The sequence below is a fragment of the Saimiri boliviensis genome, chromosome 6 (assembly GCF_048565385.1).
Source record: "Saimiri boliviensis isolate mSaiBol1 chromosome 6, mSaiBol1.pri, whole genome shotgun sequence".
NCBI classification, from domain to species: domain Eukaryota; kingdom Metazoa; phylum Chordata; class Mammalia; order Primates; family Cebidae; genus Saimiri; species Saimiri boliviensis.
The window spans coordinates 47,005,091-47,077,179 of NC_133454.1; the positions used below are offsets into that span (position 1 = coordinate 47,005,091).

A 72,089-nucleotide genomic window follows, 5' to 3' on the forward strand; every position below is an offset into this window, starting at 1 on the left:
GCTTTCCTTCATTTTCCTGATGCTACTACTCTGGTACATTCCTACATTTCTGGCCTCTCCTCTCTGCACCTCTCCTCCTTGAAGTCCTTCTCTGGCCCCTCTATTCCCCTGGGCATCAGACCTGTAGCATTTCCCAAGACGTCAGGCTTGAATGTCTACTCCTCTCTTGCTACAAAGTCTTCTTTGGAGAACTTTATTTTCTTAGCTTCAATTACCATAATTTTAAAGATGTTTCTTAGATGTACAGTTTTTTACCAGGTCCAGGTTCTCATTTCTGCAGGATATTTTTATCTTTTATGTTAACACGTCACCACAACCTCAAAATCAGCATATTCAAAACTTCATTCTTCCTCCCCCATCAAAACCAACTATTTCCCCGACCTTCTTGATTTCTCTTAGTAATCATAGCATTGTTTTTTGGTGTGTTTGTGTGTGTGTGTCTGTTTTCCCTTGATAGTTCTCTTAAATCTGTCCCATCCTTCTCATTTCCAGTATTTCTGGCTAGCCTCCGTTTTACCATCTCCCACCCTCTCAGTTTCCTCATCCTCAGCCTATTCTAGGATCTACCCTCAGACTGATCTTCCAAAAAATATGATAAGAGCCATAATACTCTTCTTTCAAAAAAATTAGTGGTTTTCATGCCTTATAACATAAACTGTAAATTTTTACAGCTAAGTTTTTAAGACCTTTAACATGTCCATCATTTACAACCAAAACCAAATGTTTTCAACAAATATTTACTGAAAGCTCCCTGTGTTCCAGGCACAAGCACTTGGGATGTGTCCATGAGTAAAAACAGGCAAAGCCCCCCCACTTCGTGGAGCTTACATTCTAGCAAGAAGCAAACAGACAACAAACAATAAATGTACTCCATAAGGAAATGGGAAATGGGAAATTATAGGACATAATGGAGTGACACATGATGCACAGAAAAACTAGAGTAGAGGAAGGGGATCAGGAATATTTTCTGGGGAGGATGCAACTTCGAGTATGTTCTCATTGAGAAGATGACATTCGAGCCAAGACTTGAAGGAAACAAAAGCATTTCATCTGTGGATAATGAGGAAAAGAATACTCCAGACAGTAGAGACAGCCAGGGCAAAAGTCTTAAGGCAGAAGTGTGCTTGGGACACTTAAGAACCACTAGGGTACAGTAGGTGAATCTTAGGAGAGGAAACCCTGTTTCAGGGAACAGGGTCATGTAAAGCCATTATAAGGACTTGGTTCTCCCTGTGAGTGCCCTGGTGGACCACTGTAGGGTTTAGAGCAGAGCAGTGACACAACTGAATTTGCTCTTTCAAAGGATCACCCTGTTTACTGTGTTGAAACTAGACCAGGGCAGGGTGAAGGGGGAAGCAGGAAAACCAGCTGGAAGGTTGTCACAGTAATCTACATTACTACAGAAATTGCAGTGGGTAGAGCCTGGATATTAGCAGAGGAGTAAAGAAAAGTCGATCTACTCTGGATGTGATTTGTAGGCAGCACCATCAGGAATTGCTAAAGGATGGGCTGTGAAAGATGAGAGAGAAAAGCCTAGAATGACTCTACAGCTTTGGGACCGAGTGACTAAAAAGACGGGCTGCCCTCCACTGAAACAGGAAAAGTTTCAGATACAACAAATGTGAAAAGGAAGAATGAAGTTTATATTTGGACGTGTGGAGTTTGAGATGTCTACTAGACATCCAAGCATAGATGGATTTTTCAAGACGAACGTCCAAGTCTGGGCTGGAGACATCCATTCGAAATTCAATTACATCTCTATGGCATTCAAATCTACTATGTCCAGTTGTACTCATTCCTTCCCCCTGCACACATCCTTTCTGCTTCCTGTCTCTTTGTTTTTGCTCACAGATGCCTGCTGTCCACAAGGCCGTTCTCCTTCCTCCTAACCTGCCCATATGCTTCCCAGTCCAGTCTACTTCCCATCCCTTCCCAGAAAACTTCCATCAACAATCCAAAGTGTACTCTTCCCCCACTCCTGCTCTTTCACACGTGAATGTCTGATTTCTCTCACCAAAATAGGATCTCTTTGAGGACATCTGCTATATGTTCTAAAGTTATTTTGCATCCCCTGTGGCACATAGCCCCATGCTTTGCACTAAGTCGGTGCCAATTGATACATAAGACTGATTGTTTTTATGACAAAACTTCAGAAGTTTTGATGTATTTGCCATCTCATGAACTTTATTCCTCTATTATCACATGTGGTTATTTGTTAAACTTATTTAGAGTAAGTATACTTCCCCTAGGCTTTTTGGCATACACATAAAGCATAGATTGCTAATTCAGATTAAAATCATCAATTAAAAAACACTTTAAAAAAAAGCGAAGCAGAGACACTCTGCAAATACACAAAGGATCCAGCCTAGACCTCCTCAACTCCCACCCTCTCCTCCTTCCCAGAGCTGTCTACGTCCACACCCACCTCAATCAGTTAGATATTCCCCTTCTTGCTCAGCCAGGACTTTGTAGATTAGAGTCAACCTCCCCACCTCCACAGGAACCTTCTAAAGGCCTTACTCATATGTATATCCGTGGTTCTCCAACTTCAGAGAACATCAGAATCACCTGGAAGCCTGGACCCCACCCTAGGGCTTCTGATTCGGTACATTTGGAGTAGGGCCTGAGAATTTGCATTTCTAGCAAGTTCCTAGCCAGTGCTGATGCTACGGGCCCAGGGATCACATTTGAGAATCACAGATGTATATTCTTTGACTTGTCTATCTGGCTTTGACCCCTGCCTGGTTCTGCCTGGTTTTCAGTTGCTCTCCTATGCCAGCCAGCTTGATGTGCACTAGAGCCGTCGTAGTCAATGGCCATACCATCACCCCACCCACACCCTGACTTTCTGTATTTCAGTCTCAGAAGTTGAGGTTCAATTTGTGCCCTTGACCTCAATTTTTTCTTCCTTTTCAAGACCTCATTCCATCATTCTGTCCCTCTCTTCTAAATCATTAGTCTTCCCTCTGTCCTGTTCAAATATTCTCAACTCTCTCCTATTCATAAATGCATAAATAGACATAAAAACATATGCACACCTCTCCTTGACACCATGATTCTCTCCAATTATCACTCAATCTCTTTTCCCTTTCTAATTCAAACTTTAAGAAGAAATAGTCTCCCCTTCCTGTGTCTACCTCCTCCCTTGACATTATTGTCTGGCTTCCAGCCACCCCACACTTGCAAATTACTCTTGCTAAGCTCAGTACCAACCACTGAGTTGAAAGCAAGCGATGTTTTTCTGTACTTATCTTCCTGAACTACTCTGTTGCCTCTGATTTTTTTTTTTTAATTTCTTGAAATCTCTTCCCCAGAATTCTGTGGTGCCTTATTCCCCTGGTTTTTCCTGTTTCTTCTCCAATTAGTCTTCCCATATCTTCTTCATAGAGTTCTCCTCTCCTCTGACAATGATTCAAATGTGACTGTTCCCCAGGCTTCCATCTTTAATAATTTAGTCCAGAGCTTCCAAACCTGTGTGTCAGAAATCAGTGTTCTAGGCATTCCAAAGATACTGATCCTCTCAGCTCTTGGAAGTAGACTGGCCTGTTCACCCCAGGGTGCCAGGTGCACATTATTATTTTCTATGTGTGCCACCATGTGACTTTATCTTTCAAACACTCCCCCAAGGGATTTCATCCTTTTTCTTGGTTTCATTACCATCAACATCATGATGATTCTGAAACTTATGAACTGAGAGCAATTCCATAGTGGAAACTTGAGATTCACCCTTGAATCTTCTTCTCTGTCACATCTAAATAATGTTCAAACCTGTCAGATCCTTGCCCTCCCATCCACCACTACTCAGACCGCATTACCTCTTGCCTGGATTATTCTAGAGCCTTCCTGACTGATCTTCCTGCAGCTTTGTGATTCTCAAAACCACCTTCCTCTCAGCTGCCAGAAAAGTCTATCTAGAATGCAAATTAAACTAGGAATTGCTTAAAAGCCCCGGATGGCTCATTGCCTACAGGATGCATTCCAAACTCTTTCCCCTACTCATTTCCCCAGCCTCACTTCCTGCCACTTCCTCTTTCTGTCCTTGCCTCCAGGACTTTGCCCATGCTGACTTCTACACCTGTAATGTTCCTGCCCATTTGCCATCATCACACACACCCTACCTTGCTTTAAGCCCTAACCCAGGTATCATCTTGCCTTCCCTGAGTCTCTCTCCCCAACAGAAGGAAGTGATACATTCTGGGTTTCTCTGGCTGTCCTAGGTACATTTCTGTTCTTGCACTTAGCACATTTGCATCATAATTATTTAATTTTAAAGTATTTCTCTCCCCACTAGATAGCCATGTTCGCCATGTTCTTGTGTATCCCCAGTTCTGACACACAGAAAGCACTTAATAAATAATTGATAAATCAATGTGGCCTTAGACTTTCCCAAAAATAAAGCATCATACCCAATTCTAGAAGCAACACTTAGATTCCTTTGGAACAGTCATAAGGTCAGTAAGCTTTCAATTTGAGGCTGATTTCAAAGAAGTATTTCAAGCCTCTTTAATTATAATATATATAGACCAAATCCTGTCAAAATTAGACCCGAATGATGATTCAAGTAATTTTTGCTGAAATAAGGCTGCATGTGGCTTTATTTGTATTAAATAATACATTGTCTTGGAACCTGGATTTTTTTTATTCTTCATTTTGTATCAGCGTTTTGTATGAAGCCTGTTAGTTTTCAGGGGATTTTCACATGTATTTCTTATTTTTTCCTTATGAACCTCTGAAGACACCTAAGAAGAGGTGATTATACCCATTTTACACATAAGGAAAATGGAGCTGAGAGATTTTGTTCCAAGCCAGTGACTAATGTGTAGCTGTGAATACCAGCAGCCTCTTTTCTCCAATGCAGCATTCTATCTCTGGTTGTATCTTTAATTTCTTCCTTTCTTCCTTGTTTTCATTCTTTTTACAATGCCATTTTACTCACAAATCAAATATATTCTAGACTATCTACAAATTCAACCAGATAGAGAATAATTTTGGTTATGTACCTCATACATACATTTGTTTTTATATTCTGCCAATACACACTGAGCTGAATTCTGTGCCAGCTGAATTTGCTGGTAAGCCAGCAACACCTCGACTATAATGGATTTAATTTTAATTAAATGGAAGTTGTCTAACCTACTACAGAACAACAATTATAGAGGTAGAAAACATCTTAAAATTCCTCCAGTGAACCTGCTAATTGAATGCATAAATGCTTTTTAGAATAGGCCAACCAAAAGGTTCTCTTATTGTTTCTTCATCATCCTCAGTAACGAGGCTCTCACTATCCCTAGAAGCAATGCTGTAAATTTTAGAACCTTAAGGAAACGTTTTTCTCTATAGTCTGTTATCTTTCTGTAATTCCCTCATGGTGAAAACGGCAAATTTTTCTGGTTGTTGATGTTACAAACTGACCTAAGTCTGGATTCCAGTTCTATTGCTTAGAAGCTGTGAGGCCTTGAAAATAACTTAGTCCCAGACCTCAGTTTCCTCATCTATAAAACAGATCAAATGAAGTAATACATGTAAATTACCAAGCACTATAACATCTTCAATAAGTGAAGATAGTAAGCGCTCATTAAATATTCATTAAATGAATGAATGACTCTTTATTTGCCATTGGCCTTATTTCAAAGCAGTAACCCCTTGTGTTGAATCACTGATTTTCAAAAACAAAACATATTTATTTAGTGCAGTAAACCAATAACAAACAACTTTCTTCTTAGGAACATACTCTTCTTAAAACTTCTGTTGACCTGCTCACTGTCGTCAGGTAGAATAGGGCAGGAATACTGTTACTCTGTAACCTGAATTGTACAAATCTAACTTCTACCTTATGTATTTAGAAGCATCATTTCAAGTTGCATCTAATCTTTAGTCTTCTGATTAAAGTATAAGTTGTAAATCTTGCCTGAGTTAATCTTGACAAGTCAGAGTATAAGAAAAGCATTTGAAGAGCTGTTGTGTAGATGATGGAATGGTGTTTCTTTCACTTAGTAGAGCTTAGATGAGTCTCTATCAAAAAATAGGAGACAGGGCTCTATTGAAGCCACTCTATCAAAGCCATTTCAAATCCAAGAATTCTATCATTCTAACAATAAAACGACATCACTATGACCAGCCCCTAAATATGTCCTTTGGGAGGTTAACCTAATGACTCCACCCACATTCCTTATAACTATCCCATCTGCTTCAGTCCCAGGAGACTACAGCAAACGAGTGTATCAAGGCGTGAGAGTGAAGCACACAGTCAAAGATCTCTTGGCAGAAAAACGATCCAGACAAACAAGTAACGCAAGACTTAATGTAAGTCCCAATTTAATACCTTCGGAAGTGCTTGTAGGTTCTCTCTCCTCCGCTTTTATCCACACACCAATCCCCCGCTTCCTGGGTCCGATATTCTCAAAACAAAGCCTTCCTTTAACTGGCACACAGTATAGAATTACACCATGATGGACAAGCCTTCTCTCACTTAGCGGTGCCAGCATTTGCACCTTAACTTACACTCCTTCTACTTCAATCTCATCCTCATCTATTTTATGTTGGTTTTCATGCCCTTTTTGAAAGAGTTTTCATGTCTCTATTCATCTGCTATTGACTATGTGCCCTTGTAAACAGAATTAACATTCCCTCATAACTGGATGTCACAGAAATCACATAAATTACAGTCAATAAATGCACTCCTCCTGACTGAGGAGCCTGGTGGAATGGAGGAACACCAGTAGAGAGGGGCCCTGGCCCTTGCTGGGAACCAGCCATGTGGCCCTGGAAAAGTCACTTTACTCCCCTGGGCCCAGTATGAAATGAGTTAGGCAAAATAATCTCCAGGGTCCCTTGCAGCTATAAATATCTCTCACTGTCATTAAATTTATGGCATATCTGTTAGCAGCCAGCAAGCACTCCAGGAACTCTGTGATTTTACTGGCTGGTTACTGTGGTTCATGGCAATTAAAAGATGGTGTGTCCTGACTTTTTCATTTCTTGTTTGATGGGAATAATACTCACCTTCATCCACTTGTTATTCAAAACCCAACAGAGATAACTTTCAAAAATCTTCTCCGTAACATGCAAAATCAGATTTCAAAATCCTAGTAGGAGATGTTCTTAGTTTAAAATCTTTTTTTATTATTATCGTTATACTTTAAGTTCTAGGGTACATGTGCAGAACATGCAGGTTTGTTACATAGGTATACACATTCCACGATGGTTTGCTGCATCCATCACCCCATCATCTACATTATATATATATATATCTCCCAATGTTATCCCTCCCCTAGAACCAGACCTCCAAAAATGATTCTAGAATGGTAATATCATTTGGCTACCAAGATTAACATATAAACACCTATTCTATCAAGTAAAACATAATCACATGAATGTCATGCATCTGTTGGAACCTTCTGGGTGAAGGTCATGAGAGCAGATGACCAGAAATAAATGAGGCAATCATGTCCAGTGCCTAGTGCAGGGGCTGATACGTAGCAGGTACTGGTTCTTCCAGCCTATCTGCTGAAAATGTTGGCACTGTGTTCAACTCTCCTCCAGAATCAAACTCCTGAGACATGTTTCAAGTGAACGTTCAATTTCCTCCCATCCAAGAACACCTTTTATTGTATATTTTATGTTATCTTTCTTTTTTTTTTTTTTTTTTTTTTTTTTTTTTTTTTTTTGAGACCGAGTCTTACACGGTTACCCAGGCTGGTATGTAACCACCACTTCACAGGCTCAAGTGATTCTTCTCCCTCTGCTTCCCAAGTAGCTGGGATTACCAGAGCCTACCACCACACCTTTTTTTTGAGACAGGGTTTCACTACGTTGGCCAGGCTGGTGTTGAACTCATGACGTAGTGATCCACCCACCTCAGCCTCCCAAAATGCTGGGGTTACAGGCATAAGCCACTGTGCCCGGCAGTTATCTTTTTTTTTAAGCCACCTCCTCTCTTCTAGTTCAACAAATGGAGCTTAGCTGCTATGGAGAAATCTGAATAATTGGCTCCTTGTCTGCTCCTAGTTCAGCACTTCTCACAGTGCCTGCTCAGAATCATCTGGGGTATGTGTTAAAAATATCAATACAGATAGTCATCCGTTCTTGAGAACCTGTTTCTGTCCCTGTTGCAAATGCAACCCAGTAAGCAAGAATCATGGAACATATTATCAGAGATACTGTGGGGCCCTGATTCCGTGACTGATAACGACCACCTTCTTTTTTTAATACCAATGCACTAGGACACAATGATTCTCCTATCTCAAGTAAGTTCAGATAGAGAATTCATTCATTAGACATGCTCAAAATTTGCAGCTGACAGCATGAGTAATGACCAGTCAGAGACCCTACCATGTGGTTTACCGTAAGCACATTGTGGGAGGTTGAAAAATGGAGCCCCAAGGATCCCATGTCAAATCCCCAGATCCAGTGAATTCTGCTTTATATGGCAGAATTTGTGGTTAAGTGAAGTATCTTTAGAAGAGGCCCTTACCCTGCGTTATTCAGGTGAGTTCTCGGTATAATCGCACGTGTCAAGTATCCGCCCTCACAAGGGGAATTTTGAGAGAGAAACACACACACAGAGAAGATACACAAAAGAGGAGGACGCAATGTGACCACTTAGGCAGAGATTGCAGTGATAAGGCCGCAGTCAAGGAGTATCTACCAGCAGCCACCAGAAGCTTGAAAAGGCAAAGGCAAATCCTCCCCTAGAGTCTGATGGGCACACAGCCCTGCCAACACCTCGATTTTGGACTTCTCGCCTCCAGAATTATGAGAGAATCAACGTTGCTAGTTTTAAACCACGCCGTTTGCAATAATTTGTTACAGTAGTCCTAGAAAACTAATACGCACATATTCTGAAAACTACGTCCCCCTGGATAGGCATACTTCAGGAAGTATCTGTTTGATGCCCAAATTGCTGCTGTTTTATTTGTGACAACACTCCGATAAATTTACACAAGACTCTGTTGATCTATCTTTACCCCAGTTTCCCTCATGAACATCTGGTTTTGATAGCATGAAATGTTTTTCACATCTTTACAGTAGAAACAAGAAAAAATATCCCTTGCGTCAAAAGAGACTTTCACCAAAGACTAGAAATTAAAACCACTTCTATACATTTTAGCTATAATTCTGTGGTTTCACAACTATTGCTATGTATATTTTTAAATAATGGCTTTTCTTTCTTTCTCAAGTTTTTCTGTTATTCTTTGCCACACTACTAGATCTTCTAGCAGAATATATAAACGTGAGCCATTTACCATCATCTAGTACCAAATACACACACACACACACACACACACACACTCACAATTACCTTCTGATTGCTGCATTTTTTCTAACTACACGATCTCAACTGAGTTCCATAAAAGCTAATCATCGAACTATTTTCAAAAAACATCATAAAATTCAATAACCTCTTTATTATCTGTAGAAAAGAAAGCAATAAGCCTAATAGCCACAGTTTTTCAGTTTTGTTTTGAAAGTCAGTGAGTGATTTTCAGACCATTGTTTCTTTTAATTAAGTTTTTCTTAAGCTATCTTATGAATTCATTTAAAATTGCTGCATATAAATCAGCTGGCATGAGGGGGGGAAATTATAAAAGTTGCTGTGTAGGAAAAGGAAATCAGGTTGGAATTGAAACTGTGGGGGAGACGGGGAAATGCTGTGTAGTGTAGGGGAGGTTAAGACTGACCCCAGGAATCAGGGTTTGATGTTCGATTTATTTTGTTGATTTATGGACAAAGTAACAGCTCTCCTGCTCTGCTCATTCATCAAAATACTACAGCCAGGAACAATAAGAAAACAGAAATGAAAGTTCCTTGAAGTTAATATCGTACATAAACCTGAGGAAAAATAAATGAAGATTTCTGATTCTGTTTTTAGAAGCTCTGAATTCAAGAAAATGTTGAGGAGAAATGTCCCAAGGGGGAAATATATTTGGATTAAATGGCCTTGGTTTTTACATGCTCTATATACAGAAACCAAAAGTGGACTATTTCCACACAGCGTGATTCTTGCATGCCAATCTCAAGTGTTTGCTTTTTAAATCGGAATTAGTTGCATTTATTTTCTTTCTATCCTAAATTCTTACATTTAAATTAGCTGCTAAAATCTCTCCATCAAGGGCATACAGGATAAGGCCACATTGTCAGTTGGGTTTCTCGGTCAATAATCTTTCCTGATTATTTTGGAGGGTTAATATTATAAGCAATGGAAAGAAGTATGACAATAGTATGTATTTGATGGAAAATTTTGGAGGAACAGAAGGTGAATAGGCACCACTGGGGTTTTTACGACACAGAATAATTGCCATAAAGGTGGACATACCCTAACTATAGAACAGATGTGCATTGTCTATCTTGGTCCCTAAAACCGTCTGTCCTTCCAGCAGGGCTGCTAGCTGGATGTTTGTTTAGTTACATATTCATCTGCTGCTTTGCTCCACCAATCACATGCACAATTCAGTTACCACCAAGTGTAAACATTGTGATGGCCAAATCTGTGATTTGCATCTGGATTTCTTTTGAAGTATTAGGAGGAAAAAATACACACAATTGGAAGCCATATATTCTATCATCCCAAAGTTTCTTTGATTTCCCTGAAACTTTTGGTAACCCATCTCTCCAGCACCAGAAGAGAAACTGCTCCTTCTTCAATCTGTTTGAACCCCTCCTTCTGGCTACAAGTGATCTTGGGTAATTCCCTTCTCCTCTCTGATCCTCAGTGTCCCTGCCCATAAAAGCAGAGTTGGGCCATATATCTAAGATTTCTCTAGTTTCTGTGTTCATTTTTTTCAAATAAATATTACTGTGTATAATTAATGTTTGCAGCATTACTTTATGGGATACATATAGATAGTAAAATTGCCACTATAGTGAAGTAAATTAATATATCCTTTATCTCATCAGCCTTGATTTATGTATACTGTACAAGTGTGACCAAAATTTTATTATTTCCAAGTGGTCTGGTTTATTTCATTTCAACCTCAAGTGTTTGCTTTTCTAATCATTATTACTTACTATTATTCAGTTACTTTTTGCTGCAAAATCTACTAAAAATACTTATTTAACAAAAATCCCTAACACAATTCAACTTTATTAACTATAGCCCTCATGTTGTACATTGTATCTCTAGACTTGTTCATTCTACGTATCAGCTACTTTGTATCTTCTGAGCTACATCTCAGTATTCACTTTTAGGACTTAAATTTTTAAATATTTATTCCATTTATTTATCTCTCTTATTTTCATTAGTCATACTTCAAATATTTCCATTTCCTTAAACATTTAAATCCTAACCTCACTGTTTAGGATTTAAAACAGACCTGAGTCTCAGACAACTAGCTCTTACCCAATTTGAAGCACCGTTGAGCTGATGTTTCAGATTACTCTGTTACCTGGAATCCTACAGCACTTAGCTTTACTGAAGTTCACATTCTAAGACATAGAAAACGCAGCATAGTGAAGAGTCTGGGCTCTAGATCCAGATGACCTGAATTCAGATCCCAGCTCTGCCATTTGCCATCTGTGTGGCAACAATAAAGTTATTTAACCTTGCTGCTAAAGGAAGATAATATAACATCTACCTTGCAAAGTTGTCATAAGGATTACATTTAATATTTGCCAAGCACTTGACACATATTGGTGCTCAGTCAATGCCATTGCTATTAAACACTCAACTACATATGAGGAATGATGCTCGTTAGAATTCCAGGCATTATAAGAAATTCATTGCCCTTAAGAAATATACAGTTCAGTTGCGGGGAAAGAAATTATAAGTGATTAAAAATAAAAAATGGCTTTGTTCCGGGTGTCAAAAGAGTGAGTGTGACCATCAGTAAACATGAGGGAGGTTCAGAGGAGAGAGAGCAAAGCATGGAGCAGGTGTGTAGAAAAAGACTTCTTGGGCTGGACACGGTGGCTCACACCTGTAATCCCAGCACTGTGGGAGGCTGAGACAGGCAGATCACTTGAGATCAGGAGTTCGAGACCAACCTGTCCAACATGGTGAAACCCCATCTCTACTAATAATACAAAAATTAGCCAGGCATGGTAGCACATGCCTGTTATCCCAGCTATTCAGGAGGCCAAGGCACAAGAATCGCCTGAACCCGGGAGGCAGAGGTTGCAGTGAGCCAAGATTGTGCCACTGCACTCCAGACTGTGTGACAGAGCAACACTCCATCTCAAAAAAGAAAAAAAGAGGCCAGATATAGTGGCTCACACCTGTAATCTCAGCACTTTGGGAGGTTGAGGAGGATGGATGATGAGGTCAGGAGTTTTGAGACCAGCCTGGCCAACATAGTGAAACCCCATCTCTACTAAAAATACAAAAAAAAATCAGCTGGGTGTGGTGGCACATGCCTATAGTTCCAGCTACTTGGAAGGCTAAAACAGGAAAATAGCTTGAACCTGGGAGGCGGAGGTTGCAGTGAGCTGAGATCATCCACTGCACTCCAGCCCAGTAAACAGTGCGAGACTCCGTCTCAAAAAAAAAGAAAAAAAAAAAAAGACTTCTTGGAGGAAAGTATGCCTCAAGCTGAGCTTTGAAGGAAGAAAATGACTCAGGTGAGCAGTGAGCAGGAGTAGAGTCCAGGCAGAACACACAGGAAGGGCAAAGGCGCAGGGGAAAGGAAGCATTCTGCCTGTGACATACAGGGGGTGGACCAAATTTGTCTGCAGGGTAGAGAAGTGAAAGAGAAGGTTGGGAGGCTGCATAATCCTTCAAAATTCAGTTCTAGTCTTGCTGTTAAGGTCTCCCCAACACTCCATTTTGCTCCCAAAGCCTCCAGCATACTTTTCTGCTAAAATACTCGTTACATTGCACTGTCACTTCTTCTCTTACATCTGTTCTCCAACTGGCTCACGTCTTGCAATTTCTGTTTGTTCCTTTTGGAGCCTCCAGACCAAGATGAATAACAGTGTGATAAAGTGGTTAAATGCCTGAATATCGGAGTCACAGACGGAGGTTCTGACTCTTGTGTGTGAAACTGATCTCACGTCTCTGGGCCTCAGTTTTCTGCTATGTAAATGGGAACAGTGAAAGTTACTGTGAAAGATGTTGTGAGAGTGAAATTTGCTAATGTCTATAAAGCAGCTGGTATAGCACATGGTATGTTGTAAATGCTCAGCAAATGGCAGCTTTTATGGTTTTTACAGTATCTGGCACATGGCGGTACTTGATAAATGTCACAGCAAAGGTGTGCCACGCTAAGGTAGATAGGTACCGGATTACAGGGAGCTCTGGATAGCAGCCTAGGAAGTTTGATCCTCCTGTTCTCACTACTACTAATTATAATATAATGTAAATAAGTGAAGCCATTAGAAAGGTCACTGGGTAACTTTTGTAGGTTTGAAAACTTTATTCCTAGGAATGAATGAAACAACACAACAGTGGAAGTAGTAATTACCTACTTGAATGACATGCTGACTGAGCTCTGCCACTATCCTCCATTCTTACAGTCAAGATGGCTAGAGTTGAAACTCCAACCTGGTGCACTGAATTAAGATAATTTCAACTACTCCCATTTTGTAGTCCTAAATATCCAAAAACCCAACCAGTCTTGGATAACAAACCTGTAATTAAACTTATCCATCATGAACTGCCATTTAAAAAAGAAAAAAAAAACAGCTTCAAATGGCAAGAAGAAAGAAATAGAAGTCTGAATATTTTGATCAGGATTTACCACCAGTTTGCTGACCTAACAAGGGATATGACTTTCTGAAGCCTACATTTCCTGAATTTAAAAGAATCTTCAGAGTGGTGCCGATGGGAGAGGGTCAGCATTTGGCGTTCTCTGTATGTTCCCCCTGCTGGGTGCAGCTGTTTCTCCTCCTGACTCAGTAGATTTTCCCAGACCTCAGAACGTGTTCCACCTACTGGCACCTCTACCCCCAACCTCCAAGGCCAAGCTGAACCCCCTCTGTATTCTGAGAAAGATAAATTCCTTCTTTTCTAGTTCAACTAGAGTTTTGCAGTCTGAGCTAGCCAGGTATAGGGAATAGGTAAATCACATAAAGCACGAGAATGATTATGTAGTCTACAAAAGTTCTGATGCTAACATTAATATTGGGTTAAAGATGGGCATGAGGGTACCATTGAGTTGATGTTTAGGCCTGAGTCCCCTTCCCACCCGCTCATTTCTCCCTAGGATAAATAATAACAATAACTATCACTTACTGCTGGGCTCTGAACAGAAACTTTACAAATAATTTCATTTATCTATTTTAAAATATATTTCATTTATCAACACAAGCACAACAGCTTTCAGAGGGTGGTACCCATATCTATTTTTCAGATGAGAAAAATAAGAATCGGGTAGAAAGTAGTGGGGCTTAGATTTGGAACTAGGTTTGTGGGCCTCCAGGTCTTCACTTCACCTGCCCTATTGCCCTCTTACATTATGATTCCAGCCCAAAGATGGGTGAGCTTTGGAGTGGTCGCTTTGCTTCAGGCCCTCCTGCTCAGCTCTCATGTCACCCTCCAGATCTCATGTGTGATATGTGGCCCCAATTATGACTTTTGCTCCCTCTCAGGAACACATGTGTCTACCCACTTGCCTCTGCAGTGTGTCTGTAGACTGTTCAAGAGATGATGCCAAACCCAGCCCAAACCAGTACCAGGGCCTTTTTGTCCTATGATACTCTAGATACTGTGATACTCTAGACATCTTAGAAACCAGTAGACCCAAGAAGTTTTCTTTTTTTTTTTTTTTTTTTTTTTTTGAGACGGAGTTTCGCTCTTGCTACCCAGGCTGGAGTGCAATGGCGCGATCTCGGCTCACCGCGACCTCCGCCTCCTGGGCTCAGGCAATTCTCCTGCCTCAGCCTCCTGAGTAGCTGGGATTACAGGCACACACCACCATGCCCAGCTAATTTTTTGTATTTTTAGTAGAGATGGGGTTTCACCATATTGACCAGGATGGTCTCGATCTCTTGACCTCGTGATCCACCCGCCTCGGCCTCCCAAAGTGCTGGGATTACAGGCTTGAGCCACCGAGCCCGGCCAAACCCAAGAAGTTTTCAATTTCCTTGTAGAATTTATCTCCAGTTCCATTCCAGAACCTGCTTTCTGTCCCAGAAATAGCTGCACCCAGTGGGGGGAATACTTGGAGAACACTGAATATAGTCCCTCTTGGTCATTCCCCATCACTCCTAGACCCCCTGGCCTCATGGGGTCTCCATGGCACCTGGCCCCCTCTGTATAAGAGGAAATCACTTCCTGAATCATAGTCAGAGTGTGCAATACTGACCTTGCAGAAACCTTTTTTCTGTTCTGTAGAGATCGCTGGGGCCCCCTCATGCAACCCATTTCTCTCTGAGCTTTTCTTCTTACTCAAAGTTTACTCCCCTGGCATGTCTTTGGATTTCTTCTCTGAATATTGCCAAGTTATTTGAGAGGCTGGTATCTGTGGCTCCCTCACAGGACTGGATGCAGAATGCCACTTCCTCCACTTTAGAAGACAGAGACCCTATGAGCCCCCTTTTGAGAGCTGGAAGAGATTCCTGAGCCCAGTGAAACACAGACTTTGCCAGCTCAATTGACCTACTGTCTATGTTTAACCACCCCTTCAGTGCTCTCCTAACCCCCGAGGTGTCTGGAATTCTCTCATAGTTGTACACACTGTGGAACCTTACACATATTCTTAATAAATATAATAGCTAATAAGGAAAGGGGAGAATAATTTCCTTATGGCTTTACCTTCTTATGAAAGTATGAGAAAAGATGGGGAGAGGAAGACCACCAATGCTCTCATTTCCTAGATACTAAGCCGGTTTTTAGTATTCCGTGCCAGAAACAGACAGAACCCTTAACTAACATAGAAATCTAACACCGTGCTACTTCTCTTTGGCATTCTAATGATGGTGCTAAACAACAAGAAAAGGGCAAAAAAAGAAGTCGAATACAAGTAAGAGCAAAAACTGGTACACAGGGCTTCACATTAAGGAGCTGGTCATATGTAAATCCAAGGAAGAAATAGCCTCTGCAGCCATCAGCATATTGTCACATCTGAGAACATAACACATGGATGGTATACTGAATCTGTGGTTAGAAAAAAGGTAAGGTTTGGACCGAGGCATCCCAAGCGCTGCAGGCATGAGTGCAAAACAGTAGGCAGCACTGCAATTACAGGAAATACTCACGCTCTTCTCTGATTCCTTAACATTTACCATAGAAATTATTTTCACCTCTTCAACCCATAACCTGAACTTACCCTACAACGTGTTTTGATTTTAGTAAGATTGTCATGTTTGCCTGGGCACAACAAATGGGCATCAGGTGCCCCAGTGTGTGTTTTCTTACTTTATTATTGCTTTTTCTTTTTCTTTCTTTCTTTCTTTCTTTCTTTTTTTTTTTTTTTTTTTTTTTTTTTTTTTTTTTTTTTTTTGGTGAGACGGAGTCTCGCTCTGTCACCCAGGTTGGAGTGCAGTGGCACAATCTCGGCTCACTGCAACCTCCGCCTCCTGAGTTCAAGCAGTTCTCCTGTCTCAGTCTCCCAACTAGCTGAGACTACAGGCACACACCATCACATCCAGCTAAATTTTTTGTATTTTTAGTAGAGATAGGGTTTCACCATATTGGTCAAGCTGGTCTTGAACTCCTGACCTCAGATGATTCACCAGCCTCAGCCTCCCAAAGTGCTGGGATTACAGGCATGAGCCACTGCGCCCAGTCTGCTTTTTCTTTTTATCTTCTCTTAGCTTTTTATTTCTTTCCATATTTATTTTTCTTAAATTTTTAGAAATACCTGTCGTTCTCTTTGTGTTTGACTGCTAAAGCTCTTAAGAAACCTGCAACTTTTCTTTAATAAATATATCTTATTTACCCTTGCTACTTTTTCATGAAGGCCAGCAGAAGAATCCATTTCTCATTTCAAATTGTGCAAGGTTATTGATAAAGGGAATCAGTGTTCACCCTGGGAACGTCTCCCTGTATTTTCTGCTCAGTGGCCTAGCACGGTGTTTTGCATATTGCTTGTTAACATGGCCAGCTAACCTCTTCCGTGAGCCTACAAAGAATTAAAGAAGAAGAAAAAGAAAGAAAACGTTTTCTGAGCAGGCAGTGCCTAGTAAACTCAACACCAATGTTTGAATACAGAGGTACACACTATATTCTTGGCATTCATTTGAATGAATGCTTTACTAAGGCTTTCTAAATGGTCCATTGTCTGACTTTAATTACCCCACTGTCCTGCCCTGTTTAGAGATCTGAACCACATTCCCAGTGCTTTCCATGTTCCACACCCAACCACCTGCACCTTCACAATCACAAAAATTTTAAAAATAATAATAAAGGCAAACCTTTTGCAAGCAACTTATTTTTTCAGCTGCTTTATTGGTTTTGCAGATTTTTTTAAATGTCATAAAATTTAAAATAATTCCTGGTGGTGAATTATTTCATGCAGCTTGCAAAAATAATCAGGTTTTACAGTGCAACAGCCGTGGCAAGTCCATCTGGCAGAACTGAAGTTCTGCAGATTCTGTCCTGACCAAAGTGCATCTCAGTGACTCCTGTTGTTCTAACTTTGCTACAAAAATACAAATAGCATTCCAAAGACATGCCAAGATCCAGGGGTAAAAAATGTGTTTCACTTTGTAACTTAGGCAACAGAAATCACTTTCTCACAGAGACAGCCTGGACATCATTTTGTGCCAAGAAGGAGAGTTTTAACAGTAAAATTTTAAGAAACTATCTGAAAATGGGGATTCTGCAACCATCTAAGCTTTCTAAATGACATAAAGTAGTTTATATCCCAGCAGTTGAAGACACCTGACATCACGGTTTTCAAAAGTTTTGAGATTTACAATAAAGATATGACCTAAAGTCTACTTATTAATTTTTGTTACATAGTTGCTTTAATTAAAAAAGGAATTCAGTGTAAAATTTCAGACAGAACAAGAGTGAAAGTGAAAAACAGAAGCTCACTACAGTCTTCCCTGCCCCCAGTTCTCTTGTTCTACATCTCAGAAGCCACCCCAGTGAGTTTCATGTAAATTCTTCCAGAAAATTTGCTATGACATTTTATTAAAGAGAAAGTAAGTTGTTGGACCAGCAAGTTAATGAATATCAAAATTTATTGAGATAATTACATTCAGTATTCCAAAAATGCATAAATTAATGTTTTGGTGGCAAAATTCCTTCCAGATAGAGAATTTAAACATGGCTTTTAGTCTTCATTTTACCCCTATACATTTGAAAGTCTTCAGCAAATCGCTTAATCTTTTTAAGTCACTAACATAGTCCTTACCATCACCTGAAGCTGGTGATAATGGAGACAGGGTGCACAAAACCAGATGAACTCTTTCTTTGTGAGATACATCTATAACCGAGGCTTTGTAGACACAGGTAAATGCTTTTGAGGATATATGTTTCAATATTCACTCCTCAGTCAAAAGTTATTCTTGGCCTTAGGATTGGGCCTATACCATGTCCCACTAAATTAAGTCATATAAAAAGTAGGGTTTTTTCTTTGTAAGTAGGTCAGTATGAGGAAGACCTGCCAGCCCTCTCATACAGGTATCAGCAGGAAGATTGGTGATAACAAAGAAAAGAGGAAGCTAGCCCTGGAAATTGTGCAGCATCCAGGACAGGTGGCCAACAGCACCTATGGGAGAGTATCAGCCCTTGTTGATAATCCTCTAAAAGGATGCCAAATAGAGATGAATAGAAACAGCACCTGCTGGCCTTCTGAAATCCCAGCCCTACTGGGAACCATCAGACCTTCATCACTGGGCTCTTTTCACCTGTAATAGCCCATACTCTCACCCCATCAGTCATTTCCAACCTGTCATTTTTGCACCAGATTAAATTTCCTCTGGCATCATTTTCACCATGTCTACACTGCTAAGAAAGTTTGGGGCCGGGTATGGTGGCTCATGCCTATAATTCCAGCACTTTGGGAGGCCAAGGCAGATGGATCACCTGAGGTCAGGAGTTCAAGACCAGCCTGGCCAACATGGTGAAACCCCAACTCTACTAAAAATACAAAAATAAGCTGGATGTGGTGGGGAGCCTGTAATTCCAGCTACTCAGGAGGCTGAGACAGGAGAATCACTTGAACCTGGGAGGCATGTTACAGAGATTACAGTGAGCCAGGATTGTAACACTGAATTCCAGCCTAGGAAAGAAAGGAAGAAAGAAAGAAAAAGAAAGAGAAAAGAAAGAAAGAAAGAAAGAAAGAAAGAAAGAAAGAAAGAAAGAAAGAAAGAAAGAAAGAAAGAAAAGAAGGAAAGAAAGAGGAAGGAAAGAAGAAAGAAAGAGAAGAAAGAACAAAAGAAAGAAGAGAAAGAGAAAGAAAGAAAAAGGAAGGAAGGGAGGGAAGAAGGGAGGGAGGGAGAAAGAAGGAAGGAAGGAAAGCAGGAAGGAAGGAAGGAAAAAGAAAAGAGAGAGCGAGAGAAAGAAAGTTAGTTCTAAAGGATTACTTCCTACTACCAAAGTCTAAGTTCAGCGTAGCTCAAAAAAGCTCTATTTATTTCTTTTCTTTTTTTTTTTTTTTTTTTTTTTTTCCTGAGACAAGATCTCACTCTGTTATCCAGGCTGGAGTGCAGTAGCATGAATTTGGCTCACTGCAGCCTTGACCTTCTGGGCTTGGGATATCCTCCTGCCTCAGCCTCCTGAGTAGCTGGGCTCTACCGGCATGTGCCACCATGCTGTTATTTGTGTGTGTGTGTGTGTGTGTGTGTGTGTGTGTGTGTGTGTGTGTGTCTGTGAAGATGGGAGTCTCACTATGTTGCCCAGACTCATCTCAAACTGCTGGGCTTAAGAGATTCTCCTGCCTCTGCCTCCCAAACTTCTGGGATTCCAGAAGTGGCACACAGCCACTGTGCCCAGCACAAAAAAAAGACCTTTAGGCCGGGTGCAGTGGCTCACACGTGTAATCCCAGCACTTTGGGAAGCTGAGGTTGGTGGACCACCTGGGGTCAGGAGTTCAAGACCAACCTGACCAATATGGTGAAACCCCATCTCTACTAAATATATAAAAAAAAAATAGCCAGATGTGGTAAAGGGCACCTGTAATCCCAGCTGCTAGGGAGGCTGAGGAAGGGGAATTGCTTGAATCCAGGAGGCAGAGGTTGCAGTGAGACAAGATTGTGTCATTACACCCCAGACTGGGCAACAAGAGCAAAACTCCATCTCAAAAACAAACAAACAAAAAAAAAGACCTTTCTAACCTGGCTTCTGCATCTTTCTCCAGCTTCTCTTCAGCTTTCCTGTCCTCACATTTCCTGCCCACATTTCCAGATATGTGACATGTTGTCCCTCACATTTGAGCCTTTGTTATTCTCTCCAGTAACAATACTCCTCAAACAATTTCTTTCACCTAGCCTTCAAAACCAGACTCAGATATCAGCTACGTTTTGATGTGCTAAATCACATTCCCTGAAAACAGTAAATCACCCCCCCAACATTTGTCCCTGCCCACACCCCCATATCTGCACTAAATCAGGCTAATTGACAATTCAGGCTGTCACTTGGCAGCTTTGGAATCTTGGACAAGTCCTTCAGAAAAGTCTGTTAGTTTTCCAACGAATAAGCTAGGGATTATAACTTGCAACAATCTATCTCATTGGTTAATGGTGATAATCTAATGAAATAATGCATAGAAATCATCTCACACTCTGCAGAGTACATAAAGCACCTAGATATTAGTTGTCTCTAAAAATGATCACATAGACACACTAGCATATGTAAAGTGCCTGGCACAGAGTCTGGCGGGAAGTAGGCACCAGGAAATGCTAGTCTTCTCAACCTCAACCTTTATTTCTATTATTGCACTAATCGCACATATACTTATGCAGCTGTTTTTGCTATGAAACTGTGTGCTCTCAAGAATAGGATCTATGTCTTACTCCTCTTTGTATTTCTGGAAACTACTACAGTCCTGGTGCAGAGTAGGCACAAAATACATTTTATTAGAATGAATGAAATGAAACTTCTGCTCCAGACAAGCCAACTTGCTTATTATTCCCTGAAGAAGAGCTGTGTTTTCCCACCTTGTGTTTGATTCACAAAATTCCTCCTTCCTGGGAGCTTCCTTTCTCCTCTCTGCATCCTCTCAGCCTTCAGCACCCAATTCAAATCCTCCACACATTGACATCCCCCTTTTCTGATGCATAGTAGATACTTATAACTGTAGCTTATACTCATCATATTCTTCTTATTTATGATTAAATATATAAGTGGCCTATAAATCAAAACCTGCTTCAAACTTTGCAAAAGTAACAAGGTTTATAGCAATATGTTTGGGATAATTTAGCCAACACACAAGATTTCACAGCAACCAAAATGCTCCTGGTTCTACTATATACATTTCCTATTAACTAAGGTGTTTAGTTCTCTACACCCATTTTTTTCCCTGGGGAGAAGAAGATGTTCCAGCCTAACATCTTTATAACTGGCTCCTGCATCTTCCTCCAGCTTCTCTTCAGCTTTCTTGTCTTCACATTTCACACTAACACTAGTATCCATTTAAAGGCTAACTGTGTTAACATCTGGCATTACTTTTCTTTTAATTTCAAAGTTGGAGGAAAATCATATGACCTATGGTGGACCTAAATGTAGACATTAAAATATGGTGTCCGCATGTCTAACATCATCAGCTCCACTTGCCTCACAGTCACAGAAATGATGATGATGAAAATTTAAACGTATAAAATACTATGAATGCCTCAAAGGGAGATATCACCTATTCACAAGTGGCTATGATCATTATTACTTAAGCATTAGTAGCAATATCTTCAAGTTTGAAGAGACATTTTCTAAACTAAATTTTATCTCTTAATTTGAATTAGGAAATAAGATTATAGAGCAGTATGAAACATGTCATGCTAGTCAGAGATCATTTCCTTAGAACATTTCAATATGTCCTTCAACTAGGTTGGCACCTAAAATTGTTATTATAGTATCATAAAATGACTCTAAATGTACTCAAGGGAAACTCCTAATCTTATCACTTTACTACCTTGGTGACCTATTAGTTCAAATTAACTCATTTTCATGGAGGGGCTTTGGGGGCAGCTGTGAGGCTGCCGTGTTCGCTGCAGGAAGTTGCAGGCTGGCAAATTTCATTCAAATATAAACCTCTAAATTTGGCTAGCTGGCATTGCAGGATCCTGTTGTTTGCAGTATGCAAAATAAAAATTATATACCATCTCACTTGGTCAAAAATTGTGGGCTCTTCAATATTAATTTCAATACTATTTCTGGAGGATTTGCAGGATAAGAGGCAACTGTGTGAATACAATATACTGAACCAAGAAAGAAATGTAAGATTATCCTTCACATAGGAAATGACATTGAGTGTGCATGCTGAAGGACCCTGGTTTAGGCCATTCTCTCCCGGCCCGTGAAATCTGGAAATGGGATGGAGAGGCAAGTGGCAGCTCTGCCATCTTCCCAGTGGCATACTTCCCAGCCCCATGGAGGCCCTTTAGGAGTTGTCTAGGGTCTGTGATATGAACTGTAGAGGTCCATTGTCATTGACTTTTGTGTTTATCTATCAGAATATTTCCCAGGTCACCACAGAGAGGGTAGCACTAATTATAGCTATAAACTGACTAGTCTGATGAGGTTTTACATCATGATTATGGTGAAAGGTCACAAGTGTTCATCAAATTTTGCCAAAATTCATCAAATTGTACCCTTAAATTTTGTGAATTTTATTATATGTAAATTATATCTCAATAAAGCTGACCCCAAAAGTAGAATGTCACTCAAAGGATTAAGGATGTGTGTGTGTGTGTGTGTGTGTGTGTGTGTGTGTGAGAGAGAGAGAGAAAGAGAGAGAGAGAGTGACACAGACACAGGAAAGTATCCCACCTGATCCTCTTTGTGAGCCTTTATATAATTATATGATCACTCTGGACGTTCCTAAGTCTCCATTATACTAAATTTTTAAAAATGAGGATGCTTTTCAATTTTTAATTGCTGAGTTATTAAAAAGCTTGCAAAGCAGACTGTTGTGGTGGTTAAGAAATGGGCTCTGATATCAGAAGGGCCCTTGTCTAATTCCATCCACTATCACCACCACCACAATCAATCCTTTCCTAGAAGGGAAATTAGGTTATTCCCTCTATGCTTCGGTTCCCTCATTGGCAAGATGAGAATAATATTACTTATCTTCTGGGTTGGTCTCAAGAATTAAATGAGATGCCACATATAATACAGTTGGCCAAAGCAATGCCTACCAATGTGTTTGTGAAATTACTATAAGCAAGTGCTTATAAATTACTTCTGTTATAATTTAAATCTCTGCTAGAAAATGTTGGAAGTCATGGAAAAATAAAAGCTTTTGTGCTGTGTTAAAACCAGGAAAGTATCTAGACTCAATATTTACAGATTCAATTATGGTATGGGGGTGAGAAGAGCTCTCCCACAATAGAACTGGATCTTGCATAATACAAATTTTAATGAGTTGTTGAGCTAGCAGAAAGTAAGAGAAATCCCCAAAACTAGGGGTAGGGACAGGAGTTGGCATGGGTGATTGAAAAAGGGTTTGAGCAGAAAGTAAAGCACTGAATGATGAGAAGGTGATCATGCCAAAAAGGCATGTTTCCTGAGAACAGGTGTCCAATTGGCTTTACATGGCTCTAGACCTGCTGCCAAGGTTGGGAAGCTGAACCTTGGACTCCAGGATGAATGTGGGGAACCTGGAAGGCAACCGGCTTCCCACAGATATAAACACAGATCTTCTGGAGGAAAGCAGCCTCAATTCAGGACCTCAAATCTTCACAGATTAAGGTCAACAAAATGTGAGTTTCAATCAAAGTTCACCCATGCATAACAAAACAAACCACTATGAATGAGTCTGCATAATAATAGACAATAAATCTAAATTCTTGGAACTTTCATATATTAGAATTGCTGAATACAAAATACATAATACTTAATACATAATAAGCACTCGATAAGAGGCTATCGAAAATTACCAAATAGATTCAAAAATCAAATGGAATTTATAGAAATGAAAAAATATAAAAATTCAATGTGTGAGTTAAACAACAAATTAACTACAGTTGAAAAAAGAATTGGTGAACTAAAAACACATCTGAAGAAACCTATGCCAATCTCTACCAAAATATAGAACAAAGAATTATGGACACAGAGAAAATAGAGGAAAAGGGATTTTAAGGATAATAGTAAAAGGTCAAATGTATACTAAACAGAGCCCCAGGAGGACAAAACAGTCATAATAAAGACAAGACAATATTTGAAGAGATGATGGATGCCATTTTTTTCAGAATTTATGAAAGACATGAATCCCTAGATACATGAAGCCTATCCTACATCAAGCAAGATAAATAAAAAGGAATCTACCTCTAGATAAAATGAGGTGAACTTGAAGAACCTCAAAGACTAACGGAGTATTTTGGAAACAGAAATAGATTGTCACAAAGAACAACTGTAACACCAAAGCAGACACCTCAACAGCAGTCGTGGAAGCCAAAAGTCAGTGAAATGATGTCTTCAAAGTGCTAAGAAAAAAAAACTATAAAATTAAAATGGTAAATCCAACAACATTACCTTTCAAGTACAAGGTCAAAAGAAATATTTTCAGATAAATAGAAACTGAAACAGTTTGCTATCAACACCACTGACACTTAAGGAATTTTCCAAAAATTACTTCAGAAGAAGGAAATGAACCTAGAAAGAAAGTTTGGGAGAAAAGTATGCAAAGAAAATGGTAGACATTTGAATCTTAAATCAAATTAGTAAATCTAATACAGAATTACTTAATTAAATGATGATATGTATGTGTAATTTCTGACATCTTATTAACAAGAAACAAGCTAAAAAAAAAAAGAGAATAGCACACCCATAAATTAGAAGAGGGACAATTCTTATCCATCTATTGTAGGTTTAAGATATTGTTTGTGGGTTTTGTTAAATATGTATGATAAAGTTGTAAGGATAATCATAAAGAATGAAAATAGAGCATGCCATTTCCATAGCAGGTAGAGGACAAAATCGTATAGGAGGCAAAAGTACAAAAAGCTTCATCAAATAATAAATAAAATCAACTAGACTTTTAATTGTGAAATCTTTGTAGAGTCTTCAGGTATAAAAATTAGGTTGGGGAGGAGACAGTACTGTCAGCTCCACAGTAATAATTAAGCCTGAGCAGAAGATGGAGGAAGCATCGTAGAAGATGCTGAAGATTGCTGGCAGTGGAGGAGACAGACAGAAAAACTTTTAAAGCAGAGATGTCAAAAGGTGAAGGGGCTGTGTCAGCCACAATGTCACAGACTGGGCTCTCTCCCTGCCTGGGGCAGAGGCAGGAGGCAGAGCCATTACAGCTGATGAATAAATGGCTAACATGCTGAAGTCAAATAGGGCACTGATGCTGATGCTCATCAGATTGGGTGGGTGTGCTGTGTCTCACAGGGACCTTAATCCTGACCCCAGCCTTGGCCAGAGCAGATTAAGGAAAGCAGGCAGGAAGAGAAGTGGGAGAACAATGGGACATCTCCCTAGGCAGCACCCAGGACAGCTACCACCCCCTGCCACATCCTACGTACCCTGGAAGGAGGCTGAGGCTGAAGCTAAAAGGCATATGCATTAGCAAGGAAAGACCCAGCCACGCCAGAGCTAGAAATGGGAGGGTAACACTGGATAAAATGGGCACCTCCAACATGAGACTGTGTGGCCAAACACAAGTGCTTCTATGGTTTAATCACTGCCCCTTTCCTTCTCGTAGAAAGAGACCATTACATGCCCAAGAGCTCCCTTCTGCCTCTTAAAAGTATTAAAGTTTTAAACAGGAAAACCCATAAATCAAAACATTTGGAGAAATATACCACAGATTTGAAGGAATCAAAAAATGCATAATGGTAATAATAGCTACGGCATGTATGCTCTTTACTCTGTGGCAGACACTATTCTAAGTGTTTGATATAATGATTTCATTTAATCTTCATGTGCCCAAGATCCTGCAGCTAATAAGAGGTAGGGCTGGGGTTAAACATAGTCACTCTGGTTCCGGAGGTTTTTCTCCTAATTGCCATGCTGCTTCTGAGTTGTTGGAGGATATTTTGCCTGGAGAAGATTGAATTCAAGGTTGATGCTACAGATTGCGATTGCATGTTTGCGTTCCCCTAAAATTCAAATGTTGAGGTGCTAATCCCCAGTGTGATGGTATTTGGAGGAGGGGCCTTTAGGAGGTAATTAGATCTTGCAGATGGAGCTCTCTCTAATGGGATTAGTGTCCTTATAAGAAGGGACACCAGAGAGATGATATCTCTCTCTCTCTCTCTCTCTTTCTCTCTCTCTCTCTTTCTCTCTCTCTCTCTCTTTCTCTCTCTCTCTCTATCTCTCTCCTTCTCCCCCCCCGTGTGTGTGTGTGTGTGTGTGTGTGTGTGTGTGTGTGTGTGTGATGTGAAGACACAGTGAGAAGCCAGCTCTCTGCAAACCAGAAAGAGGGCTTTCACTAAGAACCACACCATGATTTCAGACTTCAAGTCTCCTGAACTGTGAGAAATAAATTTTTGTTGTTTAAGCCACCAAGTCTATGGTATTTCTCATAGGCTTGTCTTCAAATATTTGAAGGGCTGTGTATGCAAGAAGGGTTAAACTTATCCTATAAGGACCAAAGGGATTACAACTAGGAAAGTGATTCTTTTCAGTCAACTTTGTAATTGGTAGAGGTTCCTAAGGAAGAAATGGGTTTCCTCAGAGGCTAGGCTCTCTGTCACTGGATATTAGATGCACCTGTTGTTAGTAATATGGAGAGAATTTAAGCATTGAATAAGACCATATAAAATTTCTTCCAGCTCTTGAGAGTCTATAGAATTGTGAGAGTCACTGCAAAAGAGCTCAGATTCAATGAACTTGATGTTGAGGATTCTTAACTTCCACAGAAGCTACAACCTCTCCACTTAACTTTGCCCCAGAGCATCTTGGAGCCATGTTTTGCATTTTTGTATGTTAAGACTCTACATGTCTACTCTTCCTTCAAAGGTCAGCTTAGGCATTGCGTCCTGCAAGTTGTGTCCCCCACCCCATCCCTAACACCTGCTTAGGTGCCTGCATCACCCCGTCTTTCCCTGATCCTGCCACTTTTCATACTACATGAAATATTCTGTTCTGTCATCAGTCACCCCTGTGTTGGTTTCCTAGGGCTGCAGTAACAAGTTACCACAAATGATATTACTTAAAGCAACAGAAATGTATCATCTCATAGTTCTAGAGGCTAGAAGTCTGAAGTCAAGCTGTCAGCAGGACCATGCTCCCTCTGGAGTCTCTGGGGAGAATCCTTCCTTGCATCTTCTGGCAATTGTGGCTGGCAATTGTGGCCGGCAATCCTCAGTGTTCCTTGGCTTGAGGTTGCATCACTCAAACTGCTGCCTTTATCTTCACATGACCTTGTCCTGTCTGCATCTGTGCCTTTCTGCATCCTTCTCCACTTCCTATAAGGACATCCTTCTCCTCTTTCTATAAGGACATTGGTCACATGAGATTTAGGACCCACCCTAATTTAGTATGACCTCATCTTAATTTAAGTAGTTACATTGTTAACAGTCCTATTAGTAAATACCGTTACATTCACAGGTACCAGGGATTAAGGTATCAATACACCTTTTGGTGGACTCATGCCTGAAATCCCAGCACTTTGGGAGGCCAAAATGGGTAGATCACCTGAGGTGAAGAGTTCGAGACCAGCCTAGCCAACATGTTGAAACCCATCTCTACTAAATATGCAAAAATTAGCTGCATGTGGTGGAGGGAGCCTGTAATTCCAGCTACTCAGGAGACTAAGGCAGGAAAATCGCTTGAACCCATGAAGCAGAGGTTGCAGTGAGCCGAGATCATGCCACTGCACTCCAGCCTGGGCAACAGAGTGAGTCTCCATCAAAAAAGAAAAAAGAAAGAAAGAAAAAGAACAAAGAAAAGAATGAATGAATGAATGAATGAATCAACCAACCACATTCCCCAGCCTCCCCTGCTCTCTAGCCTGTGGGTTCTTGGAAGATTGTGCCTTCATTCCACATATTTTTCTTACGTCTATTATGAACTACACCCTGTTCTAGGCACTGAGGACACACCACAGTCAAGGTCCCTACTCTTGGTGGAGCTTCTTCCTCGACGTGGAGTCAGACAGTAAAAAGTGGCCCTTCTGTGCTGAAGCTAACACTAAGTACATATAGGTGTGCACATACACGCATACAGGAGGCGCCCCTTAACCATGGTTTAGCTTTCTGAGGTTTCAACTACTCATGGTTAACTGCAGTCTGAACATATTAAATGCAAAATTCCAGAAAAAAACAATTCCTAAATTCTTAAATGGCATGCCTTTCTGAATGGCGTGATGAAATTTCATTCAGTCACACTCTGTGCTGCCTGGGACCTGAATCCTACCTTTATCCAGCCGATCCACACTGTCTACACTACCTGCCCATTAGTGTCTCAGTAGCTGACTCAGTGATCGGATTACCTGTCACTGTATGGTCATGCTTGTGTTCAAGTCACCCTTATTTTATTTCATAATGGCCCTAAAGCACATGAGTAGTGATGTTGGCAATTTGGATATGCCAGAGAGAAGCCGGAAAGTACTTCCTTTAAATGAAGAAGTAAAGGTTCTCAACTTAATAAGGAAAGAAAAAAAATGTATGTGGAGGTCAGATATTGGCATGGTAAGAATAAATCTTTTGTCTGTGAAATTGTGAAGAAGGAAAAAGAAATTTATTCTAGCTTTGCTCTTGTACCTTGAACTGCAAAACTGTGGCCACAGTACATGATAAATTCTTAGTTGAGATGGAAAAGGCGTTGAGTTTGTGGGTGGAGGACACGAACAGAAAGGTGTTCTGGGACTGATGACAGTTGGGTGTGGTACTACCCTCAGTTTTAGTAACTCACTGGGGAGTCTTGGAACATAACCCTCGTGGGTAAGCGTAGGCTACTGTATATGCATATATATAATAACTTAATAGATATTTGATGAGGGCATGTTAACTGGAACAGTAGAAAATGAAGTATAAATTATTCCATTTCGTGCAGCCAGTGTTTTCTGGGATGTTTATCAAAGTTGAAAAGTGTGATTTCTCTTTGACCCTTGTAAAACTTTGTTCTATGGTATTTTAATTCTTATCCTCAGTTGACCTGAGGGTCAACCCAACTTTCCAAGGAATATTTCTGGATATCATAAAACCAAGCTTATAAGGTGTATTCCTAACTTTTATTAAATTCAAACTTACAACTAAAGAAAACACTTGAATTCTGTTTACCTTCCAGGGCAGCGTCAGTTCCTCTCAGTCTCCATTTGTGCAGATGCCAGGTGAGTACTTTAATTCAATACGCAATTATTCCCTTTGGAATTTAAATCAAGCTGCCGGGCTTTCATGCTTTTATAATGACCTTACACCACTTCCAAAACTCTGCTCCTTTAAAAAGGTTATGTCTAAAATACAAAATCAGCGAAGAATAGAACTCATTCAGTCATTTCTGAATTTAAAATTCATTTTGTCTTGAAAGCAGCCTTTTGATTCCAAGCATTTTGGCCAAACGCAATACAAATTATGCCCTTGATACAGTTTTAAAATGTCTAAAGTTCTGAGACCATGATCTGATAGATGAGGCATCTGCTTCCAAACAGAAAGAGGAAAGCAGCCTGAGAGCAGGGCAGGGGGGATGCGAGGGGGCTGGGTGCTCTCCATAGTCAGACACTTGGTTCAACATTTTGAATTCATTTCAATGCCTATGTCTTATTAAATACTCCTGTGGGGATGTAAAAGGGGAATTCCTAATAATAGTGTTGGGCATTCTCATTTAAACACACACACACACAGGCAAAGACAACCTCATCTAGTCTAACTTAGAAGTGGTACAGTTCTTAATAGTTTTATCACCTTCAGAGCTGGGTAAAGGAAAGGAATAAGAGCAATAGAGGATCCCAAATATTTAAATGTCTGTATGTTGTTTCCCAATCATATATACTGTCATTGAAATTTGGTTGCATCTCCTGTCTTCTACAGAAAAAAAAAATCTGTAGCTTCTCTTTATCTAAAAATTATTCTTTCTCTCTGTATGGAGAACATACATGCTAAGGGCCAGGAGCGGTGGCTCATGCCTATAATCCTAGCACTTCTGAAGGCCGAGAAGTGTGAATTGTCTGAAGTCAAGAGTTCGAGACCAGCCTGGCCAACATGGCGAAACCCATCTCTATTTAAAATACAAATATTAGCCGGGCATGTTGGTGGGTGCCTGTAGTCCCAGCTACTCGGGAGGCTGAGACAGGGGAATCACTTGAACCTGGGAGGCAGAGGTTGCAGTGAGCCAAGATCGTGTCATTGCACTCCAGCCTGGGTAACACAGCAAGACTCGGTCAAAAGACAGAAAGGAATGAGGGAAGGAAGGAAGGAAAACAGAAAGGAAGGAAAGAAGACAGAAAGGAAGGAAGGAAAGAGTGAGCATGCTAAGAGAGCAGAGGTTTTTTTCCTTTGTGGTTTTGATTTGAAAATTGGAGTATAGACATGAGACCCAGGAAACCTTATTTCCATATTCTCAACCATAACCACTCTCATAAATATAAATTCATTGTATGAAACAGAACCTTATTTCTTTATATTAAGGTTCAGTTGCACAGATTTTTTTTGCCAAGGAAGTATGCTTATAATGAAAACCCTAACTGAAGCTTTCAAATGCATGAGCAGGTTAGAAGTTCTAGAATGTAAAAGTGAAGTGAGTAGGATCATGCTATAGGTTTTGATGAGGAATTTTTATGTCTTCTTCTGGGTGAGTAAATTCACATGCCATTCTTGAACACAATGTTACACACTGGGTTTAAAGAAAATGTATAAGGCCTGAGTTCTGCCACCATGGGGCTCGCAGGTTGACTGGAAAGACCACTGTGACTCAGGTGAAAGAGGAATGAGCATAATATAAAGTGCCAGGTCCTGTGGAATAGGCTGGAATTCTGTTTATAGAGTCAGAAGCTCAGAAGTGGTCTGCTGTGGTTGGTGGAAGGTAAGGAAGACAGGCACTTGCATCTTCTCCCTGGCTCAGCCGTTTTGTGATCCGTGACCTAAGGGTGTTGGTCTTGGCACTAGATCACACCTACGGCCAGCCAGAACAATTAAACCATCAACTTTTTAGACCTCAAGTCTACACCCTCAAACATGTTGTGAGTGATCATGTGTTTTCTGCTACAACTGAGCTACGGGGTCAGAAAATGTTGAGCAAACACATCTTTTTCTTTGGAAACCATTTCACTGGGCTTATCTTAAATGAGGGTCTTATCAGTTTCGGCTGTCCCTCCCTCTCTCCACCAAGGGAAACTTTCTGCACCAGGCATTGTCTTCCTAAACTTGCAGGGCCCTCGTGAGCTGAGTGAAGGATTCCATGAGGCCACAAGAGGGCAGCAAATAACATGAAACTCCTCAAAGCCTTAAAACCACTGGCCTCTAACATTGGCTTCTGTGTAGCCATCTAATACTAAAGCAAGTCATTGTTGATGTCTGCCAGGCGTGCGACCCAGTGTAAGGTCAATATGCAAAGAATTAGAAGACAGAGTTCAGCCTGCCTCTGATCTGAGGTGCGGTTATATGTGTTTCCTTATCCAGAGATAGTGACCACAGGTAACAGCCCAGGAGCAGGCTCTTGTTAACAGTTCTATGTATAGGGAGAGGTAGCTCCGATGTTGCGGAAAAGCTGCTTCTTTCCTTAAAATGTGAATGCCAAGAGATTCTTTCATTTACCTCTTCCCAGCACAGCGCCGGGCACATGGAAAGTATTCAGTAAATATGAGTGAATGAACAGATACTGCACTGTCTAAAATGAACTCATCCCTAAAGGCAGACTGAACTTTTTAAACATATTAGTTATCTGGGCTAATGCAGGACTGTTTCGTGCTTTTCAAGATATTTGTCTATTTCCATGTTAGCGTTGGAGTCAGGTACGCGTTAGTCACATAGTTTCCCAGGCAGAGACTCGGCTGCCACGGAGGCCTTGACCGTCCTGGGAGGAACTTTCTGCCCACGTGTTTTTCGTTTGGCAACAGGTTCTCCGGTCACGTCAGGTTACTACGGTGTCAGAAGATCTTTCTTATCTGACTCAGACTTCCACAACAGTAAACAGTTTTCAAATGACGTCTACACCTCCAGCGTGGGGAAGCAGTTTCCCTGCGAGTCCTCCGCAGGGCAGAGCCACGCGGCCCTCCTGGAGCCCTACTTCTCCCCGGAGCCCTACGGGGATTACCGGCCTCCGGCGCTGACGCCCAACGCGGGCTCCCTGTTCAGCGCTTCGCCCCTGCCTCCGCTCCTGCCGCCGCCCTTCCCCGGAGACCCCACTCACTTCGTATTTGTAAGTATGCAGGGACCTGACCTAGTGGGAGGCAGTGAAAGAAGCGCAGGGCTCACCATCTGGCCCAGCCCCTGTGCTTGGCATCGGGTTGAGGCCAGGTCTGGCCCACCCTGGAGACCCCTGAGGCTGCTTTGCAGCTGCCTGGAGACACCAGGACACCCTCCGAGGGAGCTTTGCTCAAGGATCCCTGTTAACCATGACAGCCAGGAGCGTCTGTGCAGGGCTTGGAACCGGGAGGACTGTAGAGCAGGATTTATATCCATTTTCATAATGCTCTACTGATATTCGCCTGATGTTCCCCTGCCCTGTTAGTGCCAGTCATCATCATTCCAGCAGCCCAGAAGGAAAGAGCATGGAAGCTGCACCCCAGACACGGCTAGGCAGTACGAGATGGATCGTAATCTCCCAAGGAGGGTACATAGGGCTCCTCTTTCTTTCCAAGTCCCCTGCCTCCCCTTCCCTACATTTTTAGCCTAAAAAACCTAGTTCTCTCTCAATCCTTCTAAACAGGTGAGTTCATAAATATCTGAAGAAGGCTAATACTCCTAGAGAATCGTAAAGGTTTCCACTATAAAAGAATGAATCTCTTAGGACAGGATTTTAGACAAAAAGGAGAGAATGAGAATTCACATTATTAAGTACCTACTCTATGCCAGGAAATGTAATGTGCCTTTGTTCATTCAGTACGTGCAACAAGTCAGGATATATTTATGAATTCCCATTTTACAGATGAGCAAAGTCAGGCTCAGAGTCAGGAGTAGCCATGAAGAACCCTAATCTTTCTAGTTCCAAACCTATGGGATTCCAATCTCTTTCCTCCAGCCTTACTGAGGGCAGTGTGGGCGCCTGAGTCCACTCAAAAGCTCACCACGGAGTTGAAGGCCTACTCCTTCGAGGAGTGAGCCAAGCGCTGACCTTCCCCACTGTGCAAAGGGCATTCTAGGACCCGGACTAATGGGAGACTCAAAAAGAATGCAAGACAGAGTGCATTGTACACAGTAAAATGTTGCATAGATGTGCATTTTATTAGTCTCACATTTCACTCATTTTATGTTGTCTTCTGGGAAAAGAAGTCTCAATATCTATAGCAAATCTAATTGCAGAGTAGGAAGGAAGGAAAACTTTCACTGCTGGTATCAAACGCCAGAGGGAAGAGCAGCCTGAGAACCAGGCTTCAGGCAGCAGAGAGAGGGGACCAAGGCTGCCCTGAAACCACAGTCCGGCAGCACACAATGTATCATCAGAGTGTCACCTAGTGAATAATCCCAGTGGCCTTTCCATTCTTCTCAGAGAGACTCATGGGAGCAGACGGTGCCTGACAGTCTCAACCAGCCTGACCCTGTGTCCGCCGATGCCCTGCAGACCTTGCCACCCAGCACCAGTTGCCTCTCCCAGCTTGAGTCCGGGAGCACCGCCCAGCACAGGGGCTCCAGCTGGGGGACCTCCCTGGCTGGGGCTCAGTCCTATTCGCTGCATGCTCTGGAAGATCTGCACCACACTCCGGGGTACCCCACCCCACCGCCTTACCCCATCACCCCTTTCATGACGGTTTCAAATGACCTACCACCCAAGGTGGGGCCACTCTCCCCAAATGAGGAAGCAGACACCTGTTCCCTCCATGACCCTTCCTCTTGGGCAAAAGAAGATGGGAGCATCACCTGGGGGTCATATGAATGCCGCAGAGCTTATTAAGGGGAGGGCCAAAGGACTTCTGGGTTTTTCTTTAACTTGAGATGTGTTCCCAAGATCGTTTTAGTTGTGTCAACTCATTCAGGACTGGATTTTTAGAATAAGCCACAATGCTGCCCTTTGTTAGTGGATGATGGCATTTATTTGCAGTCCTCTCCAACACAGCCCCACTGAAATAAAACAGAATGTTAATTAAATGTACCACAGACCGTATTCTAGTAAGATAACCTTACAATGTGGTCTTTTGGGAACTGTTGTAACCCATTACATTCTAAATCTTCTGTTATCTTTGACGTATCATTTTTGGCACTGTTTTTTTTCTTAAATTGCATTAAAAAGTTTATGCAGATCATAAAGATACTGATTTTCCTGTCAAATGTTTCTTAGTTATAAACTATGTGTATTCTTCAGTAAAAGACAATGGTTAGGATATAATATAGATATGAGTACATAAAACAAAACTCATTTTATAGCACGTGACTTTAAAGAGTGAAGTGTTTTATATACATATATTTATGCCTTATTATAGTGACTTGTAAAAGCCCAGTAAAAAATATGGCACAAACTATAAATACGTTATTGTCCATAAAATAGGATGAGATCAGGAGACTATAGCTTTGTAAAAAACATAGTTTTGGCTCTATCCTAGAGCCCAGGATGTCCTAAAAATAGTTAAATCCAAAAAAGGCCCAAAATTTTATTTGATCAATGATAGCCTTAATTAAACCAGACATTGTCTCTCTAATGGAATAAACCTACAGTTATTAGAGTGAATGAGTAAAACAGGTATTCTGTAATCAAATGGAAATTTATGCTTTTTTTTTTTTTTTTTTTTTTTGAGACAGGGTCTAACTCTGTTACCTCGGCTGGAATGTAGTGGTGCAATCATAGCTCACTGCAGCCTCAACCTCCTGGGCTCAAGCAATCCTCCTACCTCAGCCACCAAAGTAGCTGGGACCCAGGTGTATGCCATCATGCTTAGCTAGTTATTTATTTTTTACTTTTTTTTTTTAAGTTTTTGTAGAGACAATATCTTACTATATTGCTCAGGCTGGTCTCAAATTCTTGACCTTAATCAATCTGACCACTATGGCACACCAAAGTATTAGGATTACAGGCATGACCCACCCTGCCCAGCCAAAGTCATACCTTTTAAAGAAAATACAAAAAGTAGGACTAAGCTTTCAGCCAGATACAGACCACAAAACACCAAAAAGCAAAAGGGTTTTGGAGAAGGACATATTGCCATGTGTGAGCCACTAGCATGACAAACAGTACCTCCTATCTGGTGGCTTACTGGTTGAAAATGTACAGCTCTTAACTATGTGTCAGTGAAGATACTGACATCTGAAGCATGAATCTGTCCATGTTTCATTGGTGTGAGTTCCTTCACTAATTAAGCTCCTAGTATAATTCCACTGTAGCCAAGTCCACCATATATGCCTGGTACACACAGGCTTTGCATATGTGTGAGTGGAGGCCCCTGGGTTGTACCTACACCCTTCCTCCTGGCTTCCTACCACCTGCCTTTCTGCCCTCTGTTCTCACGTCCTTTCTACCCCTCTGGTCCCTCCTGATCCAATGCCATTTCTCTCCATCTTCTGGAGGCCAAGGCCCGCATTTTCCCCCTAGTTGTCCAAAGCCCCTCAACACAATCTCCATCACGTCCTCTGTGACAGTGTCCCGTACTCTACCTCATCGAGGTAGAAGCCCAGAAATTCCAATAAGTGGATTGATTCACACTTAGAAGCAAATAATTGATATTCCTTTTTCTCCAGGCCTTCCGGGTCTTTTCTGGTTAAACAAACACACTTCTAGTTTGTGGAGTGCCAGCAGAAATGCTTGAGTAGTGATTACAGGCATAAGCCACCCTGCCCAGCCAAATTCATATCTTTTAAAGAAAATACAGAAAGTAGGACTAAGCTTTCAACCAGAAACAGACCACAAAACACCAAGAAGCAAAAGGACTTTGGAGAAGGACATATTGCCATGTGTGAGCCACTAGCATGACAAACAGCACCTCCTATTTTGTGGCTTACTGTTTGGAAATATACAGCTCTTACTATGTGTCAGCGAAGATATTTTTCCTTTCCTTCACCTCACCATTGTGGCTCCCTCTGGCAAAATGGCAGAGCATTCTTCAGGCAGCAGATAAAGAGTGGACTCATGGGACCCTCGGTTCCTAGGCGGCATTGCCAGGCCCTTGCCCCACTTCCTCCCCCTCCGCTAGCTCCTTTGGGCAGCCTGATCTTTGCTTTGCTTAGTGTTTGCTCTTCAGTGAAAAGTGGCAATGTTCACCATGAGAGGAGCTGTTCTTTCCTAAATACAGCATGACTTGCAACCTCAGTCCTGATTCCCAATGTGGCTGGCAGAACCATCTGTCATTCAGCAGTTACTCATACCTGAAGAGCAGGCCCATGCTTCCAAAAGAAGAAATCTGGCCCTCTCTGCAGATACAGAGGTCTTCACAAGGGTCTCAGAGTCATTTTTCTAGATTGGTGTTGTGAAGTTTAAAATGATTTGTCCTCTACTGCTTACCATTTGTCAATGGGTATCAATAGCACAGTAATGGCTGTGTAAATCACAAATATGTGTCCACATAACTTTAACTTTCCTGTGATTATGACACTAAATATCAGGAATGTTCATGCATTCATTCATCTCCTAACAACTTGAAGATGTACTGGCTCTCAGACAAAGAGATCTCAACAAGCAGACCTTGGAACAGAGGTAAATATAGGGAGCGTGATGTTTACATTCTTCTTAAAGCATCCAATCCCTTTCATAGCATTTGACTAAATTAACTTATAAAAAAGAGACACATCCCCAGCCCCACATATGCCTGCTAGTGTCCACTTCAGTTATCTAGTCTAAAAGGAGTCGGGGGAGTAGAGCTGGTACTAATAATTCCAAATAATAAATGATCTTTAAGAATTCTCTGTAGTTTGACAATGTGTCTCTGTATGACATATATTTTAATTTGATGTTTTATTGTTTAGGGAATGCTTTGTTAAAAGGTGATCAAGCTACAAAACTGACAAGAAAATTAATTCTACTTCCCTATCCCATCCCATTTTTCTTTCAAGTACTCTCTGTTTCTTTTCCCTTTTTTTTTTTTTTTTTTTTTTTTTTTGAGACAGGTCTCACTTTGTCACCCAGGCTGGAGGATGGAGGGTGGTGACACAATCTCAGCTCACCGCAACCTCCACCTCCCAAGTTCAAGCAATTCTCCTGCCTCAGCCACCTGAATAGCCAGGATTACAAGCAGGCACCACCACACCCAGCTAATTTTTGTATTTTTAGTAGAGATGGGGTTTCACCATGTTGGCCAGGCTGTTCTGGAACTCCTGGCCTCAAGTGATCCACCTGTGCTGGCCTCCCAAAGTGTTGGAAATATGGGTGTGAGCCACCACGCCCAGTCAATTTTCTACAACATGTGGGGACTAACTGCACCTTTTCAGAACAATGCACCATGCCAACTTACAAAAAAAGGTGCATTCTTCTCTCCCTCACCTTCCTTAAATTTGTTATTATTCACTGACTTACAACTTTCCTGAGAAAGTCAGAGGAAATTAAAGAGTTTGGTTCAACGCTGTCTCTTTCAGGTCCTATAAGGACACAGGATATAGTTAAGATTTAAAGTAATCAGAGATGGTAAGTCAAAGTTTAAGCCACTAAAAAAATCTGACTGGAAGATAATGCCAAAAAGAAGTTGAGCACAATTTGCCCATGCAAAAGCTGTAATATAAACAATCATCCCATGAAACACATGGATTATGTAGTTGAAAGCATTTGCATTCCTCTTACAATGTTATACAAACCCCAGAAATGGAGAGAGGAAAACTACATCTTTACCTCACTTATTTAATAGATGATTTTAAATGATCATTATGACTTGCTATAGCTCAGTTAATAATACAATATCATGGTACTATTGGGGTAGGGGAAGAAGATAGAAGTACTCTAATAGAAATTGCACAAAGGGAAAATAATTAACAACACCCATAGTAAAATATATATTGACATACATGCATACATATATGCATGTACGTACACACATGTATAAAAGTATTATAGTATCTTTGTAATCAATTTTTCAATATTTAGTCTAAATAGCTAAATAGTATATTCGTAAGGAATAAAACATCAGTTACATTTAAAGTACCAAAATAATGATTGATGTCTAAGGTTTAAGTCACAGTACTTTATAGTGAGTCTACCAAACACACAACAAAATTATACTCTTTACTTTAAGTTCCATCATTGGATCTGTCTACAGTATCCTCTCTGTGCAAAACAATAATATGCTGTTCATCTTACACACCATGGACTCTAGAGAGGTTAAGTGCAAACTCACACACTCTAGACAAAGAGTGCTTCTCCAGCTAAAGAGACTCTTGGGGAGGACTCATGAGTGGCTCACCTCTGTGTCCCAGCACCTGGCCCAGGGCCCAGCACATTGTAGATGCTCAGTAAAGTTTTGTTAGATTGAACTAAAACTACACCATAAAGATGAATAACTTTTAGCCCTTGGTTCTATGGGTGACAGCTCTGATTGGTTTAGCATTTTTAAATGCCTTTATGAAGTAAAATTACTGAACCTTTGAAATAGCACAGAAGAATTTGATATATTCATGTAGTACAGGCGTCCCCAAACTTTTTACACAGGGGGCCAGTTCACTGTCCCTCAGACCGTTGGAGGGCCGCCATATACTGTGCTCCTCTCACTGACCACCAATGAAAGAGGTGCCCCTTCCTGAAGTGCGGCGGGGGGCCGGATAAATGGCCTCAGGGGGCCACATGCGGCCCACGGGCCGGGCCGTAGTTTGGGGACGCCTGATGTAGTAGATACCTGTACTATGATCTGTTGCTAAGAAATCTTATAAATAAAAGTTATTTAATGTTTGATCATTATCCCTGGTGTGATTAAAACAAGTATGATAAATAAATCAGGAACTAGAATCCTCAAAGTTCAAGCTAAATAAACTTTAAAATCTTCTATGGTTATTTGCAAATGATGACATTTTATTATATTTGATTTTCGATATGGAAGTATCCTCTGACCAGGTGTGGCAGTTCATGATGCCTGTAATCCCAGCACTTTGAGAGACTGAGGTGGGAGGATTGGTCAAGCCCAGGAGGTCAGGCTGCAGTGAACCATCATTGCACCACTGCACTCCAGGCTGGGTAACAGAGTAAGACCCTGTCTCAAAAAAAAAAAAAAAAGAGTATCCTCTAATTATAACCTCTGATAAATAGCATATGTGGGTTTGCAATATGCAATGTCATTGTCAGTACAATTAAAAAAAAGAGAACTGTAAAAAATTGTTAGAAGTTCCAAGAGGATAAAAATGTGGACCAAACATACAATATCTAGGAATTAGCTCTTTTACATTAGGAAAATTGATAGCTGTCCCTGCTAAACTTCCCACTAAGATAATATCTTAAGAGGAATAATCCAAAGGTTTTAATGTTTTTAATAAGTTAATTTTATCATAAATAAAAGATCACTCAACTGTTTTGTTTCTTCAGCTTGATAATTTAGTCCCTGATTTTCATCACGGTATTCTTTATATGTTTTTGTATGTCTTAAATATTGCACAATAAAAACATTTTAAGTAATAGAAGAGGAACTCTTCAAGCAGTGGACGGTGGTGTTTTTCTTAGTTAAATGATGAATTATCAAATGCTTGCTCCTCATGGAAGCCTCTTAAGGAAAAGTTAAAACTTTGAATATGTCTTATGAGAAGAGACTGACATAGCACAAATCACTAAAAAACTTCCACCTAATAGTCTTCCTGGTCATTTTCATATGGACCAAATGTTCACTCTAGGGCCCAACAAGTATTTGTTTCCTGCATGTATTCAATCTTCTGGAATTTGATATTTCCCACAAGGTTTGGTAACAGTGTCCCAAAGTCAAGGTGACAAAAGAACTTTGCATTAATAAAGACAATTTCAAGCCATAGTCAAATTTGGAGGGAATAAACTATCCCTTTTCCTTATACTTGGAAGTCTTTTTAATATGCATGTGCCTAAGTTGAATAAAATCTCCTACGCAGGGGGGGAAATACAACGCTCTGCAGTGTCATTTGCATACAAAAGTCTGCCAAAATTTTTCAGCCAAAATATTCAGTTTAAAACCTTAAAAAGAAATCTATTCCCATCACTTTGCCTGCCGACTGAGTATAAGAAGGTCAAGGCCAAATAAATACAAGGTTTCTGAGGTCAGTGGCAAGGATAGCCAGAGATCTGAATAACAGTGATCTGAAAAGAAATGGAGGAACTGGTTGGGGAGTCTCAAAAAGAGAAGGGTTGGAGTGGAGATGTGATGGGCATAACTTCTTCAGGCTTAGCACTGAACCCGGTCAGCGTCGTAAATCAGTATATGATTGTTGAATGAAGAATGAACCAATGAATGAACTCAACAAGCTCACAATAGAGAAGTGGTAGTACAGAAGTAGGAGAAAAGAGTAATTGATGGCAGAAATCAAGGCCTACTTATTTTTGTACTCCTGGTGCTTGATACCATGCCCAGTAAATAGTTGGTGCTCAATTAATATATGACTGGATTAGGATTACAGCGTAATCACTGACCACTACATTTAAAGCAGTCCAATAGTGGAACAGGCTGCCTCACAAATAGTGAGCTCTCATTTCCGTAGAGGAAATGAGAATCACTTCCACAGATTCTACTTTGGGCCAGGATCTCATCCCAGCAATGGAGCCAGAGGCTAGACAAACACCAGCAGAGATTTTGGAAAAAAACTCTGTGTCCCTCTCAGCACTTCAAAGGTCCCTTCCAACACCCAAAGATCAAAATCCTATGTTATATTACCAAGCAAGGGTACCTATTAAAGCCTGTTGAAACACCACAAAAATTTTTTCAGTCGTTTGTTAAAACCCCAAAGGCATTATCAGGACTTCAGGACAAATATCCTAGAGGTAGCAATGCCCCCAGCAACAGTGAAGGGTTCTCAGTCTGAGAAGCAAAAGCTGTAGTGTAATTAAGAGCTTACCCTCACCTTTAACCAGCCACTTCCTCAGGGTTCTAGTGTTTCCAGTCCTTACAGAGTACTTTCAAATCAGCAGTCTACACTGTCGTAGTCTCCTCGTACATACTGATAGTAAAACAGACGGCACCCCAAAACATTTCCACATGCACAAACTTCAAACGTGTGTTCGCATATCTTGCAGTATTTTTCCAATGCCACTCACAGCCTATTAGTGGGTCATTAAATTAACTTAGTGACTCCCAACCAACATATATTTTCCACAAATAGAATGAAATGGAAAAGATGGGCTAGAACAAAAAATATCAGAGTGCCTTACATCGCAGGAGTACATTGTTTCATGATAAGTTTGTTTTAGAAATATAAATGTTGTTATAGATATACATGAACATGTAAAACAGATTTCTAATTGCAGGTTAAAATCCAAAAAGTTTGAAAGCTTCTGGTAGAGAAGATCAGGAAGACAACATCAATAGTTAAGAGCAAAGGCCGGGCGTGGTGGCTCACGCCTGTAATCCCAGCACTTTGGGAGGCCAAGGTGGGTGGATCACGAGGTCAAGCAATGGAGACCAGCCTGGCCAACGTGGTGAAGCCTTGTCTCTACTAAAAATACAAAAATGGGCTGGATGTGGTGGTGGGTGCCTGTAGTCCCAGCTACTTGGGAGGCTGAGGCAGGAGAATGACTTGAACACGGGAGGCAGAGGTTACAGTGAGCCAAGGTCACACCACTGCACTCCAGCCTGGCAACAGAGCGAGACTCCATCTCAAAAAAAAAAAAAAAAAAAAAAGAGCAAGGGCTTTGGAGTTAGACCTATCTAAGTCTGAATCCTAATTCTGCTACTGATATGCTCAAAGATCTTGGCATGTCACTTATTCCTTTGAGCCTGTTTCCTCACCTATGGAATGGGAATGCTATACAGTACAGCACCTGATGTCCAGTAAACAATAATAAGTCTCCTATGAAGTCTCCTATGAAGATACCAAAGCTGTGGGCACCTAGGATCTCAGGGTTGCTCTGGGCCTGATTATCCACTCAGATCTCTAAGGAGGACTCCCAGGATCCATTTAGAAAGATTTTCCCTTACTTCCACAAGCATGGCCTTTGGCTCGTAAATACCTGTGCTGGAGTTTTGTAATTATAAAAACAACATGAACCAAAACTCATTAATATTGGACTAAAAACCAGAGGGAAGCTTCTTTCTCACAACAGGGCTCAGGCCTAGGCAAATCTAGTTTTCTGAAATTGCTAGCCAGCAACAGCACTGGGCATCAGGTGCTGCACTGTATATAGATGGCCATCCCAGAAACAAGGCCAACTCAGAAGCATCCAGGAAGGCTGCTAGAGGTTGAGACAAAGAGATACTTGCTGTCCCTATAGACCCCATGACTTCCAAGGAGCTCCCGTCTCACCCAGCCTGGACTGTCTTCTCCACAGGGTGGCCAATCATCAGCATCATCTTTGATGTTGTTGCCAAGGGAACTCAATGCTCCTGCCCTCCCTGTCCATCTCCACATGAAAGGAGAGGTTAGGAAGGAGGTGAAGGCTGAAAGCATTGGGAGGACACCCCAGCACAGGAAAACACAGAGGCATGTGAAGCCAGGGAGAAGGCCAGTAGTGCAGACAAGAAATGGAAGAAAGCAGAAACAGGAAGAGAGACAAAGAAACACGGAAAGAAATAAACAAAAATGCAACCAAAAAAGGTTTTATGAAGCAAACCAAAAAATAAGATCATAACGAAAGGGGAGAGCAGCAAAGAAAAGTAATGGAAGAAGCTATGAGGACAAGAGACCATCCCTAGGTTATAAGCTGCTTGGTTCACTGTTCCTTTAGAGGGGGCAATGCCTGGGCACTTCCCAATCCTCTGGGACGAGGGTATGCAGTGGTGGGAGGAGCTTTCTCCACTCCCATTGTCCTTCCCCTCCTCAGGTCTGGTCCATCAGGGAAACCTAGGACACAGGCTCAGGGACATTTGCAGAAAGAAGCTCCGGAGGCTGTCAGATTTCAATACATCCATCCTGCCCTCCACTGCCAGGTGCCACCTCTAGTGTTCCCAGGCCTGCTCCTTTCTCCCCAGAGATGTAGCTTCAGCTGCCAAGCAATTCCTGTCTGTCTTGTCATTCTCAGTTGCCCTTTCCCTAAGCTCTGTGTGTTTACCCCGTACCTGACACATTTGGGCACCCCAATCTTTTTCTAGAAGTCTTTGGGGCTAAACTACACTTTTTGCCTTTCTAAGAACTCGGGAAACAAAGAGCAGAGGCCTCAAACTGTGGCCTGGTCTGGCATCCTGGGAATATCTTGCTTATTTGCAAAGGGAACTCCACCCTGTCTCTCTGTCTTCTCTTGCTGCCCGCTTCCGTGGAGGGAATGGGTGGCTATGATAGGACTTGGCCTGGCACTCTCTCCTTCTATGGACTATACCTATGTCTTCACTTCCAGATCACATGGAAGAGGCACAGTAAGTACTCAGAGAAGATGACCCAGTGAATCCCAAGCCATTAGTGAGGGGCATGGGCCTGGACCAAGGCGAAAGCCTGATTCCAAGTCCCTCCCCCTTCTCACCACCATAGGACTCGAACCCACATCTACATCCTTTCAGCTAAAAGGAGCAGGAGCCAAACTTGACACTGTTTCCTAACATGTGCTCCTACAGCAAAAAGGCAGGGGTGGCTCTAGAGGGAGAAAAAGCAAAGAGGGCACTTCACAGTGCAGTGGTGAAATCCAGAATCAGAAAGTCTCCAGAGGGGGAGGCTCCAGGCATCCTCAGGTCTGTGGAGAGAGCAAAGGGTCCTAATGGGCAGGCATTCTGAGTGAAACCCCAGTGTCCAGCCCAGGAAGAGCCAGATGCAAGGGGGAGAGAAGCCCACTGGTGGCCAGGCCTGGCTAGAAAAATAGGAGGCACAGAATGTAGGCCTCTGCTGGGCCTCTGGCCTGTCACCTGGGCCCAGAGCGACTTCTTGCTGTGCCACACCCACTGGCTGCCATGTTCACTCCCCAAAACCTGAGATTTCCCTTCAAAACACAGATGGGGTATGCAGGAATCAGTCCAGCCAGCCAGTCTGGCTCTGACGTTCATCGAGGGTGCAGCCTAAGTCACTCACGGCTCCCTAGCTGCCCTGAAGGCTGAAATACAGAGCATCTTTGAGGGCATCTGCTCTATCTGTGGGAAGGGGGACAAAATGCTCAAAATAAAATAAAAGCAAGGGCCAGGACCCAAAGGGGTCTCACTCCCTGTTTCTCTGGACTCTCTGTGGGGTGCCTTTGTGCAGGATTTCTGCAGAAGATAGTCCATTTTGTTAAGCCTTTGAATATTCAAATTGAAAGTATCGCGCAATCATTGATTGTCAAATCATGGGTTTCTAGAGGTTTTAAATACTTGGCATGAGGGGGAAAAAACTCAAACCTATACCCGAAGGTATAAAACATTAATTCTGTTTGTCTCCTGCTCCAGGGACCTGGGTGCAGCCGGATGCTTTGTGAAACTTTAAAAATGTTGCATCTCTGCTTCTCTCCCTGCCCAGGAGCCCTCCCAGGCGCTGAGTCCCTGCAGCTGCAGCATCCAGCCACCGACCCAGCTCCTGCTGACCACGATGTCGGGTAACTCGGTTGCTTCTCCTGGGGTCGGGTCAGGCAGGCCAGGGGCATTTCAATCCGGGTGTGTTTCCACAGCTTTTCCTGCATAGAACAGAGAGGCACAAAGTCAAGGCATGCGAGTAAGGGCCGGGGATCCCGAGAGGGCGCGGGCCACGCTGTGGCCGCTCCCACTCAGCGTCTGTCCCGGAGGGCAGAGGCCCAGAGGCCGAGTTGGCCGCTCCGGACGTCCGCGTACCCCAGGCCCCCGGCCGCGCTTCCACTTTTCCGCTGTTGTGTCCTTGGACTTCGCGGCGCGGATCCTGAGCGCCCAGAAGCGGCAACGCTGGGAGCTAGAGGCTCACGGTGAGCCTGGGACCGGGACAGAGCGCGCCGGCTGCACTGAGCCGAGCTGTGGCGGTCCCTACCCGGACCCCAAGGGACGCCCGCTGCCCGCAGAGCCCGGAGCGGATCGAGGAACTGGGTGGCGGGGCGGAGGTAGGCTGGAGCGAGGAGAGGGCGCGGCGCGTGGGCCCTGCGGGCGGGGCACAGGATTCCCTGGGTCTGGGCTAGGAAGAGCGTAATCCCCTTTCCTGGGGAGACCCTAGCTCCTGGAACCCGGCTTGAGGGGGATCCCTGCTGTCCAGCTGCGGGCCCCGCAGTGACCAGGCGAGGCGCTGGCATCCAGGCACTATCGCCAGGCGCCCAGGCTGAATGCGTGGCCACCTCCGGCCCCCGCGCCCAGCTCCTCCCAGCGCGATTCCTGGGCGCTCCCTGCAGGGTCGAGGGCCGAAGCCGCCCCGGACTCCTGCGACCACCTTCACCTTGAAAGCTCGCCCGGCCTCGCTTGGCCTAACAGCAGGTCCCCGACCTACTCACTGCGGCTCTTCGGGTCCCGGGGCGGAGGCTACCCCTGCTCCCCGCTCCCAGGGTCCCTCCCAGCGAACCCCTCAGGCGCGCGCCAGCCAACTCCCGCGAGCCGGGGCAGTCCGGCCGGGCTCTGCCAGCCCCAGGGAGGCCCCTACCGAAGGGCAGTCTCCCCGCGGAGTGCGCGGTCCTGGGAGCCCGGGATGGCTTTTCCCGGCTCACGCTGCTCGGACTCGCCCCGGAGCCTTAGTGCGCCTCGGAGAAATTCCTGCCCCAGAAAGGGAGGGGGTGGGGAGAGAAGGGAAGAAGGGGAGAGCCGGAGCGGGGGCGAAGGAGGGAGGAGGGCAAGATGGAGCGCGGAAAAGGCGGAGAAAAGGGACGAGGGAGAGCGGGCAGAAGGAAAAGACAGAAGGGAGAGAGGGAGGGAGTTCCTCCGAGGCCTGGCCCCTTTACTAGGGTCAGTCTGGCAGGTCCCTCACCGGCCCAAGACTGGGCTGGCCAAACCTCACCACTTGCCCTTCCAGAGCCAGGGCACGCAGAGGTCAGAGCCTGTCCAGAAGCCACACCTGGCCAGGTGGAGAAGAAAGGGACTCCGGACTTCCACACCAGTGGCAACATCACAGTGGGGTGGGCTAGGTCAGCCGCCATAATCAGAGACAGCTCCCTGGCCCAGGCCTGGCCCCTCCGCAGGTCCATGATACCCTCTCGGAGGGCTGGGCTCAGAAGCGTAGGTTCCCCGACTTAGCCAGAGTGGTGGGTTATGGGGTACTGATCACATTCCAGAGCAGCAAAACCTTGTGCTATCGGCCTAGGACTGAGACCCAGCCAAGGGTGGATGGTCCCCCAAATTTCCATGGGTTCTGTTCCCACTGGGGCCCTGAAACCTGCTCAGCCACTCTTCATTCTTTCAAGTTTGAGGTGTTTGGGTTTTTACCATCTTTTGACATTTGTGTGTGTGTGTTCTCTGAACTTAGAAACTTGGCTTTGGGTTCTATCGCCTATAAAAGGGGCCCCCACTCTGCACCCTGACACCCAGACCTTGGACTCCACTGACTCAGTTGCCTTTCTCCAGAAAAACCAAAGGTATATCAAGGGGTCCGAGTGAAGATCACAGTGAAGGAGCTGCTGCAGCAAAGACGGGCACACCAGGCGGCCTCAGGGGGAACTGTGAGTATAAACCCTTCCTTCCCTCGCCAGCCTATGCTGGACCTCTTTCAACCCTGTGTCTGCAAGGTGTGGAGGCCACCCAAGTCCCCACGCCCTCACTATCCCCAGACCTGGCCTTCCTCCACTGTTCCTATGACTTCTGTACCCAGTTGCATCCCAGTCAGGAAGCCACAGAGGACAGCTGGGACATGTTGTGTGGCTTAGTATTTGGGGGAGCCCATTCATTCCCCCATGGATAAAAGTAAAGTATAAAAGATGTGTTGATCCTCTGCAGGGGGAGGAGCAGCCAGCAGGTAAGTAGACATCGTTTTGTCAGGAAGACAGTGTATGTATATATAGCTATCACAGACCCATAGAATTTCTCTCCCAGAAATTCACCTCATTTTAGGAGCCCCTTCCAGGATAGCATCTGTGTACATCCTCCCTTCCCTCTTCTTTCTTCTGGAACTCACCCTCTGAGATCACTTGTCTGTAAATCATCAGTCACCTAAAGTGGAGTACAGAACCCACTTCCTTAAAATGTAACAAAGCCTTAAGTAGTTCCAGGTTATTACAAAATTGAACGGAGTGGTCATAAGGGTATACCCTGACACTTTATACACCTTCTTGCCCCTGCTCCCAACACAGTAGAACCTTAGTAACTACTACCAAAAGCACTCAGGGCAGCAGCAGAACCAAACGAACTAGGTGGGATTATTGCCCAAGAAAGGGCAGCTCATCCCTAAAAACCCTCGACTGTACGATTGCTTGGGGGTTGGCTTGGGTGTGGACGTAGGATCTGACAGCTGGGGCTCGTATTGCCTATGTTAGGACTGGTCCTTCTCCAGCCCATTGGCATCTGCCCCACAACAGTTTTTGTGCCTGATACTGTTCATGTGCAATGCATGACATCATGAAATAGGCCTTTGGCAGTGGGACTTCATGAAATGGGAGGGGGCAAATGATGTCATGGAGGTAAACACTGATTCCAGAACCAGATGGACTGGGTTCAGGTCTCAGCTCCTCCATGGTGTGTATCCTCAAGCAAATTACTCAATTTGTCTTGACTCCATTTACTCATCTTCATATTGGGGATGATGGGATTTTGTGAGGGTTAATCGAGTTATTGCATACAAAGCCCTTGGAAGAATGCTTTCCACATAGTGAAAATAAATCTTCAATAAATGTCAGTTGTCATTATTTGAGAAATAATAATATTATTTGGAGAAAGCAACTAAAATAAAATTCTAACCAAGTGTTGAAAGCCAGCTATTTAGTAATGTTCATTCTCACCCTTTGTTCAGAGTTTAGAGTTCAGACGTGAACCAGCTGCAATTTGGCATATACAGCACATGCAGCTAGAGAAGTTAGGACCTCTATGTGCAGAATTTCCAGTAACACATTAACAGTCCCTTATGTTTCTAGAGGGCTTCAGCGTGGTTCTATTTCAGTTAACCAATATTTCATTTAGTTTTTATAACAACCAGCAGAGGTAAGTAGATCAGAGATCTGTACCTCAATTACAGGTAAAATTCAAAACCTTGAAGTATCTCATAGCTAAGCTAAAAGTCAGACTAAGGCCTTATTCTTAATATAACATGAAAAACTTCCATTGGCTCTCTACACTCTAAATTCACCATTCTGCAGATCTGACCATACTAAGCAGGTGTCTGATACCCTTAACCCCTTCAGTTCAGAGATGGTTATATAATTAATAAAACCAGGTACAAGGGAACTGGAAAATGCTTTTGGAGAAAAACACCATCAAGACGTTCATAATAAAATACAACCTTTCCTGAAGGAGCTTTGGTACTTCATAGACTTCTGCTCAGCTGCACCTGGAGAAGTCCCATGTGAGTGTGGCACTTCCATGGCTGCTGGGCCCTTACAGATGGGTCTGGCCACTATTCACTTCTTGGCTCACTACAGGAGCTAAAGCCAGGGTAGGACATTTCACTTGTGTATCTGGCCAGTTTCCGTTCCCCAGAGTAGTTTGACTTACTTAAATTTTTCTGAATTTTCTCCTGAGAAATAAAGCAGGACTTCTGAGCCAGTGTCTTACAGGAACCAGCAGAGTAAAGCCTGCTTCACTTTGCTTCCCAGAAGACTGTATCAGCCTCGCAAGCACATAGGAGTAACATGCATATAATTTAATTACAAGAGCCAAATGTAAAGTCCCTCACTGGAAGCCATCAGAAGGATCTGGGATTCTAAGGAAGCTGTAAGAGCGCACTTAGTAGGCAAGGGTAGCAGGTGCGAGGGGATGACATATGTCCACTTCTTAGTGTAGACCTTTCTGGTATAACAGAGATGATCTCCAATTTGTTCAATTGTTTAAGGATGCCTCTGGGTAACTTTAAGCCAAGCAAGAGAGTTAATTGTATCAAATACTACAAAGCAGCAAGAAATCTATCTTAATTTGTTGTAAAGTCAGAGTAGTATCCACAATTGAAATTTTAAGAAAGCAATCATAAATGGAAGTTATAGGTTGAGACAGATATTCAGTGAAGAATTCAAATATTCTTCAAGGAGTGCCAGAGAAACTGTGTGTATGCCAGATTGAAACACTCGATTTTAAAAAACTTATTTCAGCCAGATCAATTTGCAAACACACACGAACACATACACACACACACACACACACACACACACACAAACACACACACACAACACACACACATTTGCCTTTAGGGTAAAAGGAAACTTGAGTTAGTCGTTATCAAAAGATATCATTTACATTTCTTTTTTTAAATCATTAATTTTTTAAACAGCCTTGATGTGTTTTTTTATAAATTGTAGATTGTGAATTTTCGTGCTGTTGAAATCTAAGAGAGAGGTGCCTTTCTTTGTGTTATTGGAGCAAAGTAGAAAGTGAACCCATGACTAGAAAGATAATATCAAGTAGGATAATGTAAACACACCTCAGGGAGATAACAGGGGGAGGAGCAGACAAACAGGCCCAATCCGGGGGAGGAATGGGGTTAAGGAAAGCTCTACAATGAGGCAGATTTTTTAATACCCACTCTTTCCAAGTCCTTCAGCTCAAGCTGCAGCCAAATATTTGCATAAAGAACTGCTAAAGGATTCCAGCTTCCTGGTTCATGACATTACAGCATGGATCATTTTCAAAATTAATACTGCCTTCTGTTTCAGCAGTGGCTGCCTGCACAGCTCTCCCTGTGGCTCAGAGTAAGGGAGTGAGTATCCCTGTAACCCAAAAGAGGTGTGGTGAGCTTGGCTTCCCAGCACAGAATCACAGAGCAATGCAGGTCCCTTTAAACTTTAAAGCCACCACCTGAAATTAAAAAAAAAAAAAATCCTAAATTACTCGTTAGTATAATTGTCAACTCAACTGAAAAATGCAGGCTGCTTTACTTTAAATAGATTTTAAAAAGCAGTCTCATAAACTTTAAGTATTTAAATACAGTAGTTCAAATAAAAGCAACTTTTACAGAAAATAGTACAAAACATGCAAAGTACTGGAATAATTCCCAGCCATTAACTAGAATGTAAGTAGGTTCTGACTCCCCAACTACAGCCTTAAGAAAATATTCTCTATTTTAATATTTCATGTATACTAAGAACATGTGAATATTTTTAGCTACTCAGGATTAACAAAGTTAGGAATTGTGTTCTTTGGAGAAATGAAGCCCTAAGGCTGAGTAGCCAGATGGTATATGAAAATTTTGAGAAAAATAATTGAATAAGCCATAGAGAGTTGGGATTAAATGAATGTTAGTTTTTATTAATTTTAAATTGAATAGTTTAATAGGATACTTTTGCTGCATTTTCTCAAACTGTTACATTTTTGCCTCATAAAATTATTTGCATTAATTTATTAGTCAAAATTAATCGCCTTTAAAATTTAAGTGGAAGAATCTGATATTAGGAAAAAATTCCCCAAGCAACATAAACATTGAATCTAAATAAAACGTAACATTGGTTGTATTTAAGAAGGCAACTTTTCTGAGAAGGAAGAATCTGGCTTACCTTATAGCAGAAAGAAGCATAGTCGTCATTAAAATGTCTTAGCTTTCCTTTGAGAGCTTTGCTTTCAGCCTGCTTCACGGTGATATTCTTGCTTTGACAGCGGTCCGGAGGCAGCAGTGTCCACCTTTCAGACCCAGTTGCACCATCTTCTGCAGGTCGGTACAGCCAGCATTACAGTCCCCTCAAACACTCTTTCAAAAGGCCATCTCGAAAGTCTTTCAGTGCTTGATTCAGGGGTTAAGATAGGCACCACCATTTAATTGGAATTCAACCAATCAGAAGGTGAAAAAGGCATAGCCACTCCACATGCAAGCCCAGCAAGGAAACAAGCGCAAAATGTCCTCATTTCTGAACTCTCTACTCTCTGCTCTTTTGTCCCAAGAGTTTGTTCCTCACATTTATTCCAGTTCTTCATTGCCAGGTAACTAAACTGAACTACAAAATCAGAATTGTTCTCAGGAACTTATCTTTTTTTTTTTTTAGTGTACTATTAGATGGAATACAGAACATCCTGAGGCACTAGAATAATGCCTTTGCTCTGTTCCTTTAGTTTCCAGCTGACAGGGGCTTCCCTCCCCTTCTCTCTTCCCAGAAAGCAGTTCAAACAAGTGTAGGTTTTCTCAGCCCAATAAGAATAACTCAATTACATAAACACTCCTACCTCTGCTACTCAACAGCTAAGAGTTTAAGGAGGTCGTATATAAGGAAATCTCTGCCTATGGCTGCTCCTCACTAAATGCGTCACTGTAGCTTCACTTTAAAGGAACTTGACACCTCAAGAAGAACCCAGTGTTGTTTAGTCCCTTTGATGAGCACATGCTAATCCTCTCTTCTTCCAGCATTTACAGATAATTATCACAAATTGGGCCTATTAATAATAAAATGGAAAAAGAGTAACGTTTTCTGATTATTCTTGACATTTAACAAGACATTTACTTTGACACATTATGTTAACGTATTCACTGAGAAAACATTTTGGCTTTTTGTAATATCGAGCCAATAGTGCTAATTGGTACTCTACGTTCCTGGCTTCCATGATTATCATTTGCATTCCCATTTAAATCACTTCTCAAAATTCTCTCCTCCTAACTTAAGTTACTGAGTAAGAGTGAAAAGCTCAGAAAAGCAGTCACCCTAAGTCAAGAGAATTATTTCCCATAGCATCAGAAGTCTTCTCAAAGACTCAACAGCTCTGCCAGTTACTTGTGAGAGGTTTACGTGAACTGCTGGTAGGGGCTGGATGTCGATGGTTTCAAAGCCCAAGAAAGGGGAAGCTTGAGCCATTACTTGACTGTGACACTTGGACACAGATTGGGTCACCATCCTTTTATTTTTGCCGTAACCACTTTTACAGCCAATTTCCACATTATTAACCACGTTCATTTCCCTGGAGCTTGAATCCGCTAAGACAAATAAAAAGTCCAAATTGCATTCCTGTTTACCTTTCTGGACTTGGTAAGCCCTTTTCCCCTTAGACATAGTAAATATTCAGAGTACAGATCTCCATTCAAATCTATGTTTTGCAATTTTTATGCAAAAACCTGTCTTTTTCCTTTCTCCTCTAGGACTGTATTTTGAGCCTGAACCAATTTCTTCCACGCCCAATTATTTTCAACCTCGAGAATTTTCCAGCTGTGTTTCATGTGAAGAAAACTCAAGCTGCCTCGACCAGATCTTCGATTCCTACCTTCAGACAGAGATGCACCCGGCAGAGCCTTTGCTCAATTCCATTCAAAGTACTCCACACCATTTCCCAGACAGCTTCCAAGCCGCCCCTTTCTGCTTTAACCAGAGCCTGGTAATTTATCTCAGTTTTCTATATACCTAATTTTTGCTAACTATGGGGTAATAGTGCTTTGTGAGTTTGCACCATCTCGTGGGAAATCATACAAAAGCTACTCAGCAAGTAAATCGTCCAAGGAAACAAGCAGAGAAGAATTTAAAAGTCAATGTATAAAGTAGCCACACACTGTAGGGAATAAACCTTTGGATACACACAGAATTTAGATTTCCCAAGTAGATCACCAGGTAAGTTGCTGTGTAGCAATAAAAAGAGGTTCCTGGCAATATTCATTTAATGTTTTTTAAACTGTGAAGTCAAGATACCTACTAATTGGAAGTTAGTGGTTTAAACAATGGCTCTTGGATTTTTGGATGGATTTTGAGTTCTTGAAAATGGAATTAAGGCAGTGTACATATGGTACCAAACTTCATTGCATGGGTGGGGGTTGCTTTGTTTTGTCATTGAACTGGCTAACTGATGGTTTTAGTCTGCTGTAAACACAAGGACTCATTTGGGTCTGAGATGGTTAGTAAAAATGAAGACCTAATCTTTGAAAAAAATTAGATTGACTGTTCTTAATGAATCTCAAATGTTTGAAATGTGTTATCCTTCAAAATGAAGGAAAGTTTTTATTAGTGGAAACTAGTTATTTTAGTTGTCTTTTAGAGAGTCACAGGTTTTTTTTGTAAACCTTGAATTGTAACGTTTTCTTTTTTAAGGAATGTAAATACTTTTCGCTTTTTGCCAAAGGTCTGTGTGGGCATCAGACTGAATCTTAGAGGGGATAGAAAATTAACTCTGCAGAATATGCACATTGTCACGGGGAAAATATGGGGACCCAGTGACCCAGTTCCTTCCCAGCCTCCAAGTTAGGTTTTCTCATTAACAGTTGTTGACTTGCTTAAGAGAAAACAGACAATAGCTCTCACTCAGGGGAACAAGACTTTAGTGACCAGACACGTAGTGACTCATCTTGGCATATCCTGGGGATAATCCAAGATCCTTGAGGATCCAAGTTCTGCCTTTGCACGTTCACCTGATTCTCCACGGTGAGGGTGTGGAGAAACATCCAGAGTGCCACCTGCAGCTTAGATTGTGGCATACGGCAGGGTTTGATGTGCAGGTGACTTGAAGCACAATGGGATTTTGTGGTTTCAGAACAGAGCACCCTCTAAAGTAGTATTATAACAAAGGAAACCAGTGAAGCAAGGCAATGTATTGTTGGGAAAGAAATAGGTAACTATAGAATGTGGTGTCATGAAATCATGTAGTCAGCAAATAAAATTACTTCTGCAGACTTGGGTTGGGTGTTGTTTGGTTTGGTTTGGTTTTTTACCTCTAATTTTCTCACTCTGCATTTATAAGTCCACACTGTTCAGTTCCTTTGATCCTATCTAAGTTATCAAGCTCTTTGTTTCTTGGCTGTCGTTTCTCTAGATCCCGGGATCGCCTTCAAATTCCTCCACTCTCTCTGGCTCCTTAGACTACAGTTACTCACCAGTTCAGCTGCCTTCATATGCTCCAGAGAATTACAATTCCCCTACTTCGCTGGACACCAGAAACTGTGGCTACCCCCCCGAAGACCATTCCTACCACCACTTGCCCTCGCACGCCCAGTACAGCTGCTTCTCCTCAGCCACCGCCTCCATCTGTTACTGCGCATCGTGTGAGGCAGAGGACCTGGATGCGCTCCAGGTGGCACAGTACCTCTACCCGAGCACAGACTGTGTGGACTTTGCCCCCTCAGCAGCCACCACCACTGATTTCTATCAGAGGGAAACAAACTGTGACATCTGCTATAGTTAATAGAAATTACAGTAATTCGGAACATGGCATGGGTATATCTATTTTTCTACCACGTCTAGATGACACTGCAAAATATGCAACTTGGTAACACAATATCCCAAGAACAGTTTACATGTCACTATTCCCAATTTTCTGATGCAAACCTAGCCATATGAAGTCCTCAAACCGGGTCATAGTGCCACTCCTACTTTGTTTGCTCATAGTTTAAATTTTTGTAGACAACTTTCAATTGTTTTACCTTTTTGTGTAACGAACAAATGCTCTCTCCTTTTTTATTAATAAATAATTTTGTATTACTAAATGTTGGATATTTTTTATTTCCAGCAGTCATTTTTAATTGATTTGAACATTAGCCATTAATTATGGAAATTGCTAATTGCTCTCAAGTGGTTTAATCTTATGGATTCGTGAATTTAAAATTATTTTCATTTGGGTCAGGCATGGTGACTCACGCCTGTAATCCCAAAACTCTGGGAGGCTAAAGTGGGAGGATCACCTGAGGTCAGGAGTTCGAGACCAGCCTAACCCACATGGCGAAACCCTGTCTCTACTAAAAATACAAATAAATTAGCCAGTCGTAGTGCCACGATCCTGTAATCCTAGCTACTCAGAAAGCTGAGACAGGAGAATCACTTGAATCCGGGAGGCAGAAGTTGCAGTGAGCCGAGATCAGGCCACTGCACTCCAGGCTGGGTGACAGGGCAAGACTCCATCTCTCTCTCTCTCTCATATATATATATTCATGTAAAATGCTGTGAGATGCCTTGACTTTCATGGGATGAGTGTAGGCACAGCTAGCATGGTGGAAAAGGGAAGCCCTGCCTCACCTCTAGAGAAGAGGGTACATCTTGGAGCAACACCAGAAAAAGACATTTATGAACGATTAGTTTCTCTTATCAAACATTAGTCAGTGAAGTGTTAGGATGACCAAAAAGCACATGTTGCCTACAGCTATGTTAGCCCGTAGATCATTCTTTTTCCTTTCGAAAGCATTGCTTTGGAAACTTTCTGAGCAAATAGTTGAACTTCTTTTTCTTGAGAGCTGCCATACAGTTAATGTAGCCCAAAGTTTAGAGGTCATTATTTTCTATTTCTGAATTTTTGGCTTTAGAAAGTATTTAAATATACATCACTCATGTTTACACATTGATTTGTAGGATTGACTATGTTGTTTACACTGAATTTTAGAGTTTACTTCCTCTGATTAATCTATTTGAAGAAGCCCAACTGTCTTTCAAGGTAAAGAGGAGTTATTCAATATACCTATGCTGGATTAAACTGTTGAATCTTGTTTGCTGAGGGCATTAAGGCACAGGACTTAATCCCTGAAATGAAGTCTGAAGAGCCTTAGCCATGTCTAAAGTTCCAGTACTGGAACTTGGCATGTCAGCACTACTGGTACCTTCAGCACTGGCCACAGGTACCATTTTCTGAGCACTTCCTATGTGCCAGAATTATCTAAGGGTGTTCTCACACATTATCTCATTTAATATTCATAACATTGACAGCGAAATGAGGAGTGTGAGGCTCAGGGAAGCTAGTTTACCTGTCCAGTGTCACCCAGCCAGGAGGCACCCAAGCTTGGGTTGGAAAGATAGGAAAGCCCTGTCCCTTCCTCTCCAGTGCTGAGAAGTTTGAACCACCTTTTGTAAAAGACTGTTCAGGAACCCATGGCATCCTTAAATGCCAACTTTCTCATATACACAAAGGTGTGTCCCAACCATAACTGAGTCAGACCTCGCCAAAAAGGCTAGATTGTCCACAGGACACAGAGATGCCAGGCACAAGAGCTATCAGACTATCAGTACTGTACTCTGGAGACAGGAAGAAGCTGATTCACTGCCACTTCAGTGAGTTTCTTCCTACCAGGAGATGAATATGCTTTGGAAATGTCACCATCTGACCGTCCTCCTTGGGGACTCAACAAAAGCTTGGGCAAACAGGGCAAGTTGCAACCTGCCTCATGGGTTAGTCATGACAGGAAAATAGAACAATCGCTGCCTTTCTGAGATGCCAGTAAAACTAGATTCTTAATGGCTTGAAACCAGCCTCTTGTCAGCAAGTACCTATTCACACAGACCAAAGACCCTTCATACTGTCCACTCACCACCTCACCCCCAGCAGCTGTTCCCCAGAAATAGAGAACAGAGAATCCAAAGATGTCCAATGGTTGGCATTGATATACCCCTTTTCTAGATGCCACCCTTTTTTTATTCCCCATGTCAGTCTTCTGGCGCCTGAATCAATTGTCCTGCAGCTCGAACAGAGAACATTTTCCTACCTTCTTAGGACTTACTCTCCTCGCACACTCCTAGTTTTTGCCTAAATCTAGTGCAGAAAAGGATTCAGGGAGAAATGTGAGACAAGGGCGAGTACAGTTCCAGTGCATCACGATGTATAACTCCACCTTAAAGCCATCATTAAAAACTTGCCAGAAATTTGGTCCAGTGGGTCTCCTGGTGCATTCCTAAGTGGGTAGAAGCTGCCCACTCAGTCTCTTAGCTGCCGCAGCTCACACAGACCAGCTGAGGAGCCCTGTGGCAGCAGGCAACACATCCATCACCAGCACGTCTCATCAACATATACTGTGACAACTGGTAAAACCCAGGTGCTTACACCTCTCTGTGAGAAAGAGCAATTCAGTAAGTCCAGGATAGGGCCCAGGCACCTGCATGATCTAAATGTACCTAAGTTGACTATTTTTGTGTATGTGTGATGGAGTCTCACTCTGTCACCCAGGCTGGAGTGCAGTGGCCCAATCTTGGCTTATTGAAATCTCCACCTCCTGGGTTGAAGTGATTACCCTGCCTCAGGCTCCCCAATAACTGGGACTACAGGTGCATGCCACTACACCTGGCTAATTTTTGTATTTTTAGTATAGACAGGGGTTCACCATGTTGGCCAGAATGGTCTTGAACTCCCGACCTCAGGTGATCCACCCACCTTGGTGTCCCAAAGTGCTGAGATTACAGGCGTGAGCCACCGTGCCCAGCCTGAATATATGTAAGTTAATTCTGATAGAGATGATCTTATGTTTACACTTGAAAAACGCTGACATAATTGTTTATGTGTCCGAATTGTTTACTTGAAGGACCAACAGCACAATAATAATAGCTTACATGAATTAAGCTCTTTCTATAAGCCAGTGATGTGGAGATTATCTCACTTAATCCTCAAAAAATCACCCAAGATATATATTATTATTGTCCTCATTTTTACAGATGATGAAGCTGAAGTTTGGAGAGATGTGATAACTTGCCCAACATCACATCTCTGATATACCAGGGAAAGAGTTCTCTAACTCAGGTGATCCAGTGTTACTGTCTGAACTTCCAATAGCTTCAATATACTTTCCATGCATTATACCTGGAAGAATAACCTTCTCTGTAATTTTATCTTTTGCCTTAAAAGTCACAGATATATCTACAGCCAGTTCCTCATACCACAAATGCATTTGATAACATTATAAATGGAAGTTTACATGAAGAAATATATTTTGTTATTCAGAACCATTATCAAAATCAATAATCCAAATGTGAATTTGGTGCTTACTGTATGCAAGACTGATTATATGTTACATGCCTTTAAAATGCAAAGCCAAAGGTTAGAAAGGGATATAATTTTTTAAATGCAAAACTATGAGGATTTCAGGTAGGATGGGCATGGACTGATTTAAAAATTCTTAGAAGACTTTAATTAGGAGTCAACTCTTGAAGCTTGAGAGAGAGGAGACAAAGCTGAAGGTAATAAACATTGGGAAACTATTACCTCAAGCAATTGCCAGAGCATGACATCTCGGCAGCTGGCCTAAGCCAGCAGTTGAACACTTAGGAGCAAGGTATAGACAGATAAGGATAATTGAAATGATGAAGTCAGGGACGGAAGAGTACCTGTGAGTAAGAAATATTTTTAAAAATCACTCTTAGGCCTGGTGCAGTGGCTCATGCCTATAATCCCAGAACTTTGGGAGACCCAGGCAGGTGGATCACAAGGTCAATAGATCAAGACCATCCTGGCCAACATGGTGAAACCCTATCTCTACTAAAAATACAAAAATTAGCTGGGTGTGGTGGTGCATGCCTGTAGTCCTAACTACTCAGGAGGCTGAGGCAGGAGAATCGCTTGAACCCAGGAGGTGGAGGTTGCTGTGAGCTGAGATCATGCCACTGCACCCTAGCCTTGTGACAGAGCAAAACTCCATCTCAAAAAATATAATAAAATAAAATCACTCTTTACTCTAGAAAGGTGAAAGCTGAAAAGGTTAGGATCAAAGCCAATGAAATTATGAATAATTGTATTAAAGTAAGCATGAACTTACCATCATTTCCAAATCCTCACAACCTATATAACTAACCCCGTAGCAACCCACTGGTAAGGCTTTTCTGAGCAGCCCCCTTCACAGTTCCCCCCTCCTCTTACAGGTGACAGTGTGACAATGCCTTGCTAATAGCATTATTTTGTCATTGGGATATCTCAGAGCCCTGGGGGCTAGATTTGAGGGTGGCCAGTGGGTGGCCATCCAGGGTCAGGTGGCTCTGTTCTTCGAGACAGAGTAATAGACCTCATTTTCTATGCTTCTATAGGCCTCTGGGAAAGATGTAGAGGCTGGAAGATGAACAAATATGAGACAACACAGCTATGCATGATAATAAAGCACCAAACTCATTGAAGACAGGAATCTGCATCCATTAGGGGTCATACTTCAGAAAAGTTTATTTTACTTAAAATGGATAGAGAACATACAGTTGTTATTTGAGAAATATGGAAGTGTGTGTGTGTGTGTGTGTGTGTGTGTGCGTGTGTAGTCTTTTTCAGACAAACAAATGCTGAGATAATTCACCACTAGAAAGCCAGCACTACAAGAACTGCTAAAAAGAGCTCTAAATCTTAAAACAAAAAAACCCTGGAAAAACACCAAAACAGAATCTCTCTAAAGCATAAATCTCACAGGACCTGTATAACAAAATACAATTTTTAAAAATCAAGGTATACAGGCAACTGTATGGTGCTTCACATCTCAATATGAATGGTACTTCACATCTCAATGCTAACGTTGATTATAAATGGCCTAAATGCTCCACTTAAAAGATACAGAATTACAGAATGGATAAGAATTCACCAACCAACTATCTGCAACCTTCAAGACACTCACCTAACACATAAGGACTCACATAAACTTAAGGTACAGGGGTGGAAAAACACATTCCATGCAAATGGACACCAAAAGTGAGCAGGAGTAGCTGTTCTTATAACAGAAAAAAATAAACTTTAAAGCAACAGCAGTTAAAAAAAGACAAAGAGGGACATTATATAAAGAAAAAACGTCTTTGTCCAACAGGAAAATACCACAATCCTAAATATATATGCACCTAACGCTGGGGCTTCCAAATTTATAAAGCAATTACTAATAGACCTAAGAAATTAGGTAGATGGCAACACAATAATAGTGGACTTCAATACTTCACTGACAGCATTAGACAAGTCATCAAGACAGAAAGTCAACAAAGAAACAATGGGCTTAAACTATACTCTGAAGAAAATGGACTTAACAGATATTTACAGAACATCCCATCCAACAACTGCAGAATATACACTCTATTCAACAGTGTGTGGAACTTCCTCTAAGATAGACCATGTGATAGGCCACAAAACAAGCCTCAATAAATTGAAGAAAATTGAAATTATATCAAGCACTTTCTCAGACCACAGTGGAATAAAACTGGAAATGAACTTCAAAAGGAACCTCCAAAACCATGCAGATACATGGAAATTAAATAACCTGCTCCTAAATGATCATTAGGTCAAAAATGAAATCAAGATAGAAATTTAATAATTCTTTGAACTAAACAACAATAGTGACTTAACCTATCAATACCTCTGGGATACAGCAAAAGCAGTGCTAAGAGGAAAGTTAACAGCCCTAAACACCTATGTCACAAAGTCTGAAAGAGCACACAAAAAAATCTAAGGTGACACTCAAGGAACTAGAGAAACAAGAACAAACCAAATCCAAACCCAAACCCAGCAGAAGAAAGAAAATAACCAAGATCAGAGCAGAAGTAAATGAAATTGAAACAAAAAAAATACAAAAGGTAAATGGGGGGGAAAAGCTGGTTCTTTGAAAAGATAAATAAAATTAATAGAGCATTAGCAAGATTAACCAAGAAAAGTAGAGAGAAAACCCAAATAAACTCAATTAAAAATGACACAGGAGATATTACAACTGACACCACAAAAATACAAAATATCATTCAAGGCTACATGAACACCTTTATACACATAAACTAGAAAACCTAGAGGAGATGGATAAATTCCTGGAAAGATGCAATATTCCTAGCTTAAATCAGGAAGAATAAGATACCTTGAACAGACCAATAGCAAGCAGAGAGATTGAAATGAAAATTTTAAAATTGCCAGTAAAAAAAGTCCAGGGCCAGAAGGATTCACAGCAGAATTTTACCAGACATTCAAAGAAGAATTGGGAGCAATCCTATTGACACTATTCCACAAGATAGAGAAAGAGGGAACCTTCAGTGAATCATTCTGTGAAGCCAGCATCACTCTAATACCAAAACCAGGAAAGGACACAACCAAAAAAGAAAACTACAGACCAATATCCCTGATGAACAACCCTTCTAGACCTTGGCTTATGCTAGGATTTCATGATGAACAAAAATAAATAGCTGGGACTTAATTAAACTAAAGAGCTTTTGCACAGAAAAAGAAACAGCAGAGTAAACACAACCCACAGAGTAGGAGAAAATCTTCACAATCTATACATCTGACAAAGGACTAATATCCAGAATCTACAATGAACTCAAACAAATTAGTAAGAAAAAAACCAATCTCGTCAAAAAGTGGGCTAAGGACATGAATGGTCTTCTTTTAACAATACACAATTCTCAAAAGAAGATATACAAATAGCCAAAAAACATATGAAAATATGCTCAACATCACTAATGCTCAGGGAAATGCAAACCAAAATCACAATGCGATACCACTTTACTCCTGCAAGAATGGTCACAATCAAAAAATCAAAAAATAATAGATATTGGCATGGATGTGGTGAACATACACTTACAGGCTGCTGGCAGGAACGTAAACTAGTACAACCACTATGGAAAACAGTGTGGAGATTCCTTAAAAAACTAAAAGTAGAACTACCATTTGATCCAGCAATCCCACTTTTAAGTATCTACCCAAAAGTCATTATACGAAAAAGATACTTGCACACAAATGTTTTATAGCAGCACAATTCACAATTGCAAAAATGTGGAACCAACCCAAATGCCTATCAATCAACAAGTGGATAAACAAACTGTGGTATATATATCTATATGGTGGAATAATATTCAGTCATAAAAAGTAATGAATTAATGGTATTCACAGAGACCTAGATGAGATTGTAGACTATTATTCTAAGTGAAGTAACTCAGGAATGGAAAACCAAACATAGTATGTTCCAACTCATAAGTGGGAGCTAAGTTATGAGAATGCAAAGTTGTAAGAATAACACAATGGACTTTGAGGACTCAGGGGGAAAGGCTGGGAAGAGGGTGAGGGATAAAATACTACAAATTTAGTGCAGTGTATACAGCTCAGGTGATGGTTGCGCCAAAATCTCACAAATCACCACTAAAGAACTTACTCATGTAACCTAACACCACCCGTTACCCAAAAATCTATGGAAAGAAAAAATATTTTAAAAAGAAAAGTTTATTTTGCTTAATATGAATAGAGAACATACAATTGTTATTTGAGAAATATGGAAGAGAGAGAGAGAGAGAGAGAGTGTGTGTGTGTGTGTGTGTGTGTGTGTGTGTGTGTGTGTGTGTGTGTTTCACTAGTTACCACCTGGATAATCAGGAGACATCTACCCCTTAAACCATCACAATTGGACCTGGAATGCCAAAGCTCACCTGGAACAGTCCTAGTGAAGCCACTACTTTCCCTCCTCCATTGTGTAATTCTTGGTTGATTATCTCAGATTTCGAGAGAAGTTCCTCTGTGGATTACTGAAGTTCGAGGATTGTCCTGATGAACAAAAGGGGTGTGCCTCCTTGGAAGGGATCAATTTGGTGATAGACATCACTTTCCCTAAAGGGGGATAGGGTAAAGAATTTCACTGTGGCTGTACAAAGAAGGAGTTCTCTGAAAGGAGGACCCATCAGAGGACATGTAGCTGAATGAGGAATTGGAGTGCATCCTTAAATGGGCTCCCTGTGATTCTGGTATACCACAAGGCTTTCAGTGGAATTACAGAGAATAAAGTGAAGACATTGCAAAGGACAGCATGGCCTTCCTACTTCCTCCCTCTCTACTGAGAATCATAGGGAGCTGGTAGCATCTTATTGCAGGGAGTTGCAATCGAGGGATTATAGAAAGTGATCAGCGGCCAGCAAGGGGTGTGTGACCCATGGAGAAGGTCAGAGTCATGGCAAAGGGCATCCGTTGAGAAGCTGCAGCCCCAGGACACAGGTAAAGGATGACAATTCTTGGGAATGAAAGAGGCTAGAGCTTGGGTCACTCAAAGAGGGGTAACTTTAGGACAAATTCAAGAAAGTTTTTATACAGGAGGTAATAAACTTAACATCTTACCCATGCACGCTGAACATGTAAATAGTTTCAAGAAAGGTTTAGATATATTTGACTGATAACATTTTAGGGCTGGAAAGGGATACAGAGATCACCCAGTTCAGTAGTTCTCAACCATGGCTGCACATTACAATCACATGAGGAGGTTTTAAAAAGCCCTGATGTTCAAGTCCCAGACCAATGAATCACAACATTTGGGGTGGAAATTGAGCACTGGGTTTTTTTTTTAACTTTTTATTTTAAAATTGTAGGAAGTTGCAAAACTCATACATACAGTCTCATGTAGCTTTCCCCCAATGGTGGCTATCATCAAAATCAGGAAGTTGACATTGTTACAATGCTATTAACTAGACTACAGATTATTCACTTTTCACCATTTTTACATGCATGCATTTATGTGTTGTGGGGGTATGTGTCTCTATACGATAAAACTAGTATTTTTCACAAAATAAAAGAATAGAGTAGCCATTCTTTTATTCCTTCACTTTCCTAATAAACTTGTTTCATTTTACTCTATGGACTTGCCCAGAATTCTTTCTTGCACTCGATCTAAGAACCTTCTCTTGGGGTCTGGATCTGAACCCTTTCTGGTAATGCTTCTACATACCACCATACCACGTTTGCCTGAGACAGAAAAATACAGCAAGAACATCCATCTAAACTTTGTCTGGAGTCTGGGCCCAGGGGAGCTGCAGCACAGGGAGGGTGTTTGGAGTGGGTGTGGCATGTTAGAACTCTTCAGTGCCTAAGCTCAGCTGGCTTTTGCTTCCTCCTCTGCCTCTGTTCCTGGGACTTGCTCAAGGCTAACAAGGCCACTTCCCACTGTCAGTTCATCAAAAATAATCAGTTAGAGTTGGTTATGTGTGAGGATGAGACTATTCATAACCAGTCTGTCCCCCGTGCCACTGGCTTATTAAGCAGAAATAGACATAGACAGCTGGGTACTCTCTGGGCGACTCTTTTAAATTTCTCTTTGGAGAATGTTAAGCATTCACCAGCAGCCAAGGTTACAAAGCTGAAGTTTTCTCTCCATCCCCAGCATTTCCCAAGGAGGTAAAGGGAATGATCAAAGCTATAATGGGTTTGGCTGCCCTTCTCCAGGAATAGCTGGAGAACAGCTTCTGCTTGGTGAGCAGCCATTTATGCCACCCTGGCGCTGGCAGGTCGCCTCTCCTGAGGGGGGAGCAGGAGCTCAATTATTTACTAGAGGAGGCCATCTCTGGAGAACACAAAGAGCCTTTCGATATGGTTAGCCGTGCAGATCTGAACCCGAATGTTCCTTCCCATTCCACATCGAGAGAAGGGTGGGTTCATTTCCACAATTCTCCTGCAGCAGGAAGACAGAATAGAAACCCAACTTCCCAGACACCAATTCCATTTCCACACAAAGCAGTATAGCCCTATACTGCTTTTACAGTATAACTCCTAAGGGTTCTGCAGCCAGACAGACTTGTTTTGAGTCCCAGTTTCATCACTTATTTTTTCTGGTTAAGGCAGGTAGGTGCCTTAACCTTCCTGCACTACAACTTAGTGACGGAGATGAGTGGAGTAAAACCTCATTCAGAAAGTTCTTTCAAAACTGATGCCATCTGGGAACAATTTGCAGAATGATATTTTTCTTGCATTGATCAAAAAGAGGTAAATTACGCTACGTGTCATCCCAGTGAATCAGGTCCCATCACATGGCCCACATCGTAGGAGACCTTTTCAGATCCTCTAAGATGTTGAGACAAGAAGCCATCTGCTCTTCGAGGGAATGGAGATGGTGAGAGCATCATCAATGACATGGAAATCTGAGAAGTGTCCTATTCATGCCTTTGGAAAAGACTTTTCTGCCTGTCTGGTTTTTATGTTCTTCCCACACTTCAGGAGAAAATAATGTTTTTGCTGACTTCATCTGGTCACCTCTGCAAATCCCCCAATTTCCATTATTCTGTGTCTGCTGTGTACCAGATTCTCTGCTAGGCTACCTGCATGCACTATCTCATTTTGTTCCCATAACTAAACCAATGGAGTCGGTATTATTATCCCATTTTATACATGAGAAAACCAAGATTCAGACAGACTGAGTCAACTGCCCAAGCCAGTAAGCTAAAGCACAATAATTAAAACCTAAATCTGTGTAATTCCACAGCCTATTCCATAGCCTATGTCTGCTTCCCCTAGGAAAGTTCCCGGATACTTCTGGAACAGAATTCTCCTGGGGTGGGTGGTTCACACAACTGACCCACTTCAGTCCCACTCAGCAAAATGAGAACACCATTGACTCTGACAACAAAATGCTGAACTGGAAAGCTCTGCAGTAAAATGTGGTGCAGAACAGAGAAAGAACTACAATGTTCTGCACACAGACGGTATCATGCCAGCATAAGGAAACTACTCCAGCATAACTGGGTTTCAAATGATGCCTTTGAACTATTTATTTTAAATGCCTTAAGAAAAATGGAAACGCTTCTTCATAGAGGAGAGGGCTTGGCATTGCTGGGCTGTTCTGCAGTCAGTAGGCATTTATTGTGCAGCTACAAAATGCTGTACCAAGCCCTTGGCAGTGGAAAGGTGATTAAGACACGATTCCTTTGACAAAAACCTCAAAAGCCCATGTGAAGTTCTCTTATATACAGTAAATCAGAAAATATGTAAAAGTTGAAAACAAAAACAAAATAATAGAAATGCAAGTAAAGTGCTGTTGGCTGTAAACAGAAGCACTTAATAAGTGGTTGTTGTTTCTGTTCTCTCTAATAAGTGTATACAGGTGGCTAAATGCTTTTGTTGAGCTGTGAGGACCTCATTCTGTGGAGTGACTCAGAAAGTCTCTAAGTGGTAGACTGGAAACAGGTGGTGTTCAACGGATGCGGTGCTTCAAGTGTCCCCAGGTATTTAGTTTCAGTAAATTTTACTGTTTAAAAAAATTGTTTTTACTTGCTATTAAGTGTGTTGACCTTGGACAATTTACTTAGTCTCTCTATGCCTTGCTTCCTTTTCTGCAAAATAAAAGTAAGAAAAGTGCTTCCCTCATTGGCTTTTTGTGAACATTAAATGAGATAATATGTGGTAGAAAAGACATTTTTAAATAATCAATTCTTATCAGTTGGTCATTGTTATGAGTTACATCATGCGTAGTTAAGTATTTTTTAAACAATCAAAATTTATTTCCCTATAGGAAGAAGGAGGGACTAAATTGTGAATCGATTATCTCCGCTTTCAGTTATTTCTACTCCTGAGAAAAAGCCTAAGCTCTTAGGCTCCAGAACCACATTCCAAAACTGCGAGCTCTTCCCACATTTTCACATGAGTATGAATCACTTTTGGGTCTCGTTCAAGTGGAGATTCTGACTTGAGGGGTCTGGGGTAAGACCTGAGACCTTGCATTTCTCTTTTTTTTTTTTTTTTTTTTTTTTTTTTTTGAGGCGGAGTTTCGCTCTTGTTACCCAGGCTGGAGTGCAATGGCGCAATCTCGGCTCACCGCAACCTCCGCCTCCTGGGTTCAGGCAATTCTCCTGCCTCAGCCTCCTGAGTAGCTGGGATTACAGGCACACGCCACCATGCCCAGCTAATTTTTTGTATTTTTAGTAGATACGGGGTTTCACCATGTTGACCAGGATGGTCTCGATCTCTTGACCTCGTGATCCACCCGCCTTGGCCTCCCAAAGTGCTGGGATTACAGGCTTGAGCCACCGCGCCCGGCTTGAGACCTTGCATTTCTAACAAACTCCCAGTTGATGCTGGTGCCACTGGTTCTGAATTAAGATACTTGTTTACCTAGTGACAGCAACAAAAATTGTAGCAATGGTGTTCAGAAGTAAATAGCATACTTTTACAGGGCTAGTCTAATGAACCCAAACATACAAAATAAAGGCAAACCTCACAATCTTGTTGCAATGATTTATTAATCTGAGAGCTCATTTTAGGTTGGATTGTCTTCCTCTGGAGCCTTATTCCTAAAAGCTTTCTACGACTTTGAAATGATCATTTTCCTTTTGGAGGTAGCACAATACAGGAGCTAAGAAGAGAATGAAAACCAGGGTCCCTCCCAGGTTTGCATCTCTAGATATGTAAGCTAAGGTAAACTACATAGCCTTTCTTAAGCCTCGGTTTTCTCATTACAAACAGGCGTATACAGAACATCAGCTTGCCTCCTACAGTTGTCTGAGGACTCAGTGAAAACGTTCATGAAGCAGTTATCCCAGTGCCAGTGGCTGGCAGGTAGCAAGGGCACCAGCAACATTAGCTATTTAACCTTAAGGTCTCGAATCCACCCTTCCCTGGAGACTTCTCTTTCCTTACTCTCATGCATCTCTGCATCATGATCATAACCCACAGTAACAAAAAGCCGAGGTTTCACTCTTTGAAATCTGGATGATGGTATTTGTCTGCAATAATATCCTAGGAGTAGAGCTGGATAATTTGGTTTCGGTTTTGTTTGTTTTTGTTCATTTTTCAGACACGGTGAGTCAGAAACATAAGGTTCAGAGGTATTTTTACTTTTTCCAGCCACTAAGAATTCTTGTTGCCAGCAGGGAAATAAAGAAACGCAGAGAAGGGGGAGTGCTAGACTTGCCTGCTCACTACCAAAAACCACTTCTTTCCTTTGAAAAAGGGTCTGTGCAGCCAAAACAAGCAGCTACAGCTGCTAACACTGGGCTGAGAGAAGGCACCAGCCATCCAGGAAAGAGACAAGGCAGCCATCGGCCACCAAAGCTGCTTCAACAGCAGGCAGCTCAAAGAATCCAAGAATGCATCCCAGGAGTGCTGGGTGAGGAAAGACAGTGCTCTTGCCTTGGTATTTGCAGCAAAGTCACAGGCCAGGAAGGTCAAAACCTCGCCGAGAACCATGTGGACAAATGTCCAGGACCTGGTCACTGGCTTCAGACAGCCCACAATTTTATTAAAGAAGGAAGATTGCCAGAAGCAAGGACCAAGACTAGTGGATACAGAGAAAGGTTGAGAGGAAAGAAGAGGAAAATCAAAGAGGCAGAGGTTGAAGGAAGGAAGAGAAAACAAAAGAAAAAGAAAGAAGGAAGATGGGGGGAAATGTATGGACTCTATTTCATGATTACACATTGATTAAACAAGAGAAATCTGTGAAGATGCAAAAACAGGCACTGTGGGTTGCATCCTGGCACCCCTGGCAAAGGAAAACCTCACTTTAAAAGCCGCAAAGAAGAGACGCTCACTCAGAGAGAGACATGATGGGTTTTGGCAGCTTGTCATACTGGGAAGGGAAGAACTGGGTTATGCTATAGTTTGAATGTACCCACTCCTAAAAGTCAGCCAATGTGATAGCATTAAGAGATGAGGCCTTTAAGAGGTGATTAGGCCATGAGAGCTCCTCTCTCAAGCTTGGAATTAAGTGCCCTTATACAGAGGTTTGGAGCAAGGAGTTGGCCCCCACTTGCCCTTCCATGTTCCGCCATGAAGACACAGTGTTCCTGTCTCTGGAGGATGCAGCATGAGGGTGCCATCTTGGAAGCACAGAGCAGCCATCACCAGACACCAAACCTGCTTCTGCCTTGATCTTCCCAGCCTCCAGAACTGTGAGAAATTTCTGTTCTTTACAAATTACCTAGTCTCGGGAAATCTGTTAGCACAGAACAAAAGGACTAAGGTAAGTTACCTTTTCTTAAAGGAAAACTTTGATAAATATTCTTTGTCCTCTATTCCTTTCACCTATACCCCATGAAGCTGGGGGTCGGAGAAGTAAGAGGAGGAACTAAATCTAAGAGGTCAGCAGCCCCTAAGCACCAGTCAGAAGCCTCCAGAACTGTCAATCAAACCACTGTATCTCCAGCCCTGGGTCTGACTTAGGCAATCATCACCTGCCTCCTCTCCAACCTCCACTCTCCATCCTTGCTTGTGAGGTAGTCATGGAATACATCCCATACTCTTTTTCCACCTCTCTCCATCCCTCTTTTTCTTTTGTTTTCTTTCCTTTCTTCCTTTATTCTCCTCTGCCTCCTTGATTTTTCTCCTCATCTTTCCTCTCAACCTTTCTCCTTTCTTTTTATACACTAGTTTTAGTCTTTAGCTCTAACAATCCTGCTTCTTTAACAAAACATTAAACTGAGATCCCAGATTGGCACGCAACCTGATTGCCAGAAACCTGCTCTTCGTGGCCTACTGCAGTTTATCATGCAGCCTTTCTTCCTCTTCTCCCAGCAGTCAGCATCCACATGCTCCTGCTAACAAGTGCAAGGTCAAATGATGAAAACACTAAGAATGCATCCACAAAATCGACAGCATCTCCTCCAGCCACTTTGAATTTTCCCTCACTTACTGAGGAAAATAAAATTCCCATTTGATCTACAGGCCTGCCACCTCTAAGGAGTCATTCCATTTTCTGAAACCCCAGAACTACCGTCTCTACTGCCACCCAGTTCTGTGTTGTGTTCATCAGAGCTGTTGGCTGGTCAGCCAGGTTTTTGAGAATAAAGTTGATTTCAGGCTGAAACAGTCAAAATTAAAACCTCAGGCACTTTGAACAATTCTCTAGTGACTCTTCATAAAACCCAATAAAGGTCTCCATAGAAACACCTTGCAGCCCATTTAGGAGCGTTTTTAGCAATAGCTATCCAGAAAATGTTTACACCCTCCTGAAATAGTCAATCTGACCCCTCTGCTCCATAGCAGCAGACCAAAGGTGACTCATATAATTAGCCAGCTTCTCATAACACATCAGGGTTTTAGCCTGAGATTGTTCTCTGAGAAACATTATGCAAATATTCAGTTGGTATCACCAGACAACAGGAATTTAGTTTGGAAAAGCATAGGGATCGGGAAATCAGAGGAAGTGCTCAGTGTCTCCAACTGGACAGCCAGCTCAGGACTTCTTTGTCAGGGTCCCTGGGGACCTGGCTGAGGTTTTCAACAGGTGAGACTTGATCCTAGTGCAACACCTTGTTCTTACCCAGGGTCTCTTAGATGAGTGACCTTGGCCAAACACTTAAGTGCTCTGAGTTTGTTTGCTCATCATGATAATAACCATAATATTGTCAACCTTACACGGCTGTTGCAAGTGCCCAGAGAAAGAAAAGGTAAAGGACTGTGACCCTCCCAACATGCAGGAGACATGCTGTGGTTTAAATCTCAGTGTGTCTGACACATACTGTGTTTTGTTTCCACTAAGCCCTGGATATAAGATGAGAAACATTATGTTTATTTGCATATTATTATGCGTAATGTGCAAATGTATGCTTTATTTGCACATGTGATTGCTACAGTCTGGGATGCAGTTCCCAACTGGGTAATACACTTGAGCTAAACTCTCCTCAAGCCCAGCTTCAGCCTAGCAGAGAATTTTTAGGGGAAAAGTCTCATCAAAATACACAGCCCTTCTCAGCAATCAGCAAAGAAGCACAGAGTTTCAAAAAGCCTAAACTTCACTCAAATTTCCTCTGGTAGCTCAGGATGGGAATCTGGGGCTCTTCCAAGGGTAAGCAAGCCAGGTATTTTGGCAATTTCACACCACATTCTTGTATTCATCCTTGCCCACTCCCTACCACCCCAACCCCTGTTGCCTGTACCCTGTTCTATAAAGCTCAGGACTCTCAATATTCCAGAAACAGCTAATACCATTAAAAATAGTAATTAATTTTACGGAGCACCTACTAAGGTAAGTCAGGCTCTTCATGATATTTAATATTCATTATGAAACTAAAAGTAGAGTTTATTTTGATTTTTTTTTTTTTTTTTTTTTTTTGCCATTCCCACTTTCTGGTCAAGGAATCGGAGGCCTGAAGAGATGAGGTGACTCACCTAAGGTCATACAACTAAGAAAGGTAGGACAAGATTCAAACCTAGGTCCTCTTACACCAGACCCAGTGCCTGTCCCAAAGTGCCGTCAGTCCCCTTGCTGCTGGAGGGCAGCATGGGTAGCACACCATCCTGCCAGCCCCCCTGTAGCCAGGCCAGACTCTCAAAATGCAAAACTTGCCAGACAGGCAGGAATGCAAATGTGCACACAGCCTGAAGTAGATCTGCCCTGACAGAAAGTCACCCAGGTGGCCACTTGGCCATGGAATGTGCCCAGCTTGATAAGAAGGCAAATGCCTGGCGTCTTATGGGGCCAAGGGGCGTATCAGGTTTCATTTCTGAGCTGTGGCAAGGCAGAAGCTGTATGAGGTCTTTGCCTGCCGGGACTGGCTGGCCCTGATGCCTACAGCCTGCCTGGCATAACAAGTCTGGCAGTCTTCCTGAAGGGGGCCTTCTCTTGCCCCAAGCAACAGTCCTAATGTCTTCCCAGTTGGGCACAGTTCCACAGCCCCATAAAGCTGCAAACCAAGAAATACCGCTTCCTTTTACTTCTGTCTTTCTGAACTCTGCCCTTCTTTCAAGGTCAGCTCAAGCCCACACCTCCATGTTACAGGTTCAAATGCCAATTCTAGCTGTATGGCCTTGGATGACTCATTTCATATCCCTTAGTGCCCTTTTGTGAATAAAATGGGGGTAAAAATGTCCACTTCCCAGGGCTATGGTAATCATACAACCCATCAGTTGCTGCTGGTGGGTTGGAGCTCCTAAGTATATTGATAATACAGATTGAATATCCCTAATCCAAAAATCCAAAATCCAAATTTCTCCAAAATCTGAAACTTTTTTTTTTTTTAGATGGAGCGTTACTCTGTCGCAAGGCTGTAGTGCAATGGCATGATCTCAGCTCACTGAAACTTCTGCCTCCCCACTTCAAGCGATAGCCTTGCCTCAGCCTCCCAAGTAGCTGGGACTACAGTTACATGCCACCATGCCCAGCTAATTTTTTGTATTTTCTTAGTAGAGATGGGGTTTCATCATGCTGGCCACAATGGTCTCGATCTCCTGACCTTGTGATTCACCTGCCTCGGCCTCCCAAGGTGCTGGGATTACAGGTGTGAGCCGCTGCACCTGGCCCAAAATCTGAAACTTTTTTGAACACCAACAGAATACCCAAAGAAAATGCTCATTATAGCATTTCAAATTTCAGATTTTTGGATTAGGGATGCTCAAAAGGTAAGTATAATGCAAATGCTCCAAAATCTGAAAAATATCTGAAATTCAGAACATGGCTTATCCCAAGCATTTTGGAGAAAGGATACTCAACCTGTCCTACTAAACATTCTGCAGGAGTTTTTAAGTGTTATTGCCATTCTGTGTGATTTACATAATTATGTCTTTAATCCTGGCAAAGTGAAGCCGGTGCTTTTTTTAATATTCATCCTAGAAATAACCAAGTCTTAGGGTGGTGAAATAAAGTGTCCGTAGTCACAAGGACTGCAAGTGGAAAAAGTCAAAATTTAAATCCACGTTAGTTCAACTCTAAAGATCATGCTTTTAATCATTATCTTAATCCCCGTAATGTAGTCAGGGCCCATTCCCCTA

General features: G+C 42.0%; 2 protein-coding genes and 1 long non-coding RNA gene across 3 annotated transcripts; 2 read left to right on the plus strand and 1 right to left on the minus strand.

The window, feature by feature from the left end:
• Window positions 1–6,150: 6,150 nt before the first annotated feature.
• On the plus strand, window positions 6,151–34,322 carry POU2AF2 (POU class 2 homeobox associating factor 2). Its single transcript, XM_074401916.1, has 4 exons — window positions 6,151–6,303; window positions 29,216–29,258; window positions 31,980–32,281; window positions 33,572–34,322. The coding sequence occupies exons 1-4, from the start codon at window positions 6,151–6,153 to the stop codon at window positions 33,971–33,973; spliced, it is 900 nt and encodes a 299-aa protein (XP_074258017.1). The 3' UTR covers window positions 33,974–34,322.
• Window positions 34,323–37,065: 2,743 nt separating this feature from the next.
• LOC104650679 (uncharacterized) lies at window positions 37,066–51,275 on the minus strand. The gene is made up of 3 exons (XR_005579854.2): window positions 50,555–51,275; window positions 45,577–49,859; window positions 37,066–44,656 (listed from the first exon to the last, which is right to left on the minus strand). It is a non-coding gene; the product is annotated as an uncharacterized LOC104650679 (long non-coding RNA).
• Window positions 45,199–54,443, plus strand: POU2AF3 (POU class 2 homeobox associating factor 3). The gene is given in 7 exon segments (XM_074400565.1): window positions 45,199–45,883; window positions 45,885–45,933; window positions 45,936–45,992; window positions 46,491–46,585; window positions 50,655–50,709; window positions 52,120–52,352; window positions 53,775–54,443. Coding segments are annotated over 7 exon segments (1,476 nt in total). The 5' UTR covers window positions 45,199–45,265; the 3' UTR covers window positions 54,144–54,443.
• The last annotated feature ends 17,646 nt before the right edge of the window (window positions 54,444–72,089 follow it).

What these genes read in the sequence shown, in the direction of transcription:
- POU2AF2 (XM_074401916.1), top strand. Translation starts at nt 6,151, where the DNA reads ATGACTCCACCCACATTCCTTATAACTATCCCATCTGCTTCAGTCCCA. An exon ending in CAAGTAACGCAAGACTTAAT is followed by an intron (nt 6,304 to 29,215) that starts GTAAGTCCCAAT and finishes TTTACCTTCCAG; the next exon opens with GGCAGCGTCAGTTCCTCTCA. An exon ending in TCCATTTGTGCAGATGCCAG is followed by an intron (nt 29,259 to 31,979) that starts GTGAGTACTTTA and finishes GTTTGGCAACAG; the next exon opens with GTTCTCCGGTCACGTCAGGT.